This window comes from Ostrea edulis, chromosome 2 (assembly GCF_947568905.1).
Source record: "Ostrea edulis chromosome 2, xbOstEdul1.1, whole genome shotgun sequence".
In the NCBI taxonomy this organism is placed as follows: Eukaryota; Metazoa; Mollusca; class Bivalvia; order Ostreida; family Ostreidae; genus Ostrea; species Ostrea edulis.
In genome coordinates, this window is record NC_079165.1 from 25,177,377 (window position 1) to 25,240,730 (window position 63,354).

The 63,354-nt window shown below is 34.8% G+C and overlaps 2 protein-coding genes across 2 annotated transcripts in view; one reads left to right on the forward strand and one right to left on the reverse strand.

Annotated features, from left to right (window-relative positions):
- Nucleotides 1–1,385, forward strand: part of LOC125679823 (chorion peroxidase-like) — a 15,662-nt gene extending 14,277 nt beyond the window's left edge. The window contains exon 11 of the mRNA XM_048919283.2: nt 960–1,385. Coding sequence (XP_048775240.2) covers nt 960–1,038 — 79 coding nt within the window. The 3' untranslated portion in view covers nt 1,039–1,385. The remainder of the gene's footprint in view (nt 1–959) is intronic.
- A 1,714-nt stretch (nt 1,386–3,099) lies between these two features.
- Nucleotides 3,100–43,285, reverse strand: LOC125679824 (uncharacterized). Its single transcript, XM_048919284.2, has 22 exons — nt 42,957–43,285; nt 40,855–41,078; nt 39,564–39,740; nt 39,250–39,414; nt 38,701–38,802; nt 37,613–37,726; nt 35,616–36,105; nt 35,317–35,529; nt 33,886–34,011; nt 32,904–33,041; nt 31,963–32,013; nt 15,410–15,781; nt 14,569–14,807; nt 14,061–14,237; nt 13,752–13,916; nt 10,393–10,494; nt 9,181–9,294; nt 6,919–7,408; nt 6,614–6,826; nt 6,229–6,354; nt 5,466–5,603; nt 3,100–3,453 (listed from the first exon to the last, which is right to left on the reverse strand). Exons 1-22 carry the CDS (start codon nt 43,283–43,285, stop codon nt 3,387–3,389), a joined length of 4,332 nt encoding a protein of 1,443 aa, XP_048775241.2. The 3' UTR covers nt 3,100–3,386.
- Between the last annotated feature and the right edge of the window lie 20,069 nt (nt 43,286–63,354).

The following is a 63,354-nucleotide window of genomic DNA, read 5'->3' on the forward strand; positions in this document are numbered from 1 at the left end:
CAGGCGCCCAGGAGGAGTAAGCATCCCCTGTTGACCGGTCACACCCGCTGTGAGCCCTATATCCTGATCAGGCAAACGGAGTTATCCGCAGTCAAAATCAGTGTGCCAAGAACGGCTTAACAATCGGTATGAAACACGTCAGACAGCATTTGACCCAATGCGAGGTTGTATTGACGAACTAGATCGTTATAACGACCATAGAATTTGCGAAATGCTGACTTCAATCGAGACTGTTGAAATCCCTGTACCATCAACTTGTTTGTCAGTAGCTTACCTCGATTTAAAAACTGACTATACCCAGAACAAGCTCTTACATATCGAATCAGTTGGGATATATAAACACCATATGCAGGTGATAATGGAATATTGCTACACAAATGTGGGAAGTTGACGATGGAGAAGCTGAAATTATCCCGTTTGTCATACAGTTGAGTTGTCAGTTTGCCGTTAATGTCTACTTTCAATAAAATATCTAAGTATGAAGCAGAAGTGGACGACTCTGTGGTGTCCTTTATTTCAAGCTCACAGGGATATATCAAATCGACATATAAATGAAATATGACACGACCAACAGTAATTTGTCAAATTTTCGGGACAACCTGTCCCCTTTTTCATGACGATAGGATATTTACATTGAAAAGAAAACTAATTAGAAAAACAAATTAACACTAAAACTAAACCACAAACAAACAAAACGTCTACATATTGAAATCATCGGCTGTAATATGGGGTAATAGAAGTCTTCTGATCGAAACTGAACTGTACTGATCAGTCTTACGTTGGATAAAGTAAAAAACAAAGCTTTGCCTGATTTTGAGGGTCGTTGAATTTGAGTGCTTTATATATATATATATATATATATATATATATTATAATACGTCAAACAAAATAAGGAATTTGACATTAAATACAGAAAACAATCGTTATTCCTGCTACAAATATTCCTGTTCTATTTTTAGTTTACCGGAAGTGGACTGTTCGGACATTGAAGAAGAAATGGACTTTTCATTGTGGAGAGACGTCCTTAGTGACGGTTAACCAGGCATCGGTGACAAGGCTTATAAACAATAACTGAATTCCAAGAGACACAATTAGTTTTAACTACTCACTTAGCTTGCTAGGTGTATTTCGGGTATTATCCATTCTTTCGTCAAAATCTGGTTTCATACACAGAGATAGTATTAAAGTGAGTCTAATTATTATAGATATATGATTGCGTCCATGATAAAAGGGTGCTTCTGACAATTTTCACAGAACAGAGAAATAACGTCATAAAGTTGTGACGTTCACATCGCTTGTTTCCACTCTTTCCATGGGGGTGTTTACAACTAGTTATTAACACATGTGAAATATTCTTTGAATATAAAATGTATTTGTAATATTGAAAACAATAAAATTCGAGATCTATGTGGTCTTAATTTGTCTTTTTGAATTTTTTTGACCGAGGGTTATCCGAACATAATATACCGGGACCGTTTCAATATTATATAACCTCCAGAACATCAGAAGCTGGTAGAGAATAATATTAGTACCGTGAACCATGGAACAATTTGAGGTAAACAAAACCAACTTTCAAAGCCAAATAGATATATTGTGTATATTTTGTCTGGAAATATTATGAATATAAGATCCTTAAGGTTTAATAAAACATTTTTGTGGAGCAAACAGCAGACGTTTATTTCTGTTATTTTAGAATAGAGGATAGGCTAAGTAATGGTAAATTGATAGACAATCATATTACATTAATTATCATATTTTGCAATAGATAACATTCTGATCCAGTATTGTACAAATTATTTGTCAAAAATGTATCTAATTAAAAAAAATAGATTGATCGCGAATGTAAACCTTGCCGATGATTGCGTTTGACGTTCAGAAAATAAGATAGATAACTCTTACACCTATTGATTTGTGGGGGCCCAAGACGGGGTGTGTTGGTATTTTCTTTATCAGTTATTGCGAACTTCACGTCCTTACCGGACACGTGGAGGATAGGGGAATATGATCATTAATATTATTTATATTTTTGCATCTGCCCTCCTCCACAATTTTTATTATGCTTATCAAAATATTTGACAATTGTGAAGGCAATTTCTCCAACGATGTCTCCCCCCCCCCTTTTAAAAATAATTATGGCAAGGGTGGATCCAGGAATTGCGGTTGGGGGCGCAACTTTTGGAGGCAGGGAGTCTGGGGGCCGTCTTGAGGCCACCCAGTGGGTCCAGGGTGAAGCTCCTGTGGGGGTCCAGGGGGCGAAACCCCCAGAAGCTCCTGGATTCTACAGATTTTATATGCAGTCTTTTTTTTTTTTTTTTTTTTACTATTTCTGTCATATTTGATAAGGTGAAATTAACAAAATGGCGCAAATTTTAAAAGGTTTTTGGGGGGAAAATGTAAGTTCTCCCAATAAAAGTAATTCAATGAATAAAAATATTTTATATCATGTTATCTATTTTTCTATTCTCTCATTTATCTGTCTGTGAATATGTTTTATACAGGACCACAATGTAAACTAGTCATTTGTACTAATTGTGCTATCCTGTCTAAATAAAGAATTTATTATTATTATAACATTATTCAACTTTAATTCCTATTTCGTGACTAGAACTACACTACTTCTGTTTATTGATTGCGTGTGGATTTGCATTATTATTTAATCGTTCCATTGATGTACTTGTTCCACTTACATAGTGTATCGGTGGACTGCTTGTTTGATGGTTTGAGTTATGATAAAGTTGGTTCCATTGATACACTTAGTCCATGGACACACCGTTTCTGTGATCAATCGTGTACCGGCTTGAGCTATTATGTTATCTGATTTTATAATGGTTTGAGGTACAATGTAGCTGTGTCATCAATGTTTTGTTCTAAGTACTTATGGCACCTGTGGACTGCTTGTTTGATGGTTTGAGCTATTGTGTATTAGTTCCATCAATGTACTTGTTCAATGGACACAGTGTTTCTGTTGATTGTCAGTGCGATCTAAATTGAATTGCACAACCATATACACTATTTCTGTTTGGCTAATTAAAACTCAAACAACACAAGTCTGTAACTTCTTAATTCACATCCATAAACCAGCTTAATAAAGTAGTACTTTCAACATTTTATTTGTTAATCAAAGATACACGATTTATAGTTGTGTATGAGTAGATTTATACATGAAAGTCTTCTCTTAAAAAATGCAGGGGAGTCGCACCTTTAATGATAAGGTTTGTAAGCTCAAAATATACATATAGGCTCACTAATCATCTTGGCGTATATAAAGATAAGTAAAACAAAAGAAAGGAAAAAGTCCGAAGTACATTCGTCTTCCCAAGTGAGATGGTAAAAGTAATGGCGTCGCTTGGATTTCTGGTGTACTTAAAACTTGTCGTTGATGCTGGTTAAGATTCTTTCCACCAAGAAAAGTCAATGTCGTCATCTATATATGAGCAGTCCACTTCCGGTAAACTGAACAAAAAGAAATACAATGCAATGTATCTAGCTTTCTGTGCATCAGTGTTATTTGTTCCTAATGAAAGGTGAAGATAACGAACAGTGATTAATTTCAAACTTCCTGACTTTGTGGTAATTCTTTTTATCACTCAAGTTTTACAAAAGCATATAAAGAGGTGCTGTTTTATGTTTTGCAAAGATAAACTTTCAGACATTGAAGGTAAAATAACAAAGATAAGCTTTCAGACATTGAAGGTAATGTATCAAAGATAAGCTTTCAGACATTGAAGGTAAAATAACAAAGTCTCTTTTTTCCAGTCTGCAGGAAAATTTTGCACAGACATAAAGTATAACAATAGAATGACTAGAGAATATTGGAAAGCGATAGAATAATGTAAGGGTATTTTAACATTTAAACGCCTTATCCACGTGCTGACAATAACATAATCTCAAATTATTAACGACGTCTCCATAGGAGTGAAATATTCTCTAGAGGGACGTTGAACAATATACAACCAATCAAATTATCAACTGCGTATCTTTGTGCAGTCTGGTGCTATATTTATATAAAAATCGAAACCAAATGATGAATCTGAATTTTCATGAATTATTAAGATGAAACACAGTCACGTCATTTTCAATCAATTAACGTAGTTCCACACTCCTGTGACGTCATAAGATTTTGCAAAGTCAATGATTTAATGACTGGAACATAAATTTTGTTGGAGTCTTTTTCAATAGTTATTTTTAAAAAAATTGTCAGCCATAAAATATTTCAAAAGTCTTAGTTATATTTGAATAGTCAATGATATGTTTCCAAATATTGAATCCAAGGACAATAACTCCGTTTTCAATAAATTATTTATCAAGTCCATTATGCGATAAATTTCCTTTATTTTTCACAAACATTTTACCAAGGTGATAAGGAATCATTATCTGTGTCTTTTCGTGAAATTAGATAAAATTTTAATCCATGAGTGATTTTGAATAGCTCCGCTGTATGGTGCCAGACTTCGTTTTTTTATGGGGGGTATACATACTCTAGAAGCTATAAATTTGAAATTATTAAGGAAAGGTATGGATTTTTTCCCATAGATAACTAAAATAGATGTACATCTACTAATATAAACAGAAAAAATGATATGTAAACCATGTTATAAGGAAATTGTATCCACATTTATTTGTTTTTTAACATTTTGGAGAATAACGCTAATTCAATAATTCTGCACTTATTATTCTAAAACTTGATGAACATATTGAAAATGACACGAGTTTTAGTTATTGACATGTTTCTTGATAAATAAATGCAATTAAACAATTTTCTTGATGTTTTTATTTTAGAATAACGACAAATAACTGTTTCCAATGAAAATCTACATAGGGGTACATGACTTCAGTAGTGTCTGTAATGAAAATTAATATGGAAATCCTTAACTAATTTGCATTTTTTCATTACTTTGAATGTTAATTTATTGATTCCAAACAAAAAATGCTACCTAAACCCCAAAAATCCAGGACTAAGGACCCACCTTAAGTATATTTGACCGGTCAACTGGGGATGCTTACTCCTTCTAGGTACTTGATCCCACCTCTAATATGTCCAGGGTTTGTGTTTGTCTTTCTCTTAATTTTATATTCTTTATATGTTTTATGAAATTGATCACTTTTTGTTATCTGCACTTTTCATTAGATAATTGAACATGTCTGTGGGCCTATACAAGCAATGTGGTGCTTATACAGGGTGACCGAGACTTGCTATGCTCGTTTCTATGCTTTAGCATACTGCATAGCCATTATGATGAAGATAGATTATATAGTTTCTCAATGCCACGTGATATTGTTCTATTTCCCCTTTAGTTGTAATAGATCATTAATCATCAATTTTAATGGAGCACAGTCAATGTGATTCCATTTTTTATTCATTCAGAAATTTATTGATAGAAAGAAAACAAAACAAATAATGATATTTACTTCATATTCTAAAGTGGCAAACGTTTGACGTCATCGTTGACCTTGGAAATACTCACCCATATCTGAAGACGTCCTTCTGGATCTTCCCAATGTTTGTGTTTCTACAAATGACCTGAGCCAATGTGGTTTTCTTGATTTCATCCAGCTGTGCTAAAGTGAACCCCGTCCTAGGCTGATGATTCTCATAATAAAATCTGTGTTATAATAAAACAAAAGCACCATGACCGCTATGATAATTCAAAGTAATATCGTCAGTATATCTTTTAACATTTCTGTCTTTTAAATGCTTTTTTGACAAATAATAAATAGAATATAATTCAAATATGCAGTCAACTCACAGAAAAAAGGTGATAGATGCTTATTTAAGTATCAAATACACAAAATGTTTACAATATTTGTTTCCCTTTTACAAAATAGTTCAACAACAATAATTTCCCTAGAAAACAAACAAATTTTCTTGTCAAATGATTGTTTTGGAAATGATAGTGTACATTCTTAAAATAACTAAATAAAAATGCCTATGCTTCCCTATTAAATGTTACTTGAAACACCACATTTTCTGTCAAAATTAATTTTAAAAATGACACATATATGAAACTACATCATCTACAGGATGATGAAGTAGGCTTGAAATGTTTTTAAATAAGATGGCATTCATCATTAAATAAGATGGCATTCATCAGACTACGACGTATATTTCTATGCTGGCCTAGGCGTGGATTAGCGACTGTTACGTAGAGTGCTTTGAATTAGAATTTATCATGACTCCATAACTGATAAAACTTAATTAAATTATGACGTTCTAACTGAATATTTTACCTGTCTCCAAACTTCAGCGCCTTGAACTGCAGCCCAATTATGCATGCAAAGGTTGGGCCTACGACAGCCCCATCCAGGGTTTCCTCTAACACGCCGCCGGTGAACAGATCTACGTCATAAACATGACTAGAAATAAAGAAAATAATATTTGGCTGGTGTGTTGCAAATTAAACCACACAGGACCTTTCTGAACAGTTTTCTTAAAATATTATATTTTTATTGTAACTTGCCTAAAATTTTCTATTATTTTGAATTGTTAGGTTTTCCGATCACCTCCACTCTGTAACTGAAGAGGTGATGTAAGATTAATCTAAATTTTCCATTGATAACGAATAGTACCATTGATGATAATATATTCCTCTAACTTTATGACTCAATTACTTACTCGTAAACTTGACGGAGAAATCGCCTAGTTTGAGGGCTATGGTCTAGCAATCCAGAAAATTTGTTAGTCTTGGAAAGTCCGCACATTTCTCTTAACTCCATGTAAGGGGGTAAGCCGTGGTCTCGTGCTCGGTTGATGTTGATAGCTATGAGATCGCTCCCAGTCCCTCTACCTATCTCAAAGAGGTGATCAGTAATTTCCGCTGATTTCAACCTTCAAAGAACAGAGAGAAATACTTATTTCGAAATTAAAAATTTACCATTGAAATCTAAAGAACCCAAATACAGCAATTTATCGTAATTTACCTATCCACAGTCTGACAATGTTCAATGTAAAGTCCTCGCATCACTTGTTCTACCCCTTCAGGTTGGTACATAGGGTCGGGCTTGAGGAACAGTTGCCTAAGTCGACGTCGATTGTATTCCCCACTGGCAGACATGAACCCGATATGATCATTGATCGTGCTATGTCCAAATCGAAACGCAGCCGTCATGAAGCTTTGGCGGTTATTGGGATTCACAAAAGGCTTGTAATTTTTGAAAAAATTACCCTTCCTTTTAGGCCTCAGGTGAAACAGTTTCATGATTTTCTTGCCCAGGATTACAGGTAGGTACTCGTTATAGGTTATATGTTGAAATATGGCACCGACAATTCGTCTAGCTTCTTGGAATATTTTTTCGTCGTTCCAAGTTCTGCCAAATAATCTTTCCAGCTTTCTAGCAATTCTGTTATGCTCCCTGAGCCATATAGTGTGCTGACCTGTAAGTGAAGGCTGTTCGTTCGCTCTAACATCGCCTAAAATATAAAATTACACACTGACAGCGGAGGTATCAGATGGTAGCTTCAGAGTGTGCTTTTATGTGTGGTTACTCATGTATGATAACTCCGTTTACCTAATCAGGATATATGGCTCAAGGCGGATGTGACCGGTCGACAGGGGATGCTTACTCCTCCTAGACACCTGATCCCACCTCTGGTGTGTCCAGGGGTCCGTGTTTGCCTAACTATCTATTTTGTATTGCTTATAGGAGTTATGAAATTGATCATTGTTCGTTATCTTCATCTTTATTAAAAACAAAGGAAAGGTAGGAAATATAACTTTTAAATCTTTAAACCACGTGATCTGGGAATGGGAATAACTTATCTTCAGCAGGTTTTGTTTTACACCAGAGGAATATGATCAGCGAAGGAGAGATATAGCGTTCTGCTTTACCATAATGTGACGATTATAAGTGGTTGATTTTTTTTCGTAATGTAAAAAAATCTCAATAACTACGAAATGAAGAGTCCATGAAAACTAAATCTTTCATTTTTTCAATCATAACTTACACAAATGATAACATGGATTGAATTCTGAATGTTAATAATTTCTTTTGTGATTTGATATACTCTGTTTTGTCGTTAATTCCATCATGTATATCATTAATGTTATCGTACCAGAAGTCTTCCGTAAATTTGTACTTTACCAAAAACAGTTTTCGAATATACTTCTTTCTCCACACTATCTGAGTAAAGAAATAACAGCTTAAAGAGACACTGCAGCTCATTTTCCACATTTTAATAAAGTGTTTTTTAAAACATGTATTGATAAAATGATAAAATTCATATCGATACTGACAATTTTGAACAATTGGGATGCATCAATTTACTCTCAACTGCGCTTTGAAGATCGTTCGGAATTCAAAGGTTTCTTCATTCTGACTCGGACTTTTGAATGCTTATTTACATCACGTGGGTTTGAATGACAGCAAAGGTGTTGTGTAGGAAATTATTTAAATTCCCCTTCAAGGGGGTCCACACTCACCTTTCAAGTATAAGAGTATTCCCTGCTCCTTAAAATAAGTAATTATATAAATCATTTTTTCAACAGAAACCCTTCCATGTTCCCAGTGACCGATGTTTTTACAACTAACACGTGTCGTGTTCAGATAAAAGTAGCACTTACTTTTAAAAATAGTGTCTTCGCAGCTAGTCTCAATGGCAGATTTAGGGGGGGGGGGCAGGATTCCCCCTCCCTTTTTACGCCACAGATTGTGAATAAAAATCCCAATTTTGCACCAGAATGGCCGATTACTGTGGCTAATCTTTGACTTTCACACCCCCTTCAGAAATCCTAGATCCGCCACTGAGTTACATGGGTTTCTCCGAGCTCTTTGTTTTCCAACGGTCAAACTGATACCAAGGTAAATTTTATTTCACGTATGAGTTTTATCTCATTCTATTTTTACCTCTTTTCTCACAGAATCTTTCAAAATTCTAGATCTATCAACTACACTTTCTCTCTCTGGACGACATGCTGCACTGTTTACTGTCTATGCGCATTCGTCTGAAGACTGAAAGGAGGAGACTCGATATTTTTTGTATAGGCCATCAAAAAGTATTAATTTTTACGTTAAAACGATAATTTTCAAATTTAGATAAGTGTTATTTTCGCAAAGTTCATACTTTCAACAATGTAACAAAAAATAGAGAAAGCGCTAGGAAAATTGTCATTTTATGATTTTTGCACAAAATGAGCTGTAGTGTCTCTTTAATATTTACATAATTATATACGAAATATGAAATACCGGAAAGAAAGCACTTGTACGCTGAATTGGTTTCACGGCATCCATCTTCCGCTTCGTCTGCTGCTGGCATCAAATCCCCTTCTCCGCTAGGATGATTTTGTGTTCGCAGACGCCCTGTAATATGTCAATATGCCGATGATTATGATAGCAGTTTGTGACTATGTATACGTCATTTGACCAAACAGAGCGATCAAACAAGAACTAATACATAATTGTCAATATATATATATATACACTATTGTATAAATTCCGGATTCATCACATTCGTATCAATTTCATTTTTATTTTCATCTTCAAATTTGTTCATTTTCAGAAACGGCTCAAGTAGTACGAACTCGATAAAAGAAAGAACTCAGTAAAGGTGACCTACATGCATCTTGTATGATGTTGAACAAAGGTTAAAATATACATACAGCAAAACACGGTTATAGCGAACCTCCAAGGTCAGCAGAAAGAGTTCATTATATCAAAATTTCGTTACATAGAATAAAAAGTTATTATCATGTTTTCATGTAAAATATTCGAATCTGATTGGTTGGGAAGCATTTGGAAAAACATAAATTTCCCTCGGAGAATAGAAAGCACGCACTCCAGGCTGATGATATCTAACAACAGATAACATTACTAAACAACGGGTGATATTATAAACATTATCACATGCGTCAAATTTATGCGAGTTCGGTTTGCCGTAAATTGTTAGACGACGTCATTTGAGCATTTGTAATAAACGTGAATACCCACATTGATATACAAATCATCGCATGATAATGATTGATCAAATGTCAGCAGACATAATTTTCTGCTTTGTTGTTTACATACCACTCAGTATAATAAAACAAATATTACGTGTAGTTGAAGGTAACATTGAAAATTTTCACCCCTCGAGAAACCGTTGTCAACCTTGTCTACACCTCAGCTGACAATGCTTTTCTCGGTGTGAAAATTTCAATGTTACCCTCAACTACATGGGATATTCATATATTATCCTTTCATATGGAATTAAATATTACTTTACGATAAGCGTGAATTTCTTTTAGGCGTGTTCGGTATAAACGTGTTTTACTGTAAGTGGAATGTGGCACATGACCATTTTTAAAAATATCACCTCATCACACATTTTGATTCAAACACAATATGTACGACACCGATGGAAAAGTACGTAGAGCTATTTTTAAATGGAATCATTTGAATACGTTTCAACAGCTAACTTACCCCCAACGAACTCTCGCAACCCATGATGAGATTTGAGATCTGATCCATAGAAAGGAGACCCGTCGATGTAATGTGTACTTTCAGTAATGGTTTGTCGAACCTCTGAATTAAACAATTAGATGCCAAATCATATGAAGAAAAAAAATGCGTAGAAGTATTGTATATATAGCATGTTCATTCATTATCAAATTCAAAAATTATAACTTTAAATAAGTCAAATATTTTCAAGACAAAGGTTAAGACTGAATATCATTTCATTTTTTTTCCAGATGTTAAATATCAAATAATGTCATAATTGTCAATTCAAAACCACAATTTGAAACCTGACAATCTATAGCACTATGCAATTATAACAATTAAAGATTAAGTAACATGGATACATGGCATATAACGGTATGGTAATCTACAGATAACCCATAAAAGCTTAAATTAGCTTTCAATCCAATGGGGTTCTCATAATTACATAATAACTATGACGAACACACAAAATAGTAAACAATACAAAATTGATATGGGAATGTTGGCAGGCTTTGATAAATAGTTGCATAAAGCATTGAAAAATGGCATGTTTCGGACATATTTTAATGTAGAAGACTAGAATTTGATAAGAGAAAATAAGAATTAAGAAAACTGTACATGATGTCATATAACCTTCCTTGCGTGTGTACAGCTTATTTTTAGAACTTTGTTTTGTTGACAACTGTTTTGTCTCTAAAATCTTCAATGCCATTGCAATAAAATCAAAAATATTCTTTACTTAAGGTATGAAATTATTTTCATTGGTACATGTAGCATCGCTATTATTATTATTATTTAGTACAAGTTTATTATCAAGATGATTTGGTGCGTTACCATAAACTATATTAAAAACAAGGTTCAATTTTAATTGAGTAGTTCTGTCATCAACTCGTACCATGCCCAAACAGACTAAACTTTCACAAGAAATGCTGGCTCTAGAATCTATATTTAAAATAAATCTAACAACTTTGTTTTGGGTTATTTGCAATTTGCCAATACCACTATACCAAGATGAAGATGCGCAATCAAAATGACATCGTATTATAGCAGAAGATAAAGTCTTTCTCAACTGAAAATCTAGGCAATATGCATTTCTGTATTAAACAAAACTAAAATCTGTAGCTTTTAACATTTTTATGATGCTTAAAGACCCTATTTTAAGTTAACACCCCCAAATGGGAAGCCGCCTGTCATTCAAACATTTAACAATAGATCTCAGGTGGAGTGACCTCTGCAGAGACTGTGGTCTTGGGGGACCCCAGAGAGCTGTTTTGATAGTAATAATAGTCAATTAGTACAGACATTCTTTAGATCTTGAAGCCCAGTATACCAGATTTTTGATAGCATGGACCTCTTCACAACTGCTATTTTCTCGCAATTATTACCAATGCAATTTTACTATAATTGTATTCTTTTCTACATCATTTAAAATGACACATGTCCTATGTATATCAAAACAAGTGAGTTATAACAATGACCATAGATGAGCTCTGTCCACATCCACTTATCCGTGAAGAAACCGTACGGTATTATTTTTGGGTCTTAAAACAATAGTTTTACATTAGAGAACCTTACAATATATATATATATATATATATATATATATATATATATATATATATATAGATCTATATCTATATATATATATATATAACTAAATATCTAACACTCTCAGATCCTTTGATTTCATGACCATTACATACAATTGTAAAATATGTAACATTTTTAAGTTTTTCGGGTGGCCCAAATAGTATGGTTTCTGTTTTGCCAAAGTGAAGAGATTGTGTATTATGAAAGGTGAATATAACGAACAGTGATCAATTTCATAACTCTTATAAGTAATTCAAAATAGAGAGTTGGGTAAACACAGACCCCTAGACACACCAGAGGTGGGATCTGGTGTCTAGGAGGAGTAAGCATACCCTGTCGACCGGTCACACCCACCGTTAGTCCTATATCTTGATCAGGTAAACGGAGTTATCCGTAGTCTAAATCAGTATACCAAGAACGGCCTAACAATCGGTATAAAACACGTCAGACAGCATTTGACCCAATGATAGATTGTATTGACAAACTAGATCGTTATAACGACCATAGAATTTGCGAAATGCTGACTTTAAACGAAACTGTTGAAACCCCTGCACCATCAACTTTTATGTCAGTAGCCTGCCTCGATTTAAAAACTGACCATACCCAGAACAAGTTCTTGCGTATCGAATCAGTTGAGAGATATATACACCATATGTAGGTGATAGTGGAATATTGCTACATAAATATGGGAAGTTGATGATAGAGAAGCTGAAATCATCCCGTTTGCCATAAAGTTGAGTTGTTAGTTTGCTGTTCGTATCTACTTTCAATAAAATATCTAAGTATGAAGCAGAAGTGGACGACTCTGTGGTGACTCTTAGTGAGACATCGAATCGATATATGAATGAAGGTTATTATCATTATTAGATAAAACGTCGTCGATATATCTAAATGTCGAATTGAAGGCCACATCAAGAGAATTTTTCTTCTTACGTAGAAGTTTTTTAATAAAAAAATTCCTGCTTTGTATGAATATAAAAACAGGTCAGCTAACAAAGGATCACAATTCGTGCCCTTGGGAATTCCAACAGACTATTGGAAGACCTGATCACCAAAGACTACGAAGATATTGTCCATGAGGAACTCCAGCATGTTTTTTATTTCATCTTCAGAGTACTTGTGCATGGAATCAGAGTGGTGTTTAGAAAGTAATTGTTTGGATCGCTGATCACTAGATAGGAATATTTACGTTTTCCATTTTTGTTAAAGAAGCAGCTGTCTATGATGTCAAAAAGTCTCGTCTTTAATTCATCGTGAGGATTGGTCGTGTAAAGTGTTAAAAAATCATACGTTTTGATGTTATTGATTTGATAAAAGTTTCGCGATTTCAATATCTACTAAATGTTCTTTAGAATTGCTTGAAATCCACATTTGATTTGCACCACATCTGGCATATGTAGTCGCACAGTAAGTTTGAAATTTCTACTTCACAACTGTTAAGTTGTTTGCGAGGAGCAAAAATTGGGGGTTTGGTAGAGCACTCATTGGATCCAGCAATGTATCTTAAACCAACGAAATTGGCTATAATATAATAAAGATTGGATGATCAAAATCTATAAGTAACCGTATCAAATTGGAAATTTTCAATTCATTTCTAGTCCAATGTTCGAAAAGTCAATTGTATTCACCTCGAAGGCACGTGGTTATGTGCTATTCTAATAATTTGTCGAATGTCAGTCAATCAGAGAGCATAAAAGTTTTCAATATATGAAAAGCATATTTTTAAACACAAAAGCTGTCAGAATACTTACTGAAATTACAATTTAAGTCAGGAGAGAGTTGCGATCGGGCGAAGTTCAAGCAGGTTTTCCCAAAGTGGCCGAAGAATGGGTCGTCTTTTCTTATTTTCAGCGGCATGATGCAATTAGGGTTTCCTCTATGAACTCCGCAACAGTCAAGTTCATGTCCATCAGGTGCTGACGTCACAAAGAGAAATGACATTATCTTTCCGGTTGTTATCAGAAATGAAGTATTTCATTTTCATTTCCTCAAAGACTAGATATATATCTTCCAGTTCTGTCTAAAGAAACATTTCATCTTATTGTATATATAGAACTCACTCTTCGACAAAATGTTTCCCAAGATGTCGTGGTCTAATAGTTGCCCAAATGCCATCAGGAAATGAGTGAATTGTTTCAGTTCGTTGCGTCGCCGACTCCTCTCGTGTATCTCAAGTCTTATCTCCCTTGGTTCCGGTAGGCGACCAAATACTCCACTTCGTCTTGGCAGACCATGTCCTTCAATAGAGTTAACATCTTTGTAATCATCATAGTTTGGAATAATGGATGGATAACGTAAGAAAAAATGTGGTCATTTGTCACCACAGACAATGCTCTACAGGATTATGTACCTGATAAGCGTAAACTGCCCCAAACCAATTTATGTCATATAAAATAAAAATTTAAATTCATTCCTTAAATAAAACAAGTCTTTGGTATAGGCAAAATATTTCTTCCAAAATTGGAGTTAACATGAAATCGGAATGAACTTTTAAATTGTGCGTAGATGCTCGTAGTCATTTCCTCTTTGCTTTATACATGTATTGTTGCATGTGTGTTCATTGCTTACCATCGTCATAGGCTGAGCAGACAAATCGGATCAGAGGAGTCCCCGACTTTCCCCAGTACGGATTAGCCAAATTGTTACAGCTGCCGTCAATTGTTCTATATTTACTGCTCTCATAGCACGTGATCTTCTCTTTATATTCGCATTTGGGCCTGGGTCTGGATTGTCTCGTCTTCCTCTGTCTCTTGGTCACCTGCTTGGGACCCGTATGTACAGTACGGGCGGTCTGAATTGTACTATTGCTTTTAAAAAACGAAGACAAATGCATGAACGCCAGCAGAAGATATATATTGGCATCTTTGGTTAAGTCATCTAAAGGCAAACCGTTACTTTCTGTTACCATGGCAATGAATCGATGTACATGTATTTTGAATCGACATCTTCGTTATCTTTATGATTTATATATGTCTAAACAAACTCACTGATGCTACATTTTGGAACAATATAATTATACATGTATTTAAATTCTATTTTTTCTTTCCAAATATAGATTGACATTGTAAACAAGATTTATAGTAGTTTATATGCTACCTATAATATTGTATCTTTCGAAGATATTCCATTACTCACTTTGTCAATCAAAAACAAACACTAAACGACGACGAATAAATGTTCCATTTTGTTAATGATGGCTTTGTCACAAAGGTTTTTAAAAAATATCTCAAAGAAATCACTTTGAGACATGTACTGTTTTTAGGTATCCCCTACTGAGGCCCGGGTTTTCTTTCCTTCTATTATACTATGGTATACAACGCTTACTGAAAATTTTAAACTTTTGTTAACTTACAGTCACAAATTTATTCCCATGACAAAAACAGATAAGCAGCTGATTTGAAGTTCTTACCTGTATGGTTCTTCCAGTGACTCCTCCACAGAGCGACGATGGCGGTAGTGAATTTTTCTGTAGAGTGGATTACTGAAGGGATACCTGCAGCTATGTGTGGCAGGTCTGGTTAGTAATTTATTCTGTTGTGGATTCGGTAGCCGGGATGATGGTCCTCTGTTTCCTGGACGATTGATCACACGTCTCTGGATTAGTTTATATGAAGGACTGTCCATCAACAGACGCTTATATAGTAGGCCATACTGTTGCGATTCGCTTTGAGATCGTCTTTCTCCTCTCTTTGTTAACAGTTGTGTGTTGTCTGCAGCATATCCGTCGTTTAGTTCTAGTCTTTTGTCGGCTCTAGCCTCCAAGAGCAGAGGACTCAGTAGACTAAAAACACATGTGATTTGAAAGAAGACTTTTAAAATCCCTGTTACAGCAATGTATTTGTCAATCGCCTTCCTTGGTTTAAAGGCTGATCACACACAGAACCTGCTATGGTGTACCTAATCAGCTGAGAAACATAAGCACCATGTGCTGGTGATAATGGAATATTGTTACAAATATATGACGGTGGAGAAGCTAAAGTCATCCTCTTTCTCATAAAATTCGGTCTTTAGTCAATCTAATTAAAATTAGATGTTAGATCCGCTCGCGTACTCGCGTACATAACGGATCTAACATCTAATTTTAATTAGATTGAACGACAACGTAGATATTGTCAATGAGGAATTCTAGTATCTTTTAACATCAACTAAAATCCTACATTTGACAAAAAAGCGTTACAGCTACGCTTCACACGTTAACAAAGAAAACTACAAACAGATCTCAACTTACCTTTGGCGCGTGGAATATACACACATTCTTGAGGCACACTGGACATGATCGACATGGGAAAAGGACCAGTGTAACCCCAACATTTATAAACTAATCATTTAATGCTTATTGACTTGATGAAACCATGGTGATTTTGATTGGCTGAAAAATTCGTTTGATTTCTGCATCAACGAAAACTTAATTTTGACTTCATATTGTGTATTGATGCGTCGTATGAATTTGGAAACAAAACAATATTTCATTATCTAAGCTCACTGTTTTCAAATATCTAAATAATAAGAAATGAATCTCACAATTATTTTTTTGATGGCGGTATCATAAGGTAGATCGGTCAGAATCGAAGTCGCGACTTGTGGTGAAAAAGATCAGAACAAAAACGTACAGACAGCGTCAACTCAGCTGGGCAGCAGCACATCTCTGGAATGACCTTCCAGATGCCATCAAGAAGTCAACATCTCTTGAAATTCTCAACAACAACAAAAAGTCTTAAAACTCATTTTTATCCATTAGCTTTTTAGATTCTAACATCTATTAACTTTGACTGTTTTCAATTATCAAACACCAGAATGAAAACAAAAACACTTTTAGCTATCGATCTTAATTATAGCATTTTATTTTGATAAGTTTTGAGATATATAAGATCTTATAGCATATTGTCATTTAATTTCATTTAATAGTGTGTTATCGTTGCATTCCTCTTCTTACCCTTGTAAAGCGCCTTAGAGCAATTTGTTTTTATATAAGGTACTATATGAATTTTATTATTATTATTAAACTTTTTTTCATCAGTGCGCGCATTGTCAAAGTTTTCCGTCCAATTTTCCCTATGATACTGCCATCAAGAATAGAAAAATTCATGAACTAAGCAAAACGATATACACTACACCGACAGTTATAAGCTACAACTATAAACTCAAGCAACAGCTAACCTCTAGACTATCAGCAATAAATTTCACAGCTAACAACAGATACAAAGTTCATCAAAGCAAATAGGCTGTTAGATATTGTAATAAATGTATATCTGACATTACATATCCATGCGACCTTATTGGTCTTTGATATATTTGAAAACTGTTCATAAGCGGCATATAAACACGCATTATATCACACGCAAATCGCTGTTCTCATGAAACGGACAAGATGTAATGAGACATTCTCTAGAAACATTATTAATCACATGTAGATGCTTATGCTATCGCTATCTTCACGTTTTTCATTAATTGATAATTATTGTTCGTGCGTAACATAATTGTCAATGGCAAGTTCTCCAAACATGACAAAATATTCATTAATCTATTATAATACCATGCACTACAACTATGTTTTTAATATTCATTAATCTATTTAAAACATTTTCAATTTGTAGACACTTGTTCCATGAAAAGTTTAATCGTATGAATATATAACATTTATAGATTGTTGCTCAATTCTTTCCTGTATTGAATAAACTAATTATAAACTAATGATATCATGTAACATAATAAATGAATAGATGTATTGAATGAATGAATAAGTGAAAAAAAAAACTTACATTAGAGCTAGTTTTATCACTGGGTGTAGCATTGTAACAACTCCAATTCTTACTTTTAGAATTTTAAAATCTTCACCGTTTTTATATATTACCCTCTGATTTAAGGTTGTGTCAAAAACAATTCATTGGTTCAAATGTATATTTGCATATGAAAACCGCCTCATTTTTGATTTTGTAATAAGAATTTTAGTGTATCTGGTACACCGCACAAAATAATCCAAGCATACGAATGTTTTTTTAAAAAAAAATTTGATATTGATTAAAAGCATATACATGTACCATGCAATGCAGATCATAACTCAACTTTCAACTGTGAATAAAATCAAATGAAAGGTTGTGACCTTTTGATACGTTATCGATATATCTAAATGAAATAGTGAAAAAAGAAGCCATTCACTTTGAAATAAATCACAGAAATTAATGAATTTTCACGACGCATATCATCTATGTTCGATAATAAAAGCACATCGTATTTTTAATCTGGTTTACTCCATACATACACTGGAGATGATGAACGACCGGAAATTGTCTTCTTTTATCAAGAAATTACAATATGTATAAGTTGGGGTTAAAACATGCAAAACAAGTTTTCATAAAGTTTAAAAATTCTACAACTTTGTTTTTATAATTATCAATCATTATCAAAGATATCTACTTAACATGTTAATATAGGGTCGGAAGAGGTCAGACACACATATCATTTAAGATAAAGAAATAGAAATCTTGTATGTTGTACTGAAAGCTAAAATTTGACAAATTATCAATGTAAAACTTATACGGTACCAATTTTGATGCACCAGATGCGCATTTCGACAAATAATGTCTCTTCAGTGATGCTCAACCGAAATGTTTGAAATCCGAAATAACTATGAAGTTTTAGATCTAAATATAGCCAAAAACAGCGTGCCAAACAAGTGGAGCCAAATTCGTCCAAGGATAAGAGCTATGCATGAGGGAGATAATCCTTAATTTTGAAATGAATTTCTAAATTTTATAATAGCAATTAAATATACATCCGTATTTTCAAGCTAGTAACGAAGTACTTAGCTACTGGGCTGTAGAGACCCTCAGGGACTAACAGTCCACTAACAGTCCACCAGCAGAGGCCTCGACCCAGGGGTCATAATATATGTCCAACTTTCTATTTTGTATTGCTTATAGGAGTTATGAGATTGATCAGTATTCGTTATCTTCAGCTTTCATTATGAATTGCTGATGTTGCAGAGCTTTCCTTTATTGATCAACATCTTTTTAAGATATCTACATATTTTTGTGGGTTTTTTTTTTTGGATAGTTTGCCCACATCTTAATTTTGTATTCCTTATAGGAGTTATGAGATTGATCACTGTTCGTTATTTTCACCTTTTCATTCTTCCACAATACAATAAAAAAAACTAACCTTGATTTATTTGTATGTCTCTGACAAATCTTTACAATCAATTAAAAATGCAATATTAACTGATATTAGTGGTAAAGAAATATGATGTTCACAAATCAGGTTCTTCTAAATGCTACTAACATAAAATTCATGACAATGGGTACGTATAGATTTCTTCACACTATCATTTTCAACTATGCTTATGAAACCAATCTATGAATAGTGTAATACATGAAAACATCCTTGAAGTATATTTAGATAACTCCCTGCAATACAATAACCATGTTGATCATGTGCAAGTCACTGATATAAAAGTAAGACCTCCGTCGAAGTAGAATGAAAGGTGAAGATAACGAACAGTAATCAATCTTATAACTCGACAGGGGATGTTTACTCCTCCTAGGCACTTGATCCCACCTCTGGTGTGTCCAGTGGCCCGTGTGACCGGTCGACAGGGGATATTTACTCCTCCTAGGCACCTGATCCCACCTTTGGTATTTGCAGGGGTTTATGTTTACCCACATATCTATTTTGTATTGCTTATAGGAGTTAGGAGATTGATCACTGTTGGTTATCTTCACCTTTTATGTTCATTGCCAGTACGCCTGGGGAAAATATTGCTTGCACTTTCATGGTTACCTTCTTTAGATGATTATCATTCTGATTATTATCACAACGAATCTCTTCTAAGGATATTGCAGATATCTCTATGGGTGTACTTTAAATTCAGTTTTAGTTAATTCAGGTTCAAACAAACAATATTGGATATTCGAGAGGAGTACGTTGTTTTCTTTTTCTTAGAATATTTTCCCACGGATTTAAGATTGTGTCAAAAGAATTCATTGGTCCGAATGTATAATTGCATATTGAAACCGCCTCGGTATTTATTTCGTATAAAGATGTTTAGTGTTTTTGATAGACCACCCAAGCATACGAATTTTAAGAAGCAAATTATTGATTAATAGACTATATCAAGCAATTCAGGTAATAACTAAACTATAAATCCTAAAATTCCTTCTTTTTTCGCATGAGCATCGCCTTCAGTCTTCTTCCGGAATTAAAGGACTACTTATTTGTCACACCGTCTGGGCAGGGAATTATGCCACACAATACAACTGTGAAGTTGTACACGTTTTTGAATAAGAAAACTTCAGTTTTGCGTTGTTGTAAAACTTCGACATATTTTGTTTTAATCCAATCGATTGCTATACTGTTTTTAATCACCAGAGTAAAATATATGTACAAGACAATGATACAATGTTGAATAGTTAGTTTCAAAATGTCATTCAAAAAGTAGTTTGCCGCACTCTTAAAACAGGACAACAGCAAATTGATGACTTCTATGATATAAGATTTAGCAACCTAAACTAAAAATAAAATAAAATGAAAGGTTGTAACCTTTTGATACGTTATCGATATATCTAAATGAAATAGTGGGAAAAAAGAAGCCATTCACTTTGAAATAAATCACAGAAATTAATGAAATTTCACGACGTATATTATCGATGTTCGATAATAAAAGCACATCGTATTTTTAATCTGGTTTACTCCATACATACATTGGAGATGATGAACGACCGGAAATTGTCTCTTTTTTTATCAAGAAATTACAATATGTAGAGGATAGGATTGAACACAAACAAGTTTTCATAATTCAGAATTGAAATATTTTATAACTTTGTTTTTACTATTATTATTTATCATCAAACATATCTAGTCAATATGATAATACAGGGTCGGAAGAGGTCAGGCAAAAATATCATTAAAGATAAAAAAAAATCTCTCTCAAAATCTCTCTCTCTCTCTCTTTATATATATAAATATATATATATTTTACACCTATTTACTGGTTATGAGGACAATAGCAAGTTTATTGTCCCCCAAGATAGCAACCATTTCCTGAGGAGCATCCGAGGGAAATAGTTGTTGTCGAGGGGGACAATGAAATTGCTATTTTCGAACAGTCAGTAAATAGGTGTTTTATTTAACCAAAGTAGACTTGTGTTAGGCACTTCATACCGTTTATGTTGTCGTTACAACCTGAACAGTTTATGTTTGATCTAACTGCGTAATGTCTGTAAAATCGCCGTTTTTCCCTCTCAGATATTCATTCAAAATGTTAATCGACGCTTTAATTACTTTCTTAGTATTAACAGCACCTTTTTCATCCAATATGTATATACTCCCTAAATCCCCTTCCCTCAGGGATGCAAAGCATTCTGCCATGATTGTCATCTGGTAAACAAGTTAGAGTTATTGGCTTTGACGTCATGATCCGAATAAAACCAGAAAAGTCCCGATATGAAAAGCGAGGGAAATTAAATGCTGCCTGTGAATAAATTGACGACTATTTCACTATGGGCAGATAGCACAAAAACTATTTTACGGAAGAGAGAAAAAATACAAGGTTTATTCGACATATTTTTGTATAGGAAAAATACACTGAGGTACAATATGTAAAACTTATACGGTACCAATTTTGATGCACCAGATGCGCATTTCGACAAATAATATCTCTTCAGTGATGCTTAACCGAAATGTTTGAAATCCGAAATAACTATGAAGTTTTAGAGCTAAATATAGCCAAAATCAGCGTGCCAAAAAAGTGGAGCCAAATTCGTCCAAGGATAAGAGCTGTGCATGAGGGAGATAATCCTTAATTTTGAAATGAATTTCTAAATTTTGTAACAGCAATTAAATATACATCCGTATTTTCAAGCTAGTAACGAAGTACTTAGCTACTGGGCTGTAGAGACCCTCGGGGACTAACAGTCCACCAGCAGAGGCCTCGACCCAGGGGTCATAATGTAAAACTTATACGGTACCAATTGTGATGCACCAGATGCGCATTTCGACAAATAATGTCTCTTCAGTGATGCTCAATCGAAATGTTTGAAATCCGAAATAACTATGAAGTTTTAGATCTAAATATAGCCAAAAACATCGTGCCAAAAAAAGTGGAGCCAAATTCGTCCAAGGATAAGAGCTATGCATTTATACGTCAAATCAAAGCTAATAATAGGTCTATGGTACAGTATATGACGAGCCTTTTGCTCCTTTTCAAAGTTCTTACTTGTACATTGAAAATTTATGATAAAGTGCTGGGGTTGCAGAGCTTCCCTTACATTGACCAACATATCTTAAAGAATTCTACATTTTTAAAAGTCTTTCTTGGACAGTTTGGGTGGGAAGATGAGAAATACTGTCCATGTACTTATTTTAGAGGCATTCAAATTTTTGCGGATTTGGTGGTGAAGCAGGAGCACTAATCCATAATTGTACTCAACTATGAACATCTCTCTTTGGCAATTATCACATATAGAAGAAACGCTATGTTATAATTACGCAAAATAGTGGATTAACTCTAAATTTAAAATGGCTGAAATATTGTCAAAACGGCGTAAAACCCCAATCAATCAATCAACCAACTTTGCCAAATTTCAAAAACGCTAAAATGAGAACCAATACAGTATTCTCGCATGCTTTGGGAGCATACGTCTCTCCTCTCGCTCACAGTTTGAAAAGGTAACACATGATTGCGAATCAGATGTCTGACTGGAAGAACCTCTGTACCATGGGACAGCACTCCTCTCTATATAAAATGGCCTCTTTCCAGTACTCAGCAGCTATTTTATGGAATGATTTACCAGTACCTATAAAAATATCACAAACACCCAATGCTTTTCAAGCTAAACATTTGTAAGATAATGTCGATTGAATTTGAGTTAATCATTTCCTTGTGCGTATATGCATGTACTTATAATCATATATTCATTGCCAGAAGGCCTGAGGAAGAATATTGCTTGCACCCATCAGGTTACTTTCTTTAGATGAAGGACATGCATTACATGTATTATTATCAAAACGAATTAATTCTAAGGATGATGCAGATATCTTTTGGGTGTACTTTAAATTCAGTTTCAGTGTATTCAGGTTTAAACGAACGATATTGGATATTCCATCGGAGTGTCTTTTTTGATTTATAAAGACTACCTTGAATTACAGGAGGATGACAAAGGAAAGATAACAGTGTTTAATCTCACTACTATAATACAAAATTAAGAGTAGGGTACATGCGAAACCGAATACACTAGAGGTGGGATCATGTGCCTGGGAGAAGTAGACAACCTCAAATTCAAGCTGTTGATAATCTCTGTGTTCTCCGTATATGTCACATTCAAACACTGCTGATGTGCCATCTGGTCCAAAATTTAGCTTCTCATAGCTTCACATTTTGGCTAAATTTGGATGTACTTTAAATTCAAATATATCAACCGTAAAACACATGGCGTGCAGCTTTGTAAACTCAGTGACTGTGAAATGATTTCAGATTAGATTTCGTATGACTAAAACTAAGTTAACATACCTTTCATGAAGACTTTGAGACTACATGTGGTGTGCAAGTACTTCTATACTTTTTATATTGTTTATTAACAAAGAAACGTGTACACGGAATGCAGATAATGAACGGTGATCAATCTCAAACATCAAATAAATGTTGATTGTCACTTTAATATGTACGAGTATGTTAAAAAATCAATTCGTTCTCAAATATTATGTAATAGATGTCGAATAACGGAAATCATGGTCGTTTTTATAATGTTGATGTTTAAAATTAAAAAAAACAAACCTATATTGACGTCTTCAACAAAGGAGATAAGACTAGTCATCATTCTTAGGCACTTTGCGAATTTGCTCCAAGTACATGTACTTCAGGGACTCATTGCTTTGTTTACCTGATCGAAATAGAGGGACCACAGCGGTTGTATCCGGTCAGCAGTGGATTCATATTCCATTAAAACTGATACCACCTCTAAAATGACCAGGGGTCCTTGTTTGCCCAACTCTTGATTTTGTATTCCTTATGGGATTTATGAGATTGATTACTGTTCTTCCCTTTTCCATTCTTAGGCATTTCAAAACTTTATTCTAAATATCGTTTCTATGACATTAAGATTAAAAAAAAAAAAAAAAAAAAAAAAAAAAAAAAAATTAGGAGGTTTATTTGTCAGTTATGAAAGGTGAAGATAACGAACAGTGATCAGTCTCATAACTCCTATAAACAATACAAAATAGAGAGTTGGGTAAACATGGATCCCTGGACAAATATGATAGACATGGACACAAACCTGTAATGTTAATTTTATGTTAGAGAATACCCAGAACGCGCGATTTTGTTTCATTATAAAGAAAAATTTCCCCGACTCCATTGGAATATTCGTGCCTTTGAAACTCGTGAAACTTTGATAATTCCTGAATCCGCCCCTGCTGAAGGAATTGCATCATTTTTGGTCAGACGATCCTTCTGTGAAATGTCTAGACAGTCATCAGAAAAAATCTAGAGACGATAGCATTTCGATATACACTGTACAACAATATGCTTTAAAAAAGGGAAGATAATCACATAATTCTTATAAAGAATGCAAAATTAAAAATAGGGCAACCATAGGCCCATTGATGCACCAAAGGTGGGGTAAGGTATCTCGGAAGAGTAAACATACCCTTTTAACCAGTCACATCCGTCGTGAGCCATTTATCTTGATCAAGTGCTGAAAATAATCTTTAGTAAAAATGAATACGTAAAGAACAAAATAAACTTGTATGAACAAGAGGCCCATGGGCCACATCGCTCACCTGAGCAGCAGTTCTTAGGAATAAACAAGCTTGAGCAATACTCATTATAGTTGAAATAAGTTATGAGTTTGATCACTGTTTGTTATCTTCGCCTTTCATACAACAGCTTGGTTCAGAAAAAAACCTTTTCATAGGTAACGAATAAAAATTCATTAATCATCAAACTTCATTGTTAAACTTGACTACAAATCCATTAATTATCATATGCCTTTGTAGACGGATATGACCTTTCATATTAACAAATTTCATTTAAGGATGCTTTGTGCCAAGTTTGGTTCTCTATACATTTGCATACAAAACTTTGATCACCTATTGTGGCACCATCCTAACCCCAGGGGTTATAGTTTTTACAAACAGGAAATCTCCACTTTGTCAGGAAACCTTCATGTAAATTTAAGTTTGACCTAGTGGTTCTTGAGATTTTAAATGACCCCATCATATCTTTGAATTTTTCTTATTATCTCCCCTTTGAAGGGGGATGGCCCTTCATTTGAACAAACTTGAATCCCCTTTACCCAAGACTGATTTGTATCAAGTTTGATTGAATTTGGCTTATTGGTTCTGTAAAAGATTTTCCTATATATCTGCATGTAAAACTTTGATACCCTATTGTGGTCCCACCCTACCCCCGGGGACCATGATCTGAGCAAATTTGAATCTACTTTATATCAGGAAGCTGTCATGTAAATCTCCACTCTTCTGGCCCAGTGGCTCTTGAGAAGAACATTAATAAAGATTTTCCGTAAATATTCGCATATATAACTTTGATCCCCTATTGTGGTCCCAACATATCCCCGGAGGTCATGTCTTTAACAAACTTGACTATGCAAGGTGAAGATAACGAACAGTGATCAATCCCATAACTCCTATAAGCAATACAAATAGATAGTTGTCAGAAGGCTGTCATGTAAATGTCAGCTTATCTTGCTTAGTTGTTCTTCCGAAAAAGACTTAAATGCCCCACCCTATTTTTGCATGTTTGTGATTATCTCCTCTTTGAAGGGAACATGGCCCTTAATTTGAAAAAAAATAAATTGAATTTCCGTCACCTAAGATGCTTTGTGCCAAGTTTGGTTGAAATTGGCCGAGTGAGTCTGGGGAAGAATGTGAAAATGTGAAAAATTTACAACGACGCCGACGACCACAGACGACGGGCAAATTTCGATAAGGTGAGTTAAAATGTCAGATAACATTCAAAACTTCACACGTATTGTGTCGCATCATATGAAAAAACGAGGGGCAATTGAAATGTGAATTTTCAAACATTCCAAGGAGGACCCAGTTGCAGAAAAATTAGTTAACTGACACTTAACTTCTAGATAACACTATATTGACGTAAGAGTTAATGACAATTCAATTGTTATATAAAGTGAAGTAGCCTTCGTGCAACTGGGCCTAGGTTTTTGGCATCATAGACAGCTGTTTCTTTGATAAAAGTGGAACACGGAAATAGTCATGTTTTGTGCTGTCATTAAAACACACTACTCAGATTATACGCACAAGGATTCTCAAGCTGGTATTAAAAGATGCTGGGGTTCCTCATTGACAATAATCTGTAGTCAAACCAGTTTGCCAAAACCGGTCAAACAAATCGGTATGAAACATGTCAGACAGCATTTAACCCAATGATAGGTTGTATTGGCAAACTAGATCGTTATATCGACCATACGATAATGTTACAGGGGTTTCAACAATCTCATCTAAAGTCAGCATTTCGCAAATTCTATGGTCGTTATAATGATCTAATTTGTAAAAAAACAAGTTATCAAGGTGGCGAACAGTCTGACCAATTGTTAGACCGTTCTTTATACATTGATATTGACTTCGGATTACTCCATTTATCTGGTCAAGATATAAGATTCACGACGGATGTGACCTGTCAACATGGGATGCTTACTCCTCGTAGGTACTTGATTCCTCCTATTGTATGTCCAGGGGTCCCTGTTCGCCCTTCTTGTCATTTTGTATTCTTTATGAGATTGATTATTGTTCGTTATCTTTACTCGTATTGAGCTGTTAGTTTTCTGTTAAGAAAATATGCAAATGTAAAGCCGATTTGGAAACCTCTGTGGCGTATTCCATGTTGAGGTTGCTGGAATATATCGAATCGACATATAAATGAATCGAGTTGAAAGTCAGAGCAAGCTATTTTCTCTTTCATGTAGATGTTTTTGAATACATTCTGCCTCATAAGAATATAATAGGACAATTAGAAAAGATACACAATTCATGCCTATGGAAATTTCAACAGATTGTTGAAAATCCTTATCACTTAAGACTACTTTCAACATCTTAGAATGCATCATTTCCTCTATGTAAAATGCTAATATTTTAGTTTAAAGAACATTCGCCACTGCATAAGTATGAAAACCCTCAGAATAGCCTTATTGATAATCATTTCTGAAATGTCCTAAAAGAAACAGAATTACATAAAGATGTTTGAGAATATTTGGACTTGCTCCCTTTCCCCATATTCACGTGTCTTATGTTTCTGACAGGCCCAATTAACCACATTTTCCCCACACTTGCGTCCATAATCTGTCTGACCTATCCCTCCAATTTAGATTTCCCTAATTACCTTTATAATTCTGATAGAAACGAACTAATGTTAAACTGAAATCATACGACTGCGACAAAAAATTTGATGCTAATTTTAAGTTGTACTCCATATATAGTCTTAATCTAGAATCACTTCGTACAACAGAAATATGACAAAAACGTTTGAAGTTGCATACATTATTGATTTTAAAAAAAATGCACAAATGTATCTCGTATTCCAAAGTATTATCTGATGAAAAGCATTCAAACTTGGTGAAAATGTTGCGCATTATCACAAAGAAATTTCCTTTGGACTGACGATGATATCAAGGGCTGGTAGATGTCACAAAGATAAACAATATGTACATACATTACATGATTCGTTTTAGAAATTTCGAATAAAGAAATAGTTTTTCAGTGAATATTCAGTATTGAACAAATCGTGTTTTCGATCTTGCATTTACATATGATTTTAAATTACAAGGGTGCTGTTGAGGTGCATTTGGATATGAAATTTGGAAATAAGATTTTCTTCATTGGCGATTTTATATTTCACTTCTACAAATGCATCCATTTTAATTGCAAACTTTACATGCCTATATATACATGATATCATACAAAATCCACGAACATGTTCTTTTTCCTCTAGGAATTGTTTTGAAATTATTTTATATATCCATCCCATTACCAGTAGTTATTGAGCTGTAATTAAAACACTAGAGTTCATTATAAGAAAGTCAATGCAGATTTGACTTTGAACTTAATTTGACCTTCATCTTAATCAGTACAGTCCCTAAAAAGTTATACATTCCCACTTGAGCGGTGAGTGAACGGTGAACGCACAATGAACGCGCGAAGAGCGAGCAGTGAGTGAACGATGTGTCAACGCAGAATGCAATTTGGTAGAGGGTTCATGAACGCTGAAAGATGAGCGAACGCAGATCTCAAACGCGAGCGCAAAGTGAACGATTTATTCGGAGAGTCTAAGATGTTTTCCTTGCACTGTTCATATTTCATAATCAGCGAGGAATAAAATATGATTTATGTACATTTTCAAAAGCAACAGACACATTTTTGTGCCGACATCACCAGCTTACATTAAACGCTATATAGTTTTTTTTTTTTGTAAACACTTCCCAGAAGAAGAAAAAGATAACGAACAGTGATTATTCTCACAACTCCTATAAGGAATACAAAATTAAGAGTTGGGCAAACACGGACCCCTGGATATACTAGAGGTAGGATCAGGTGTTTATGATGACTAAACATCCCCGTTGACCGGTCACACCCGCCATGAGCCCTATATCTTGATAATGTAAATGGAGCAATCTGCAGTCAAAATCAGTGTGTAAAGAACGGTCTAACAAATCGTATGAAACACGTATTGGCAAACTCTATCGTTATAACTACCATAGCATTTCCTAACTTTAAACGAGAATAGTTTAAGTTTACTTGTAACACGCAATTAGATTGTCAGAGCACACTGAAAAAAGTAGTTTATATTGCATAAAGTAACTTGGTATGGGGACATGCGCCATTGACAACCCAGGACGGCACTACTTTTTTAATTTGACATCGTAGCAGCGTTAAATTGTATGCCTTCTATGAAATAGAAAATCAGCGGGGAAAAAAGTGCACAAGAAATTACTTTTGTTTGATTTTTCTCGATGTCAAAGAAGGCGTATATTTTTTCTACTTGTAAATACACGAAAAATTCGATACTAACTCTGATACAACGATAACATGTGCGAAACAATGATATATCAAGTGCTTGGAACTTTTGCTGTTTCATAATAAAAGATATTTTTACTTGGAGTTATTGCTTGACCCGTCTATCAAAGCATAAAATGCGTCATGTATTACAAAATGTATCAGATGACGTCACGCCAAGTCGATTGAGTCCGTGTGTGAATTGTTTACATTTTACTGTGTCAGTTTTAATTGGCGACATTGCTGCATGCTATGGTACATTTTGTAAGTCATAATTTAGTTTAAACTTTTATACAGTCAAAAAACTGCAAACATTGTACTATTTTCTGGTGCATGACGTATTTTTTGTGTGATGCCAGATTTAGATTTTAAAAACTTTTCCGGTACTTTCTGTCGATCGTTTTCTGTGCAGTAAACATTAGGCCTACATACATAGCCTACACATATCTTCTGCTATCAAGATTCGTTGCAAACACCACTTTGTGTTTTAAAATTTGATTAATAAAGTACATGCTCCAGTAATGCGAAAATCCAAGACAGCGAATTTCTCGGTCGACACTTCGTCATTCTGTTGCTATAGTGAATCCTTGCGCGGTGCAAGTGATTTCTATTTCTCAGTGTTTGTTTACCTTTTTGCATAAATGGAAACTTGTTCAGTGTAGGTTTGTCTTTTTATATTAAATTATAAAGAATGAAGCTTAAAAACTGCACCAAGTTACATTATATCGGATAGCATAGACCAAATTAGCTTCATTCCTTAACTGCTGAAACCCCTGTTACATGAACGTCTTTGTCAGTAGCCTGTTTGGATTTGAAAACTGATCATACGCAGAATAAGCTCTTGCGTAACAAATCAGTTAAGGGACAAAGAGTTTTAAAAATAAGACATCAATGCTTAAATGGCTTACATTGGTATGTAAAATCAGAAATCATGTGGAATGTACAGTAATTCAATATTGCTTCTTGTTCAGACATACATCTACAAACTATTCCAATCACCCGCCCTTTCCTATTCTTAATCCCGGAGTTGCGTCAAACCTAAGACGTTAAATATCAGTAGTGACTGCCTTGCTAATCGCATGGCATTGCAGGTGAAAGTCAGGTCTAGTAGATATCACTTTAAGTCACTGCACACTGTGTACAAGCCGATGTCCGTAGTATATACTACGGTCATTGAACAGCGGATGTAAGAATTCTACATTCAGGATTTCGTAAATAAATAGGTAAACGGTTGTCGATGTATCTAAATGTCGATATCAAAACTACAGCAAGAACTATTTCTTGTCATATAGAAATTTTGGAATAAACTCTTCTTATAAGAATACAGAACGAACGTTCTCTTCATTTTTTTAATTAAAGTTTTGCTGAACTTTCACTACAGAAAAATGCATGGCATGATATGAGATCAGTCAGTTTGATCTCGACTACAAGTGTATTAACATGATTATACGTCAAACATGTAAATCAAAACAAGCAGTTTAGGTAAACACTGATGAAACCTGTCCAATTCATAAACATTAGATTATCTACATTTAAATACATGTCTATTGAACGAACGTTCATAGATGAGAACAAAACGGTTTGGTCGAGGAACGCTTCTAGTCAATAACTGAATCTTTCATTTTCTGTAGTAGGCTTCTTGTTCTGTATGTCGATTCGAAGAAAAGTTGAAAAAATTACTAACAGTAATCAACCTCGTAATTTCCATAGAGAATACAAAATTAAGAGCAGGGGAAACACGGACCTATAGAAACACCAAAGGTGAAATCAGGTACTTAGAAGGAATAAGCATTCACTGTTGAACGGTGACATCTGTCGTAAACCCTATATTTTGATCAGGTAAGCGGGATAATCCATAGTCGATGTCAGTACGAGAAGAACGGCTCAAGAACTGATATGAAACAAGTCAGGCAGTATTTGATCTACAGACAAATTGTATACTTTTGGCAAATTAGATCACTATAATGGCCAAGGACGTGTAAAATACCGGTTTTAAACGAAACCGTTGAAACCACAGTAATATCAATTTTATTTGTCCGTAGCCTACCTCGATTTAATAGTTCATCATACGTAGAACATGCTTCCATGAATCGAGTATTGGTTGATTGATTGAATGATGTTTTCCGCCACACTCAACAATTTTTCAGTTATCTGGTGGCGCCCAGTTTTTTATTAGTGGAGGAGAGAACTTAGATACAATGCACCTGGGAAGAGACCACCGACCTTCCGAAAGTAAACTGGGAAACTTTCTCACTTACCGGTGCGAGCGGGATTCGAAACCGCGCCGACAGAGGTTGAGGCTGTGTGATTTTGAGCGCGATGCTCTAACCACTCTGCCACGGAGGCCCTTCATGGATCGAATAACACCATATGCAAGTAATAGTGAAATGTTGTTACATAAATGAATATGGGAAGTCGACGAAGGAAGTCATCCTGTTTGTCAGAACATTGAGATGTTAGTTTGCCGTTATTGTCTATGTTCAATAAAATAGCTGAATATGAAGCAGATATCGAAGATTGTGTGGTGTTTCTTACTGCCCTGTTGTTAATATTATTTGTTCGTAATCGTTACTTTTTTCATACTAATAATTCTATATTTTCTTTTTTTGAGACACAAACAAGTTCAGAAAACATATGCTGTTCAACATTCAGTTTATTCTGAAAAAAATCTTAACAGAGAATTGTTAATTGTATATGTGTAATTATTTGCATGTGCTAATCTAATCACTGAAACTGCTTTAGAGTTCAATATTTAATGATAAGATTTATAAGTACATAAGATACAAATATATTATTCTGGCTGACCTATCATCTACCAGTGTCTTAACAAAAAGTACTAGGAAAAATCCAGAGATTATATGCTCTAAGTGAGCAATGAAAACTAATTATGTTCCTTGGATTTCTGTTCTCCTTCAAGCTAATTCTTCTGAAGAGTCTTTCCACAATGACAAGTCGATGTCATGGTGCATGCTTGAACAGTACACCTCCGGCAAACTAAAAGGAAAAAATAAAATACAGTGAATGTAGCTTTCTGTCCTAACTGAATAACAAAGTAGTTGTTAGTTTCCTAATTTATTGACATTTCCGATTATGTTCCAATTATTCAGACTCCACCAATGGAAAGAAGGAAAGTACCGAGGTGATTCAAAATGTCTTTGCAAAGTTAAACTACCAGATGCTAAAGTATTAGTGACATTTAAGTCTTAATGATCACTTTCACGCTCCCTTGTCAGCTTTCAGACGATGGATGTGATTGGTTGGAGTTCTATACATGGGAGTAAGAAAGAACATTGGAATATTTATTCCACTACCTCGGGAATGAACCGAAGTCGCCATGGGTTACCGCGACCGGTAGAAAGGTTCAGTATTCAATCAATTTCAATGTTCACAACTTTCGAATGCCTATTTTAAGTATCTTTGCGCAGTCTGGAACAATATCCATATAAAGATTCTTATTCATAATGTATTAAGAATTTGAAATCTTATGAATAATTGTTATTCGAAACAGTCGCGTCAATTTCAATTTAAACCAATTTCTTCAAGCATATATATATACATTTTCATAACTGAGAATTGTGTATATATGGATTGTAGTAGAGCATACAATATCAGTAATTGTCACGATAGAGACATGATATGCACATAATCATGCTTCAATCATTTAAAGATGGAAATACATTGTTTTCATTGTCATATAATTTAGTTTTTCTTGCTATAATTCTATCTGAGCTGGGGGCGAATAATGATAGATGTAGAGGTAAGATTGGATTCAATTTCCGTTTCATACATCCTTTTGTAAGCAGAAATAAATAAAATCAAACTGCGTTATTTAGGTTAAAGTCGAACAAACGTCTGACGTCATCGTAGAGGTTGACAATACTCACCCATGTCTGAAGACGTCTTCCGGAATCTTCCCAATGTTGGTGTTTCTACAAATGACCTGCGCCAGTGTGGTTTTCTTGATTTCATCCAGCTGTGGTAGAGTGAATCCTGTGATAGGTTGATTGTTCTCATAATAGAATCTGCGTCACAACAAAACAACAATTATTGTAATGATAAAACATAAGGACATTTTAGTATATGACTGATGAATAAACATTATTTAAGTGTTTCTCCCAACATTAAAAAACTAACCATCGACGACCATATCTATAAAACAAAATACAGAAAAGTTGCAATTCGTACATTATGAATGTTTAGAGATGATAAACATGTGTTTTACATTATAAATCAGTAAATGATTGTTTGGAGACGATAAAGCTGTGTTTTACATTACACATTAGGAATTTGGTGCTCGTCGACGCTTCCACATCAACACTAACTTCATTTCACATTTTACCCAAAATTAATACAAACAAAATGTATCATTTTTGTAGCATCCTTATCAAATAACGAAAGGTGAAGATAACGAACTGTGATCTATCTCCTATAAGCAATACAAAATAGAAAGTAAACACGGACCCCTGGATATAGGTGGGATCCGGTGTCTAGGAGGAGTAAGCATCCCCTGTTGACCGGTCACATATGTGAGCCCTATATCTTGATTATGTAAACGGAGTAATCCGTAGTCAAAATCAGTGTGCCAAGAACGGCCTAACAATCAGTATGAAACACATCAGACAACATTTAACCCAAATGATAGGTTGTATTGGAAAATTAGACCACATAATTTACGAAATGCTGACTACATGTGTATTGAAACCTCTGTAACATTGACTTGTTTGTTAGTAATAATAATTAAATAATCAAGCGATAATTAAACAGATATGAAAATCATTTGAATATGGTTACATATCTTAAATCTGATATTGATTATATCTATTTTGAAATGAACTTTACCATGAAGTCATATCTGATTGTTTATACCTGTCTCCAAACTTCAGCGCCTTGAACTGCAGTCCAATTAGGCATGCAAAAGTGGGGCCCACTAGAGCCCCCTCCAGAGGTTCTTCTGTTACCCCAGCGGTGAATAAATCCATGTCAAATACATGACTGGAAATAAACAAACATCTGGTCAGTGCGTTAATTCATTTTCCGAACTTTTTTTTTAATTGCAAATATTTTTTTTAATAAAAGTTAAGTTTTGATAAGCAAAATATGGATCGATGTTGGGATAACATTCCCCCAGTTTGCATATAAAACAGCAGTAGGAATGAGTTTACATTTTACTTGCCGTTTTTACAAATAATACACTGGTACTTCTTTGACTCCAATACATTTTAGATAGAAACAGAATGTAAATGGAAAGGTGGAGATAACGAATAGTGATCAATCTCATAATTCCTATAAAGAATACAAAATTAAGAGTAGGGCAAACACAGACCCCTGAACATACCAGAGGTGGGATCAGGTGCCTAGGATGAGTAAGGGAGCGGAATGGAAGGGAGTGGATGCTTTCCTTGCTAATGAGCGAGTTCAACTGACAAAAATATATCCCTTAAAAATTGCTTTCTGAGAAAATTAAAAGATAGAACCATGCTTCTACTAGTTTTATTTTGAATTAAAAATATGAAAGTCTGTATTCCATTACATTTGTTTATTTTAGTGGGATTAAAATTTTAACAGCTTTGGCAAGGGCACTAATCTATGGTTACGCTAAAATATGAAAATATCCATTCATTATCAAACACAGAACAAGCGCTTAGTCATAAATACGCCGAATAATACATCAGTCCCGACTAGTACATCAGTCCCGACAGCACCAAATTTTGAGCACGTCAAAATAAGTACACGTAGAGTATAATTTCCATTTATAATATAGACCTCCATTTCAGATGAGTAGCTAAGTACTTCGTTACTAGCTTGAAAATACGGATGTATATTTAATTGCTGTTATGGAATTTAGAAATTCATTTCAAAATTAAGGATTAACTCCCTCATGCATAGCTCTTATCCTTAGACGAATTTGGCTCCACTTTTTTGGCACGCTGTTTTTGGCTATATTTAGCTCTAAAACTTCATAGTTATTTCGGATTTCAAACATTTCGGTTGAGCATCACTGAAGAGACATCATTTGTCGAAATGCGCATCTGGTGCATCAAAATTGGTACCGTATAAGTTTTACATGATGTAGCAGGCTAAGCAGGGCCTCTTTCTAACAATATTTCAAATGTGAAATTTACATTGTTTCTTGCACAATATTTTTGAATTGCTAGATATGATAATCTAGCTGTTCTCTTCTACCAAACACGAAGGTGATGCTAATTGATATTTTCCACTTGTAATGAAGACCGCTATTGATAACAATGACCCTTGTGTGGGGATTCACTCCTCTCATCTGATGACGTAGCTACTTACGCGTAGATGTAACGGAGAAGTCGCCTAGTTTTGCGGCTATGATCTCTCAGTCCAGAAAATCTTCTAGTCGTTGAAAGTCCGCACATTTTTCGGAACTCCATGTAAGGGGGCAAACCGTGGTCTCGTCCTCGGTTGATGTTGGTAGCTATGAGGTCCCCCCCGGTACCCGCGTCTCTCTCAAAGAGGTGATTGGTAACTTCCACTGATTTGAACCTTCAAAGAACAGAAAATAAATGTAGTTTGCGATCACTTTAACATTGAATATAAAACTAATCCAGCACAGAAATTTGCGTACTCACCTATCCACGCTCTGACAACGCTCGATATAAAGTCCTCGCATCACTTGCTCTACCCCTTCAGGTTTGTACATAGGATCGGGCTTATTGAAAAGTTCCCTAAATCGACGACGAATGTAGTTCCCGTTGGATGATTGAAACCCAAGGTTATCATTGATCATGCTGTGTCCAAACCTGAAAGCAGCAGCCATGAATCCATGGCGCATATTGGGATTCACGCAGGGGTTGTATTTTTTGAAAAATTTACCACTGCTTTTCGGTTTCAGGTTAAACAGTCTCATGATTTTGTTGCCCAAGATTACAGGTAGATACTCGCTGTAAGTTATGTGTTGAAACATGGCACCGACAATTCGTCTAGCTTCTTGGAATATTTTTTCGTCGTTCCAGGTACTGCCATATAACGTTTCCAGTTTTCTAGCAATTCTGTTATGTTCCCTGAGCCATATGGTGTGTTGCCCAGTTAATGCTGCCTGTTGGTTCACTCTACCATCACCTGAACAAAAGACAAAGTTACATTCTGACACGTGACAGAAAGAAGATGGTAAAAACATTGTCAGTTTTACAACAAAGAGGTAGTTCAGAAATAAATATCTCTGCTTTACACCATATGACAGAGAAAAGAAAATCATAAAAGCTTTCTGCCTTATGCAAGGTGAAGATAACGAACAGTGATCAATCTCTTAACTCCTGTAAGGAATACAAAATAGAGAGTTGGGTAAACACGGACCCCTGGACACACCAGAGGTGGGATCAGGTGCCTAGGAGGAGTAAGCATCCCCTGTTGACCGGTCACACCCACCGTGAGCCCTATATCATGATCAGGTAAACGGAGTTATTCGCAGTCGAAATCAGTGTGCCAAGAACGGCTTAACAATCGGTATGAAACACGTCAGACAGCATTTGACCCCATGCGAGGTTGTATTGACGAACTAGATCGTCATAACGACCATAGAATTTGCGAAATTATGAAAGGTGAAGATAACGAACAACGATCAATCTCATAATTCCTATAAGGAATTCAAAATAAAAAGTTGAGCAAACAACTACCCCTGGACATACCAGAGGTGGGATAATCATTATCATAAATTTTTGTTGAGTGTATAGTTTTCGTCTCTTGTATAGTAAATTCATAAAGCCTAATACCGAACAAGATGTAAAATCCCCTATTTCATAAATATATAAATTCAATTAAGACTCGAGGAGCCCAACGGTAAGTAATGCTTGTGCAATTAACGTTTCACAAGGGACTCTTTTGTCACTCATAACTTTTTATTTGGAAATGATAACATTGACTAGATCCTGAATGTTCGTGATTTATTCTTGCATTTCCGACTAAGATATCCGGGTTAGAATACTAAAATATACGCAAGAGTTTTTAATTCGTGAATGTCAAGTATCGCGAATTAAGGCGGAATTAAATCTCTCGCGAATAATAAGTGATCTACAGTAGGTGTTCAGTGCTCAAGAGGCGCCTAAACGGGACGGTAATTCGGATGAGACCACAAAAACCGAAGCTCTCTGTCACAGCAGGCGTGACAGGTTAAAGATCCCTTCCTGTTCAAAGACCGTAAGTGCCCAGCATAGGCCTAAATTTGCAGCCCTTCACAGGCAATGATGACGTCTCCATATGAGTGAAACATTCTTGAGAGGGACGTCAAACAATATACAACTAACCAACCGACTAAGAATACTTTGTCCTGTTAAGAATGTTGTCTTCTGGAAAGTTTTCAACAACTGTGTATTTTTAGAATATGATTTTTTTCCCGCAACTTCAGAGTGAACAATAACCAACCAGTGACCTATCAAGAGGGGGTGCCCAGTCTTCCTAGTCTCCATAGGCACCTGGTCCCACATCTGGTATTTTCAGAGATACGTGTTTGCCCGACTTTCAATTGTTTTCTTGTTCATTTCTGTCCGTTATTTTCATTTTTTGAGATTTTTATACGACAACACATTGTTTAAGTTCCCCCTTTCAAATGTTTTGCGGAAATATGAGTTACCGGAAAGAAAGCACTTATACGCTGTATTGCTTTCACGGCATCCATCTTCCGGTTCGTCTGCTGCTGGCATAAGATCTCCTTCTCCGTTAGGATGATTTTGTGTTCGCAAGCGCCCTGCAAACATATCAATAAACCAATCATAATGATAGAATTACCTCTTGATGTGCATTTTATAATACCAATCAGTTCAAAGCAATAATAAATAGCACCGCACTGCTGAAATCAAAATTCCCAGCACGTTCGTCGCCATTACATTTGTATTCCATTCTCTCATTGAAAAATTTAACTTTACTTACAGACCGTCACAGCATAAACTGTTATAACACGAACCCAGTAACATCATGAAGTTCAATATCACAGCATAAACTGTTATAACACGAACCCAGTAACATCATGAAGTTCAATAAATCACAGCATAAACTGTTATAACACGAACCCAGTAACATCATGAAGTTCAATATCACAGCATAAACTGTTATAACACGAACCCAGTAACATCATAAAGTTCAATAAATCACAGCATAAACTGTTATAACACGAACCTAGTAACATCATGAAGTTCAATATCACAGCATAAACTGTTATAACACGTACCTAGTAACATCATGAAGTTAAATAAATCACAGCATAAACTGTTATAACACGAACCCAGTAACATCATGAAGTTCAATATCACAGCATAAACTGTTATAACACGAACCCAGTAACATCATGAAGTTCAATAAATCACAGCATAAACTGTTATAACACGTACCCAGTAACATCATGAAGTTCAATAAATTGAGACATGATAGAAACTGAGTTAGTCTGACATATATAACCCCATGACGTAAAAGAAATAATTACACAAATAAAATGTTAAGCAACAACATGGTCATTCTTAAAAACTAAAAATGTTATTCTGATAGATATTCATATATGATTTTAAGAATGTGTTTTAGCTTCTCGGACATTTTCATTGTCTTTGGGATCCGAGGGGAAGTATGCGGAGTTCTTTATTTTCATGAACCTATCTGTCTATATATATATATATATATATATATATATATATATATATATATATATATATATCTCAAAAGCCTGTTTACCTCCGCTGAATTCGCGCAGCCCAGGATAAGATTCCATGTCTGACCCATAGAACGAAGAGCCATCAATGTACTGCGTATATTCGGTGATGGTTTGGCGGACCTCTGAATAAAAAAACAAATTTTTGTATTTAAAGTAAACAATACAAGCAAATAATTCATATTTTCTTTTAGAACAGCATGTTCAGCTATTATCAGATTCTCATTGAATAAAAACTTGAATACGCCAAATGTTTTGATGACAAAAGATAAGATTAAAAGGAAAAGGAAGATAATAGTTAATAAGAAAACCATTTTTTTTTTTAAAAAAAATCCAAAATATATTATTCATTGAATCATTTTAGCATTGTGTTGAAAGTAGATGCGAATTTCAATTTTTACAAAATAAGCCAGAAATAAAAAAAAAATCTATTTAGGCAGTCGTATAATAAAAATATCACAAGGCTGATTGAGTATATATGAATAGTTTCTTTACTTCTTCATGAATAAAAGTTTACTAGTCGAGTATACTCAATCGGTTATATATATATGTATGTATTCAAGCGAACTTACCGAAGTTACAATTTAAATCAGGCGAGGGTTCCGATCGGGAAAAGTTCAGACAGGTTTTCCCAAACTGACTGAAAAATGGGTCGTTTCTTCTTATTTTCAGCGGCATGATGCAATTGGGGTCTCCTCTATGGATTCCACAACAGTCAAGGTCGTCTCCGTCAGGTGCTGAAGAGAAAAATGTCATCTTTCCAGTTATAATAAATATCATAGACTTTAAGTATTTCATTTTCGAGTGCATAAAAATTTAAGAGCTCTATTTCATCTCTCTCCTCTTTGAAAAACACATTCAATCGGATCCTCTGTGCAGAACTTACTTTCAGATACAACGTTTTCTAAGATGTCGTGACTTAACATTTGCCCAAATGCCATCAGGAAATGAGTGAATCGTTTCAGTTCGTGGCGCTGCCGACTTCTCTCGTGTATCACAAGTCTTATCTCCCTTGGTTCCGGTAGGCGACCAAATCTTCCTCTTCGCCTCGGCAGACCAAATCCTTTAATGGAACAGAAATTTGAAAGTCATAGCTTGCAAATAGTTGACATTGAAATCTGGACGAATACAAACACTAATGCTGGAGGCTATATTGCAACAATACTCGTCTGCCACATCATATACATTATATTTACTCCGTTTTCCCCAAGACACTCTATTACCGACGGGATCCGGGTTAGAATAGGTCCTCAATACCACCTTGCTTGTCGTAAGAGGCGACTAAATAGGGTGGTACTTCGAATGAGATCACAAAAACCGAGACCCCGTGTCACATCAGGTGTGGCACGATAAATATCCCCCTGCTGAAAGGCCGTAAGCATTGAGCATAGCCCTAAATTTTGCAGCCCTTCAACGGCAATGTTGACGTCTCCATGTGTGTGAAATATTCTCGAGTTGGACGTTAAACAATATACATTCAATCAATCCTAATACACTCTTAGTAACTGTAACTGAAGTTTGATATCTCATAGACTTACAACTTCTGAAAAGGGCTAATCACTGCGTATGAATAAATGTTTATTCAGTATATATATATATCCATGAATACAAACATACATACATAAATACAAAGGATAACCTATGAAAGCTCGAAAGCTTATTTCAAATGTCCTATAATGTACGGATGTTCACGCTAGGGGGAAAGAAACCAAAGTACCCGGAGGAAACCCACGTGTCCGAGCGGGCGACCACCATACGCTCTCACATACAACCAATGCCGATCACGGGGATCAAACTCGGATCGCAGCGGTGAGAAGCGAGAGTGCTACATCTGCACTACCCGGACATCCCCAAAAAGAAGGTAAACTTAGTAAGTTAATCACTGTATGAATACACCTAACGTAATCTACATGTAGGCTAACCACCCTATATGGATACAATTAAATTCATTACAATATAAATACCGGTAGTAGAAATGTGCTTGTTTTTAAACTGTCGAAACCCTTACCATCAACTTATTTTTCAGTATTCTGCCTTGATTTATAAAGTGATCATACGTAGAACATGATCTCGCATATCTAATCAATCGAAAGACATTAACACCACATGCAGGTGATTTACTGGAATTATCCTACTTTAATACTTTCCAAAAGGGAAAGACACTTTATGCAACTCACCATCGTCATAAGCAAAGCAGGCAAAGCGGACTAGAGGGGTCTCTGCCATTCCCCAGTACGGATTCGCCAAATTGTTACAGCTGCCGTTGATTGTTCTATATTTACTGAACTTATCACAAGTGATCGTGTCCCGGAATTCACACTCATTAGCTTTCGATCTGGATCCAGATGGGGCTTCCTCCCCCCGACCATGAGTGTTTCCAGGGTGGTCACTCCGAATGGTCCTATTTTTGTTGAAAAAGAAGGTAAACGCATGAACACCAGTAGATTGAAATTGTGTTAGCTGCTTTGTCTTAGACTTTAGCATTTCTTTGTATAACATATCTCTCGTTCTGTTTTTTTTTTTATTGCTTTCAGGAATGTTTCAACAAAGCTTATGCAGTAGTGGGTTGGATTTTGATACTTTGTTGCTAACATTCTGATTTTCTGTTATTGCAAAATAGAGATTGACCATATTTATCTCTCATTTGTTGATGCATAAAATTTGAAATAAGGCACTCAAAAAAAATATGTCAGAATTAGGCGATAAAATGTTTGATCTGACGTGAAATTGGTAGCTTTGTTGCATAGGAATAACATTTTTTATGCTTGACTGGCTGCGCCAATATTATCATATTCTTGTGAGGTCTAGGGATTTCAAAATAAAGAAATTGAAACTTTTTTTTCAATATTATAACAATAATTAAAAACCTGAAAATTAATGTTTTACTTTGTGAATTATATGTATATATCCAGTTGAATTTGTTCACAATAAAATCCACAATAATTAGATTTTGGCAAAGAATCGTCAATGGCAAACAAGAGAAAGTATCGTTTTCATTATATTTTATTAAAGTTTAAAGAGCACAACTTATTCAAAATGGATAGCATGTGTAGAAACATGTGTAGAAACATACTGAATGATAGTGGTATGTGTAGAAACATACTGAATGATAGTAGCATGTGTAGAAACATACTGAATGATAGTGGTATGTGTAGAAACATACTGAATGATAGTGGTATGTGTAGAAACATACTGAATGATAGTGGTATGTGTAGAAACATACTGAATGATAGTGGTATGTGTAGAAACATACTGAATGATAGTGGTATATGGTTCAAAGGGGCGAGGTTCCCCACCAGGGTAGATTCGAGAACTGAACGTATATATTCGTCTACTTGATATACCTGTGTTAATTTAAGCAAATAGGAAGGAAATGGCGAACTACCTCCGTTGACTAAACCTTTTGCGAACTGAATGGGTGGGTGGGAGTAAATAAATTAGTTTATTAATTAATGGAATGTTAGGAGGGCGATTAAGTCGTTGTTTGATGTACGGATTGGGAAAAGAATAAGGGGATGTCTTGGAAATCCGGTCCCCCGATTACAAAGCTTATATATAACGCATTCAACAGACCACGAAATTTAAAGAGAATGTGTCATTTCCCAACGACTCAATTTCAGTGATTGTTTTCGGAATGGTTTGATTAAAATTGAAAAAGATAAAAATGACCAGGTCCACTTTAAGTTCTCGCGCTTGTGTAAGTCCTTATATAGCTGTATAATCTGTATACTGGAAATCTAAAACATGTGCATCACACCATCTTTGATTCTTCTGTTTGGACGCAAGTCAACAAGATGAAAATTTATCCACATACCCATAGCTTATTTACCCACATACCCATAGCTTATTTATCCACATATCCATAGCTTATTTATCCACATACCCATAGCTTATTTATCCACATACCCATAGCTTATTTATCCACATATCCACAGCTTATTTATCCACATACCCATAGCTTATTTACCCACATACCCATAGCTTATTTATCCACATACCCATAGCTTATTTATCCACATACCCATAGCTTATTTATCCACATACCCATAGCTTATTTATCCACATACCCATAGCTTATTTATCCACATATCCATAGCTTATTTATCTACATACCCATAGCTTATTTATCCACATACCCATAGCTTATTTATCCACATACCCATAGCTTATTTATCCACATATCCATAGCTTATTTATCCACATACCCATAGCTTATTTATCCACATACCCATAGCTTATTTATCCACATACCCATAGCTTATTTGAAAAACGTTCTTACCTATATGATTCACTATCCTCCATTGACTCTTCGACAGAGCGTCCATGGCGATGGCGATTACGAAATTTTCGATAGATTGGTCTATGGTAAGGACAGTTGCAGCTATGTGTGGCAGGTCTGGTCAGCAAGTCATTCTGATTCGGATTTGGCAGCCGCAATGACGATATTCTATCAGTAGGACCACTGATCACGCGTTTCTGGATTGGTTTATACGGAGGACTTTGAGACCGCCCATCGCCTCGTTCTGACGAACTGTCCGCGTCCTTCGCTGGTCTTTCATTGGCTCCAGCCTCCAAGAACAGAAGTATCAACAGACTGAAAGAAAACATGTATTTCTAAAGAAACGATTAATGTAATGTTGTGGAATCATGACTTTTCCAATGTAGTGGCTACATGAAAAGGTAAAAATAACGAACAGTAATCAATCTCATAACTCTTAAAAGTAATACGAAAGTAAGAGTTGGGCAACACGGACCCCTGACCCGAGGTGGAATAAGGTTCCTAGGAGGAGTAAGTATCTCCTGTTGACCGGTCACACCAGCCGTTATTCCCATACTCCGATCAGACAAACGGAGCAAACCGTAATCAAACTCAGTGTGCAAAGAACGGCCTAACAGTTAGTATGAAATAGACAGCATTTGACCCATTGACAGGTTGTATTGGATTGACAAACTAGATCGTTATAACGACCGTAGAATTTGCGAAATGCTGAATTTAAACGAGACTGTTGAAGCCCCTGTTGAACCTACTGTTGTCAGTAGCCTGTTTCAATTTTTTAAAAACTGATCATACGTAAAACAAGCTCTTGCGTATCGAATCAGTTGGGAAGCATAAACACCATATGCAGATGATAATGGAATATTGCTACATAAAAAAATCGGAAGTAGACGATGGAAAAGCTGAAATCATCCCGTTTGTCATAAATTGAATTGTTAGTTTGTCGTTAAAATATATGTTCATAAGATATCTAAGTACGAAGCAGATGTGGAGGACTCTGTGGTGTTTTTTATTTGGAGTTCACTGAGATATATCAAATCCACATCCTATATGAATTCATGGATTAATTTGTGACACTTTTAGACGTCTTGAACTTTCAATTCTGACCTTTACCAAGTAACGAATCGTTGTGCTCGTAAATTGAGGGTGAACTCTATGAACGAAATCTGCAAAAAGTGGACTACCCGTATATTGGTCACTACATATTGCACAGCATAGAGAATCTGAAATATTTTAGTGAACGTAACCATTCAGTGACATTCTCAAAACAAAAATATTACAGATTTAATCAATACTAGAATATCACGTGATATCGACATGTAGTAAGCAAGAGATTCTATTCATTTTCCTTATGGAATCTACTACAAAGTTTCAATATTTGCTGGATTTTTTTCCAAGGTCTCTAGACCAATTTTGAATGGAAGGCAGAGGGATGATTTAGCAATTCAATACATAACATATGTACCATGTAATATATGTACTAAATTATTTCTTATAGATATGAAATTGCAGTTGATTACAATTAGTAAAATCGAATCAAAGTCATTTTGGTATTCTTGCACCTATCATCCGATGTTTAATCTTTTTAATATACATCTTATTTCGACCATTAATATCATTGCATTGTGAAGTTGTCTTCTTCGTATGCCCCACAGGTAGAGTATTACAAAATAGAAGTAGTACCCAATCTGATCAAACAGAATAGTTCCAACGTGTTGTCGATATGAAACAATCTATCTAGACCAAGAAAAGTATCTCATTTTCTGTATGATGTAAAACTTATACGGTACCAATTTTGATGCACCAGATGCGCATTTCGACAAATAATGTCTCTTCAGTGATGCTCAGCCGAAATGTTTAAAATCCGAAATAACGATAAACTTGCTAGAGCTATATTAGGGGAAACAGTGTACCAGAAAGTGGAGTCAAATTCGTCTAAGGATAAGAGCATGCATGAGGGAGATAATCCTTAATTTTGAAATGAATTTCTAAATTTTACCACAGCAATTAAATATACATCCGTATTTTCAAACTAGTAACGAAGTACTTAGCTATTGGGCTGTAGAGACCCTCGGGGACTAACAGTCCACCAGCAGAGGCCTCGATCCAGGGGTCATAATGTAAAACTTATACGGTACCAATTTTGATGCATCAGATGCGCATTTCGACAAATACTGTCTCTTCAGTGATTCTCTTCAGTGAAGCTCATCCGAAATGTTTGAAATCCGAAATAACGATAAACATGCCAGGGCCGTAAATTACATGGAGGCGGAGGAGGCAGCTGCCTCCTCCAACTTTTGAGCCAAAAAAAATTAAAATTTAAAGTTCATTCGAATTTATGTTGTTTCCAATAACTAAGAACATGATACCTCCCTTAAAAAGCATTCCAAATCTTTCTTTTAGAATGAGTTAGTCAAGTAACATCTTAGAAGGCCCTAGAATCAAGGATTTTGCACGAAACGTGTTCAGTGTGCACAAAATGTGCTCAGCGTCTGGGGGCCTGGGCGGCCCCCAGACCCCCGCCTAATTTCCTGCCTCCTCCAAATTGAAGGTTAATTTACGGCCCTGCATGCTTGATACATCACAAAACTACTTATTTAGAATACATTTGTAATTCAGTTTTTCATTGTTCTTGTTAATCTGATCACAACCTCGTTTTTTAATAGAACACGTTTGAAACACTAACTTTCCAATTCTAGGCCATGCGAGCATAAATATTCCATACCTATGGACCGATTTGCACGTACCTTCAACAAGAATAATTACTATTAATTTAAAACTAATTAGGCATGATTTCCGTGGACGGAAAAACGTTAAAAACATATCCTAAGATTACAGAACAACTTATATAAATTCAACTTTTCTTCTGTCAACTTTTTATGCATTTTATAACACATTAATGTACGAAATTGTTGACATGCACTAGAAGTGGTTTAGAGTGTTGCGACATCAAATGATTTTCGCAAAGCTTGACGTATTGTATAATTCCCTCGCGCAAAATCTTCTTATGGAGCATCACATCCAGATTCTTAGAAAACATTAAAGTGACGCCAAGCATATTTATTAAATCGCCGTCATCTGTACATATACTATTGGGATTTGCAATGTGAATAACAGCGTGGAAGCCCTAACTACTCCAAATAACTATTACCCTTGGGAGGTCATATTTTTTCCAAGTCATTCTACCACTTCAGTGAGCCTCGAAAAATCAGTCAATTTTCATAGCTATCTGCCAGGTTAAATAATCTCGCGAGATCGACCCATCTCATATAACTATCTCCCATGTTAGATAATCTCGCGAGATCGACACATCTCATAACTCTCCCCCATGTTAAATACTAGTATTCTCTCGAAATCTACCTGTCTCATATGTTTATCTCCCATGTTAAAGAGCAGTGAGGGATCGGCTTATCTTATATAATATAGCTAAACACACAAATAGATTTAGTCATATTGATGACTCCTCAAGCGATTTTTTAAAACATCTCATCGCTGCAGTAAAGAAAGACAACTCAATGACAGCGAATTTCGTAATAAATGTTCATCTAACTAATAACTTTTCATCTCCGTGAGAGCTAAAAAGTGATCTGATTGATGGAGGAAAACACATACAATATCTTTGATAAATTGAGAAAAAGGGGTTTATAATCCGCATGAACGTGTGTATAGATACCAAACGCAAATCATTGTTACTATCAATAAAAAGTCCCCCCGGTATAAAGCGTAATACTGTAGACGAATATCATAGGACATTATACATGAGTAAATAGATGAATGAAATAATAATTAAGTAAATAAAAACTTACATGAGGGCAAATTTTACCCCTGGATGAGACATCGTAAAATGAATCGTATCCTTAATTTTAAAAGTTTAAGAATCTTCGCCGTATTTATATATTTTTTCACTGATAAATGATTGGGACAAAACAATTCATTGGTCGTTATAGAAATTTGCATATCCATAAACGCCCCGGCGCGGATTTGTTTTTAAATTTCTCAAAGTTTATGACCTACACATGTTTTGATTATCGATTTTAAAGTCTATCTCGTGTAATGGCGGTACTTTCATGTACTCTATGCGGCCCACAACTTCTATCTTTTTCGGCATAAGATTTACAGCCAATTTATGTGAATCAAGATGTATCATACAGAAAGATTAATGCATGGTTGTTAATTATGTAATATCTTATGTTGGCTTCTAGGAAGAGTCATTTTACTTTAAAATTAATTTCGGGATTAAAAATACTTAATTATACTCTGGGTCGAGTTAGAATTGGGTCAGCAAATATTATGCCCAAAATTAAAGATACTTGATTTCCCCCAAAACTTTTGTTTAAGCAACAATTAATGGCAGTACATAGAAGAGTGACGTGTTGTAGTGTGTTTCCGTCAGTGAATTCGCAACAGACTGGCATGTTGCCGCATGATAGTGTGTGAATTTCAAGCCGCGCTATATCAGGTATTCATTGTCTAACGAGCATATTTCATATCTTCGAAAAATAGATGGTGCGGTTTTAATAAATATGATATCATTTTGAAGAGTTTTAACAATTAAACAAAAATAATCTACCATAGGAATCTACGAGATTCTGATTACTGCTTGATTAATTAATTTCACATAGATGGGGAGAGCATGTTTTGTTAAAATATTTTAAAAAGATATTGTATTATCATACAAATTTCTTGGTAAAAAGTTACATAAAGTTTCTCTTTATGAAAATATGAAATAAAATTATTTACTGCACACATTTATTTATTTATTTTATTTTATTTATTTTTTTTTTTTTTTTAAAATAAGATTTTTCCTATTTTTAGCAAAGGGTGGATAACTCTTTTAAAAAGTCTCAAGTGCAAAAAGGTCAGCCTTTGATTATTTACCAGTCATATTTTGCTGCAATTATATGGGATTTTCCATTATTTGATCAAACAACAATGTAAATTGGTCGTCAATGCACGGAATGTTACAATGAAAAGACGTTTATGAAGAATTTCAATTTTTAGATCATGCTTTTCCATTAGATTTTCATTAGTAAAGATTTATTACTTTACAAAAATAAAGATGGTTTCACTGGCATATTTTGTGGTAGATATGGTTTTAGAAATATTTTAAACATTTACAAATAGGTTTACAAAATTCTATAACAATTTTTTTTATCCTATGTCATTAAGGTAGCTCATTACACTAACGTCTTATGTAATGGCTCGTTAAAACACCTCCCTCTTATGAAGTATTATTTCACCATCGAAAGAGTGATACAAGCTCTCAAGTATTTTATACGATTTTTTTTTTTTGTGATTTACCCCGGAATGATACAAAGTGTGCTTTGTTTGCAAATATGATACTCTAAAGTCTAAATTTGGCTGTGATAAGGTGCATAATATGAATATCTAAGAAAACATATAAATTTAGGTTCATTACATGTACATGTAACGATATTTGTTAGATAAGGTTTTATTTAGGTTCACTTAACTATATTTGCTAGAACAGACTGATTTTATTTAGGTTCACATAACTATACCTGCTAGAACAAGTTCATATAACCAGCAGCTATAACAGGATTTATTTGGGTTCACATAACTATACCTGCTAGAACAAGTTCATATAACCAGCAGCTATAACAGGATTTATTTGTATAACCAGCAGCTATAACAGGATTTATTTGTATAACCAGCAGCTATAACAGGATTTATTTGTATAACCAGCAGCTATAACAGGATTTATTTGTTTAACTATACTTATTAGATCAGTTCTTATTTAGGTTCACTTAATAAATAAATGTTTATTCGGTATATAGATACATACATACATACATAGATACCAATGATAATCCATGAAAGCTCAAAAGCTTACTTCCATTGAGGTCCTTTGATGCACGGATGTTTGCTCCAGGGGGTCATTTATGTGGGAGGAGACTGGAGTACCCGGAGGAAACCCACGTGTCCGAACGGACGACCGCCATACCCTCTCACATACAGCTACTGGCGATCACGGGGATCGAACTCGAGTCGCAGCGGTGAGAAGCGAGAGCGCTACATCTGCACTACCCGGATACTCACACATAACTATACCTGTTAGATCAGGTTTCACCTAGGTTCACTTAACTATAAACGTTAGAACAGGTTTTATTAAGGTTCACATAACTATACCTGTTAGATCAGGTTTTATTCAGGTTCACATAACTATACCCGTTAAATTAGGTTTTATTCAGGTTCACATAACTATAAACGTTAGATCAGGTGTTATTAAGGTTCACTTAACTATACCTGTTAGATCAGGTTTCATCTAGGTTCACTTAACTATAAACGTTAGAATAGGTTTTATTAAGGTTCACTTAACTATACCTGTTAGATCAGGTTTTATTAAGGTTCACTTAACTATAAACGTTAGATAAGGTTTTATTAACGTTCACTTAACTATACCTGATAAATCAGGTTTTATTAAGGTTCACTTAACTATAAACGTTAGATAAGGTTTTATTAATGTTCACTTAACTATACCTGATAAATCAGGTTTTATTAAGGTTCACTTAACTATAGACGTTAGATCAGGTTTTATTAAGGTTCATTTAACTATACCTGTTAGATCAGGTTTTATTCAGGTTCACATAGCTATAAACGTTAGAACAGGTTTTATCTAGGTTCACTTAACTATAAACGTTACATCAGGTTTTATTCAGGTTCACATAACTATACCTGTTAGAACAGGTTTTATCTAGGTTCACTTAACTATAAACGTTACATCAGGTTTTATTCAGGTTCACTTAACTATAAACGTTAGATAAGGTTTTATTAAGGTTCACTTAACTATAAACGTTAGATTAGGTTTTATTCAGGTTTACTTAACTATACCTGTTAGATCAGGTTTTATCTCGGTTCACTTAACTATACCAGTTAGAACAGGTTTTATTCAGGTTCACATTACTATACCTGTTAGATCAGGTTTCATTTAGGTTCACTTAACTATAAACGTTAGATCAGGTTTTATTCAGGTTCACTTAACTATACCTGTTAGATCAGATTTTATTCAGGTTCACTTAACTATACCCGTTAGATCAGGTTTTATCTAGGTTCACTTAACTATAAACGTTACATCAGGTTTTATTCAGGTTCACTTAACTATAAACGTTACATCAGGTTTTATTAAGGTTCACTTAACTATAAACGTTAGATCAGGTGTTATTCAAGTTCACTTAACAATAAACGTTAGATAAGGTTTTATTAAGGTTCACTTAACTATAAACGTTAGATTAGGTTTTATTCAGGTTTACTTAACTATACCTGTTAGATCAGGTTTTATCTCGGTTCACTTAACTATACCAGTTAGAACAGGTTTTATTCAGGTTCACATAACTATACCTGTTAGATCAGGTTTCATTTAGGTTCACTTAACTATAAACGTTAGATCAGGTTTTATTCAGGTTCACTTAACTATACCTGTTAGATCAGATTTTATTCAGGTTCACTTAACTATACCCGTTAGATCAAGTTTTATCTAGGTTCACTTAACTATAAACGTTAGAACAGGTTTTATCTCGGTTCACTTAACTATAAACGTTAGATCAGGTTTTATTAAGGTTCACTTAACTATAAACGTTAGATCAGGTTTTATTCAGGTTCACTTAACTATAAACGTTACATCAGGTTTTATTCAGGTTCACTTAACTATAAACGTTACATCAGGTTTTATTCAGGTTCACTTAACTATAAACGTTACATCAGGTTTTATTCAGGTTCACTTAACTATAAACGTTACATCAGGTTTTATTAAGGTTCACATAACTATAAACGTTAGATCAGGTTTTATTAAGGTTCACTTAACTATACCTGTTAGATCAGGTTTTATTAAGGTTCACTTAACTATAAACGTTAGAACAGGTTTTATTAAGGTTCACTTAACTATACCAGTTAGATCAGGTTTTATTAATGTTCACTTAACTATACCTGTTAGATCAGGTTTTATTAAGGTTCATTTAACTATAAACGTTAGAACAGGTTTTATTCAGGTTCACATAACTATACCTGTTAGAACAGGTTTTATCTAGGTTCACTTAACTATAAACGTTACATCAGGTTTTATTCAGGTTCACTTAACTATAAACGTTACATCAGGTTTTATTAAGGTTCACTAAACTATAAACGTTAGATCAGGTGTTATTTAAGTTCACTTAACAATAAACGTTAGATAAGGTTTTATTAAGGTTCACTTAACTATAAACGTTAGATCAGGTTTTATTAAGGTTCACTTAACTATACCTAACTATACCCGTTAGATCAGGTTTTATCTAGGTTCACTTAACTATAAACGTTAGATCAGGTTTTATTCAGGTTCACTTCACTATACCTGTTAGATCAGGTTTTATCTAGGTTCACATAACTATACCTGTTAGATCAGGTTTTATTAAGGTTCACTTAACTATAAACGTTAGATCAGGTTTTATTAAGGTTCATTTAACTATAAACGTTAGATCAGGTTTTATTCAGGTTCACTTAACAATAAACGTTAGATAAGGTTTTATTAAGGTTCACTTAACTATAAACGTTAGATCAGGTTTTATTGAGGTTCACTTAATTATAAACGTTAGATCAGGTTTTATTCAGGTTTACTTAACTATACCTGTTAGATCAGGTTTTATTCAGGTTCACATAACTATACCCGTTAGATCAGGTTTTATCTCGGTTCACTTAACTATACCAGGTAGAACAGGTTTTATTAAGGTTCACATAACTATACCTGTTAGATCAGCTTTCATTTAGGTTCACTTAACTATAAACGTTAGATCAGGTTTTATTCAGGTTCACTTAACTATACCCGCTCGATCAGGTTTTATCTAGGTTCACTTAACTATAAACGTTAGATCAGGTTTTATTCAGGTTCACTTAACTATAAACGTTAGATCAGGTTTTATTAAGGTTCACTTAACTATAAATGTTAGATCAGGTTTTATTAAGGTTCACTTAACTATAAACGTTAGATCAGGTTTTATTAAGGTTCACTTAACTATACCTGTTAGATCAGGTTTTATTACGGTTCACTTAACTATACCTGTTAGATCAGGTTTTATCTAGGTTCACATAACTATACCTGTTAGATCAGGTTTTATTAAGGTTCACTTAACTATAAACGTTAGATCAGGTGTTATTCAAGTTCACTTAACAATAAACGTTAGATAAGGTTTTATTAAGGTTCACTTAACTATAAACGTTAGATCAGGTTTTATTGAGGTTCGCTTAATTATAAACGTTAGATCAGGTTTTATTCAGGTTTACTTAACTATACCTGTTAGATCAGGTTTTATTCAGGTTCACATAACTATACCCGTTAGATCAGGATTTATCTCGGTTCACTTAACTATACCAGGTAGAACAGGTTTGATTAAGGTTCACATAACTATACCTGTTAGATCAGCTTTCATTTAGGTTCACTTAACTATAAACGTTAGATCAGGTTTTATTCAGGTTCACTTAACTATACCCGCTCGATCAGGTTTTATCTAGGTTCACTTAACTATAAACGTTAGATCAGGTTTTATTCAGGTTCACTTAACTATAAACGTTAGATCAGGTTTTATTAAGGTTCACTTAACTATAAATGTTAGATCAGGTTTTATTAAGGTTCACTTAACTATAAACGTTAGATCAGGTTTTATTAAGGTTCACTTAACTATACCTGTTAGATCAGGTTTTATTACGGTTCACTTAACTATACCTGTTAGATCAGGTTTTATCTAGGTTCACATAACTATACCTGTTAGATCAGGTTTTATTAAGGTTCACTTAACTATAAACGTTAGATCAGGTGTTATTCAAGTTCACTTAACAATAAACGTTAGATAAGGTTTTATTAAGGTTCACTTAACTATAAACGTTAGATCAGGTTTTATTGAGGTTCGCTTAATTATAAACGTTAGATCAGGTTTTATTCAGGTTTACTTAACTATACCTGTTAGATCAGGTTTTATTCAGGTTCACATAACTATACCCGTTAGATCAGGATTTATCTCGGTTCACTTAACTATACCAGGTAGAACAGGTTTGATTAAGGTTCACATAACTATACCTGTTAGATCAGCTTTCATTTAGGTTCACTTAACTATAAACGTTAGATCAGGTTTTATTCAGGTTCACTTAACTATACCCGCTAGATCAGGTTTTATCTAGGTTCACTTAACTATAAACGTTAGATCAGGTTTTATTCAGGTTCACTTAACTATAAACGTTAGATCAGGTTTTATTCAGGTTCACCTAGCCTAACTATAAACGTTACATCAGGTTTTATTTAGGTTCAATTATCTATAAACGTTAGATCAGGTTTTATTCAGGTTCACTTAACTATAAACGTTAGATCAGGTTTTATTAAGGTTCACTTAACTATAAACGTTAGATCAGGTTTTATCTCGGTTCACTTAACTATACCTGTTAGAACAGGTTTTATCTAGGTTCACTTTTAAACTATACCCGTTAGATCAGGTTTTATCTAGGTTCACTTAACTATACCTGTTAGATCAGCTTTTATCTAGGTTCACTTAACTATAAACGTTAGATCAGGTTTTATTAAGGTTCACTTAACTATAAACGTTAGATCAGGTTTTATCTCGGTTCATTTAACTATAAACGTTAGATCAGGTTAACTATACCTGTTAGATCAGGTTTTATCTAGGTTCACTTAACTATACCAGTTAGATCAGGTTTTATTAAGGTTCACTTAACTATAAACGTTAGATCAGGTTTTATTCGGGTTTACTTAACTATACCTAAATATACCCGTTAGATCAGGTTTTATTAAGGTTCACTTAACTATACCTGTTAGATCAGGTTTTGTCTAGGTTCACTTAACTATAAACGTTAGATCAGGTTTTATTAAGGTTCACTTAACTATAAACGTTAGAACAGGTTTTATAAACTATACCAGTTAGAACAGGTTTTATTCAGGTTTACTTAACTATACCTGTTAGATCAGGTTTTATCTAGATTCACTTAACTATAAACGTTAGATAAGGTTTTATTAAGGTTCACTTAACTATAAACGTTAGATCAGGTTTTATTCGGGTTTACCTAACTATACCTAAATATACCCGTTAGATCAGGTTTTATTAAGGTTCACTTAACTATACCTGTTAGATCAGGTTTTATCTAGGTTCACTTAACTATAAACGTTAGATCAGGTTTTATTAAGGTTCACTTAACTATAAACGTTAGATCAAGTTTTATTAAGGTTCACTTAACTATAAACGTTAGATCAGGTTTTATTCAGGTTCACTTAACTATACCTAACTATACCCGTTAGATCAGGTTTTATTAAGGTTCACTTAACTATACCTGTTAGATCTGGTTTTATCTAAGTTCACATAACTATACCTGTTAGATCAGGTTTTATTCAGGTTCACTTAACTATAAACGTTAGAACAGGTTTTATCTAGGTTCACTTAATTAACTATACCTGCTAGTGCTAGTACAGGTTTTGAATACACACGTCTATCAGATTTGAGAAATCGTTTACGCAATGCTAACTGGACCCGCATGCATTAAGAGAAATAATTGATTGCGTCATAAAACCTATGATGAGTTTGTTTAAGAAATTCAGTTTTGAAATTCTGTGAGGATCCGGGTTAGAATTGGTCCTCAGTACCCCCTTGCTTGTCGTAAAAGGCGACTAAATGGGGCGGTCCTTCGGATGAGAACGCAAAAACCGAAGCTCCGTATCATATCAGGTGTGGCACATGAAATACCCCCCCCCCCTGCTCAAAGACCGTAAGTGCCGAACATAGGCCTAAATTTAGCAGCCCTTCACCGGCAATAGTGACGTTTTCATACGAGTGAAAGATTCTCGAGGGGGCCGTTAAACAATATACAATCAATCAGTTTTAAAAGTACATGAGGCTACGAACTGCAGCGCTTTACGCCGGTATTCTTTTCATAAAACGCTAACATGCTTAATGTAAGTATGCAGACGTGAAGCGTTGTATTCATGAATACCCTCGTGTAATTTCAAAAATGTTCATTTTCTTATATTTACATTTTACTTTCATTTCTGTCGGAATATATTTATCTGTATTCTTACGCACGTTGTTTACAACCACGAGGAAACGTTTATCGTAACAATTTGCAGAAAAAAACCATTGTAAATATAAAAGTTATGACATACAAGTATATTACGGTTTGTTTTATTTGATTGCGTTTTTAAAAAGCAAAACGTGTGCTTATGAAGGCAGAGTTGTTTCTCATCTACAGAACTCCCGGATGCTATAGCAGATTGCTAATAAAGTGCATTATAAAATTTATATCATGTTTGCGAAAGGTTTATTTTAACAACAATTAAGGAATTAAGATATTACATGTATATTGATGTGGTTTAATACACATTCTATCTATACATGAATGATGTACTAAATACTGTTCAAATTCAACCCCCAACCCCCCACACACACTTTCCTTGATCTGCACAATTGTTAAGAATACTTCATAACAAAATAATGACCTTTCTACTCTCAGATGTATATGTACATAAAATTAAATGAAACCTTGTGACCTATCGATAAGATATCAATATATCTAAATCAAATGATCTACAAAGACATTCACCTCGAAATAAATCACAAAAAGTTAACGAATCCCGCTAAAAGATGTTATCTAAAATTGACAGTGAAAGTACGCTAAATTTGTTTACTCTATGTACAGACACGGTCCAAGCTAAAGGAATGATAAATCTACAAGATACAGTGGACCGGAAATGTTCTACTTTTATCAAGAATACAATCTCTAAATGTTTGGATTAAAACCGATTAAAACAAAACATTGGAAGATTTTACGACTTTATTTTTACCACGATTTATTGTAATTATCTTCTCAAAATCTCCATGCGAAGTCAGCAGAGGACATGCAAAATTATCCTCATTAAAAGGGACGTGTCAAAAATAAAAATAAATATGATCTTAAATCAATAGTTGGTACGGACGGCAGAAGAAGGTAAATTGTGTTCCAATAGCCATTACTCAATTTTCATCGAGTTTTTAGATAGTGTTCATATCTTAAATTACATTTTTTGGCTCGGAATTTCTTCAGTGGTTTAAGTTTTGCGAAAACAAAGGTCATTTAAACATGCACAACGTCCGATTCTTGCATTACACACGTCATCCTTGGTTCTTTAGCTTCTTCACCAGGGATAGGAAAAATTCCCGCATGACCTCATGACCTGTGGATATTTCTAGTTGTATCTCTCCTCTCGCTCATATTTCAACAAGTAAATCAGGTTCTATAACCAATGCGAGGTTGAATAGCCAGTTTTTCTCAAACTAGATTTCATGGGGTGGTTTTTTTTTATAACGTGGTTTTTTGTTGGGTTTTTGTTTTTGTTTTTTGTTTGTTTTTGTTTGTTAAACATAATTTTCAAGAGACACCAAACTTGCCTAGTGTCTCTTGAATTTTTTTTACATAAATTAAAAAATAGAAACTTAAGTTTGAGAAAACCGTTTACTAACAAGCACATGTCGAGAGACCTGTTTCTGCAGAGTTTTAATTTGTTTTTTAATGTTACAAACGGTTTTCCACTTCCGCTGATGTAAACTCTATTGAAATACAAATCTACATGCTATATACAAAAGTGCTCTCTAATATCTGCACACATCTCGATATATATATATATATATATATATATATATATATATATATATATTATATATATATATATATATATATAAAGCACAAACAAACAATTATAACACCCAACCTTACGTTTACCCCTAGGATCTAAACGATACATGTGATAATCAATTAATTAATATATATATAATATATAATGGGGCGAAAATTTTCAGTACCTAGTTGTGATTATTTAGTGCTTTATATATATATATATATATATATATATATATATATATATATATATATACTTCGTTACTAGCTTGAAAATACGGAAGTATATTTAGTTGCCGTGATAAAATTTAGAAATTCATTTATCTCCCTCATGCATAGCTCTTATCCTTAGACGAATTTGACTCCACGTTTTGGCACTCTTTTCCCCCCTAAAATAGCTCTTATAAGTTTGTTGTTATTTCGGATTTCAAAAATGTCGGTTGAGCATCACTGAAGAGACAGTATTTGTCGAAATGCGCATCTGGTGCATCAAAATTGGTACCGTATAAGTTTTACATTAGAACCCCTGGATCGAGGCCTCTGCTGGTGGACTGTTAGTCCCCAAGGGTCTCTACAGCCCAGCAGCTAAGTACTTCGTTACTAGCTTGAAAATACGGATGTGTATTTAATTGCTGTGATAAGATTTAGAAATTCATTTCAAAATTAAGGAATATCTCCCTCATGCATAGCTCTTAACCTTAGACGAATTTGACTCCACTTTTGGCACTCTGTTTTTCCCTGAAATAGCTCTTAAAGTTTATTGTTGTTTCGGATTCCAAAAGTTTCGGTTGAGCATGATTTGTCGAAATGCGCATCTGGTGCATCAAAACTGGTACCGTATAAGTGTTACACACACACACACACACACACACACACACACACACACAGATATATATATATATATATATATATATATATATATATATATATATATAAATTGATGATCAGATGGAGTTCAAATCACATATCATTTATTTCTCTACAGGCTGTTTCATAAGGGGATAATTTCCCCTCACTCGTCAGGAGAAAAATTACAGAGTACATGTTACACAGAAACATACTAGATAGTATATATATATATATATATATATATATATATATATATATATATAATCCAAAAAGAAAGAGTTGATATCACACAGTCAAAATAATTCAATAAAAAAGCAGGAAAATATAAACAGTTCCAAAATATATTTAAATCACTAGCGCTTTTATTATTAATTTTTAATTTGTATTCACCTGAGGATGGATGTTAAAATCCAGAAAGCGCTAGTGATTTAAATATATTTTGGAACTGTATATTTTCCTGCTTTTTTATTGAATTATATTTATATATATATATATATATATATATATATAGATATAGATAGATAGATAGATAGATAGATAGATAGATAGATAGATAGATAGATATATAAGAGCACGAAAATTTGTCGGATCTAAAAATATACAAGGCCAGAAAAGAAATTTGTAATAGATATGTCTTGACGCGGGTTACGTCGAATATAATCAAGAGTGTCGTGGCATTTTCAGTGTATATTACTGGATAGGCGCGGTAACTCTTGTAGCCTTGTTAATCTTTAGCGTTTTTAGAACCATGAATACTAAGCGCATTGCATGACCGATTCAAGCCTAGAATGAACCTGATTTTGGATTGTAAATTTTAAATGCTTGTGCGGGGGGGGTTGGGGGCCGCCTTAAGGCCCCCAATGGGTCCAGGGCAAAGCCCTAGTGGGGGCAGGGGGCGAAGCCCCCGGAAGCTGGTAAATTTTAGACGATTTCGATGTGAATATTCGACCCTCCTGAACGCATTTTTCGTACACTTTATAAAACTATAGGAGTGGATATAAACTGAATGCATTAATAACTTTTACAATTCTGGAGAGGACAAATATAATTGTCATAAATATTACCCTTCACTACCTTTTAATATTTATAAACCCCCCCCTCTCTCTCTCCCTTTTGGGGGGTGGGGGTGTGTGGCAAAAATGATGTGGACGTTTGTGCGTACAAACGTATGCCTGGCTAAGCGCCTGCATGCCGCCCAAAAACGGACCAAAAAGGCGGAGGTACGGTAATATTAGGAATCGGGCAGAGATGGTAAGCAGCCAGTCGGTCCCCGCACTCAGCGTGCTCTGACTGGGAAGATAAGCACAGGACCGGGTAAGTGAACCGACGACTCGTGGTCACCTTATGGTTAAAGAGTCTCAGTCGTTGATCGAGTCTACACCCATCCCCTTTTGTAGAGGCGGACGACAACGCACCTGGAAATGCCCAGGTCGAGGCTGAAACCAAACTGAGGACAGGTACGAGAATAGACTTTGATAGGGTGGGGTGGGGGTGGGGTTGTACCCCCTCATTACAGATACTAGTTTTAATGTCAGAAATCAGCGGGACGTAGGTTTTGAGATGAGTAAATCATGTGTTGGGGGTCTCGCTCTAGAGGAGCAGGTGCAAATTAGTCGCCCACCAGTCGAAATAAGCATTTGTTATCCTACAGGCATCCACTTACCCTAGTCTTCATTCGCGAGAAAAGTTATATCGACCTTGCATGACTGTTAAAACAGGCTTGGTGTATACGTACCGATGCCAATAGCACAGGCGAAATAGTGGTAAAAAATGGCCAACTCGTTATTGAGAAACACCATCTAAAGCCCACATGTAACACACAAGCTTGGACTACAGCATTCATCGTTTTCCAATTTACATGTCGATATATCCGGCGAAATTTCTAGAAACCCAAGAGATGCTAAGATACATTGTACAGCATACGATTAGCTGCCAGCAGAGTTAGTTACGACGAACAATACCGCCTCAAGAAGGAGTGTCCCCTGCTTCACCCTGGGGGATTATTAATCATGAGTTGTGGGTTATGTATGTTAACATGGCACCAAGTCTTCCTTTACAACTTACAAGTATTAATGAATCGACAGTACAAAACAGATCAATTGGGCCAGTCCACAACCTTATTTTTACAAGAAACGGGGAGGTCCAGTTTGTTCGGTCGTTTCATTGTCTAAATTCTCATCGGTAAATAACAATATTTCAGCGAATTATTAGTTCACTTCGATGGCAATCCCCATATGCGTTATCAGTTTACATCTATTTTGACCAAAACCTTAAAATTCTGTAACATAAACAATGGGCAGTTTAGGACACACTCATTTCGAATTGGGACAGCAACAGAGGCTACCCCAGATGTAGTAATCAAATAATGGGTTAAAAGGCAGTCAGGTGCTTACACTTCTTACATTAGATTGTCTTGATATTATGCACTTTGATTTTACATGCCTGCATGATGTAGGTGTGTCATGTCGTTTATGCATCATACTAACAAATTATACCAGTTTTGCAGGAAAGCCAACTGTAGTCTGGATAATAGGATCCGTCATTAACAGTCGTTCTGGAGGGATGCATCTTATGCTCCAATATAAGAACATCCGGGTATTTTTGTTTGGAGTCAGAGGCATGAAATGGGAACAGTTCGACAACTTGTTTTATGTAAATTAGGGGCTAACCCTGCACCTCAGTATTTGATAGTACACTTGGGAGCCGATCATCTGGGGATTCTATCTAGGTTGGAGTTATTTGATCGAATTAAAAGTTTTCTCCTGCGTTGCAATTACCGGTCCCAGATATGACCAACATTTGGTCAGACATGCTGCTACATTTGTATTGTCACAATGCCAAAAGTGCTTCTAAAGTTGATGCTATGCGCAGACATCAACCGTAAGGTCAATATTTTCTTAAAATGGAGGAGGGGGGGTAGTCATTAGACATTTAACTATTACATTTGCTGAGAAAAGGCTGATTAGGTACGACTGCACCCATTTTAACGACTTGGGCAACGCTGTACTTCTCAATGACTTGGGCAACGCTGTACTTCTCAATGACTTGGGCAACGCTGTACTTCTCAATGACTTGGGCAACGCTGTACTTCTCAATGACTTGGGTAACGCTCTCAATGACTTGGGCAACGCTGTACTTCTCAATGACTTGGGCAACGCTGTACTTCTCAATGACTTGGGCAACGCTGTACTTCTCAATGACTTGGGCAACGCTGTACTTCTCAATGACTTGGGCAACGCTGTACTTCTCAATGACTTGGGCAACGCTGTACTTCTCAATGACTGGAAATCTTGAAACTTACTGTGCACGTTTGACTAAACAACGCGAGTTACGCGAGTTGTAAATAAAACGTGTATTTCATAACACTAGTGTTAAACACGGGTTGGCAAAGTTTACTCCTGATTCTAGCGGGAGCATCAAGTGTTCAACATGGCGGAGGATGAACAAAAATATTGTGTTTGACATGTGAAATTAAAACTTTTTGGGAATATAAAGCAAAATTACCATGAAAAAAGATAATCATAGCTAAAGTTTAAGTAATAGTTGGGTTTTTTTTTTTTTTTGTTGGTTTTTTTTTTTTAAATAATCAATATAAATATTTGTAAGTAAGGCTAGATATATGTTTTGATTCCAATAAATTGTAGATAAAGTCACTTTTTGGGGTGAATTATATACGATATACGTTTAATTTTGACGATATATATTTAGATTATTTTAGGACTGCCAGGGCCGTAAATTACATGGAGGCGGAGGAGGCAGCTGCCTCCTCCAACTTTTGAGCCAAAAAAAATTAAAATTTAAAGTTCATTAGAATTTATGTTGTTTCCAATAACTAAGAACATGATACCTCCCTTAAAAAGCATTCCAAATCTTTCTTTTAGAATGAGTTAGTCAAGTAACATCTTAGAAGGCCCTAGAATCAAGGATTTTGCACGAAACGTGTTCAGTGTGCACAAAATGTGCTCAGCGTCTGGGGGCCTGGGCGGCCCCCAGACCCCCGCCTAATTTCCTGCCTCCTCCAAATTGAAGGTTAATTTACGGCCCTGACTTCCGCCCCTATCCGGGGTTGACCTCAGAACCTGCGGAACCTAATTTCCTAGCAGCATATAACCAGCGTGCTAGACCGCTCGACCATTTAGGCAAGTCATAAAACTTGCTTTCGATGACGATGGTATTCTCGCCACGCTGTCACACGCTACACGGTCATTGAGAATGGAAATGGGATACAGTTATTTAACGTACATTTTAAGAGGATCATACATGATACACATTCCATTTGAAATATTTCATATAAATCACAGAAATAGCAATTAACTTTTAAATGAACTTAACATAATATGGTGAAGAAATATTTAATATAAAGCACAAATCAGTTTAAACAACAGTTTAACTACAATGTCATAACAAGTACATTGTACTCTTTTTGTAAAAAATGTTACACTCTGAAGAGCCGAACTACACGGCGAAAGCGCCAAGTGTAGTAATCAAATGTGGATCACGTGTACTTAGTCATGGTTGGATAATAATTTATATATATATATATATATATATACACACGATTTGTTCTACTGGTTATTGCCTCTGGAATTAAATGTATCTAAAAATTTCAGCAATGAATGATAAATGCACGATGTATGACGGCACAAAACAAGGATTCCCTGTCGTCTTTGAAATTATCAAAAATCGCAATTTGCAACATTCATTGACACGTGGTATTTTTGGCAATTTTGAAGGAAAATGCAAAAAGCGCCAATATTGTGACGTCATTTCAGAAAAGTTATCGGTGTTGAGAATATATAATTTTCATACCATTTTCTGGTCATTTTCACTCGGAAATGACTGATTTATGAGATTATAAAGAATGTTTAAATCCATTTCTAGATATCACTTTTGTCGATCGGAACCCAATCCTTGATATTAAAAATATCAAGATATCTAAGATTTAAGTTTTAGATTTTGTATGGTACACAACTTGCGATCTGATTTTGAAATGATTATATAGCAAACTATTTTTGGTACTTTTTCGCATTCTCATCATTTGAGTACATTACTCATCACAAACATCGTTAGAACACTGCCTTCGGAGAGTCCCGTGTTCGATTGACGTTTAGCATAGTGACCGCTCATACCACAAGTGTCAGCATTAACATCTTTCAGATTTCGCCATAATAATGGCATCAAATTCGCATGTCCCATTCTTCTATCAAATTAATGAACTCCGATGAAGGAATATTTTTCAGCAAATAAACATGTAAAACTTTTACTTTATACTCTCTCCTTCAAATGTGATACAAGTGGGATTTGTTAAAACTGGAAATTTATTAGGAACATTCCATGCATGATAATAAGCAGTATTTTCTCCCTTTTTTCTTTAGTGTTTTTGTATGATAAAGATAGATCAGGCCTGGAGGTTAGAAAACGTTTTGAATACATACCTCGTACTCAAACTCATACGCAGTGCTCAAAACCATACTCAATATGTAAACTTTTCGAGTATAGGTATGACTTCGGAGCACAGATTATGGGTTTGAGAACGGAGTACGATTTCCGATCATTTTACAACCTCAAGGCGGATTTTAAAAAAAGAATATATTTTGAAACAAAGAGTTTAATTATTTCACTGTTTCTAATTTCCTTTCCAGCGTACAATACAGCAAAACATCAAATTACAACTAACACTGGTTTCAAAGTTTAATAACAACTATGTCTTTGTTTTCTTTATAATCCAGACCTTTTTCCTTTTGATTGATATATATGAAAAAACTAGCAGATGAAATGGATTACTTGAAAAGGGTAGGGAAGTATGCATTCTGAATAGTTTTATAACCTCCAATCAGAACACACTCAAATGAGGAACTTCCTTGTCCGAGGGAGTCCAATCATTTATGAATTAAGATGTTCTCTTCTCTTCCTCATTCTGGAT

Excerpts from the sequence above, each read along its gene's own strand:
- LOC125679824 (XM_048919284.2), bottom strand. The coding sequence starts at position 43,285 with ATGTTTTCTTTCAGTCTGTTGATACTTCTGTTCTTGGAGGCTGGAGCC. Across the intron at positions 33,042-33,885 it reads GCGCTGAAGTTTGGAGACAG|ATTCTATTATGAGAACAATC; the intron begins GTATAAACAATC and ends GTTGTGACGCAG. Across the intron at positions 15,782-31,962 it reads CATGACATCGACTTGTCATT|TCTACTGAGTCCTCTGCTCT; the intron begins GTGGAAAGACTC and ends ATGTGTTTTTAG.